Source organism: Mastacembelus armatus, chromosome 19 (genome assembly GCF_900324485.2).
Source record: "Mastacembelus armatus chromosome 19, fMasArm1.2, whole genome shotgun sequence".
NCBI classification, from domain to species: domain Eukaryota; kingdom Metazoa; phylum Chordata; class Actinopteri; order Synbranchiformes; family Mastacembelidae; genus Mastacembelus; species Mastacembelus armatus.
This window is the reverse complement of record NC_046651.1, coordinates 1,712,260-1,767,629: the sequence shown is the minus strand read 5'-3', so window position 1 is coordinate 1,767,629 and position 55,370 is coordinate 1,712,260. Positions and strand designations below refer to the sequence as shown.

At 40.2% G+C, this 55,370-nt stretch overlaps 3 protein-coding genes across 14 annotated transcripts in view; all 3 read left to right on the top strand.

The window, feature by feature from the left end:
* Positions 1-3,073: 3,073 nt before the first annotated feature.
* Positions 3,074-15,684, top strand: tdrkh (tudor and KH domain containing). 7 transcript variants are annotated; one of them, XM_026315791.1, is made up of 15 exons: positions 3,121-3,177; positions 4,351-4,495; positions 8,558-8,718; positions 8,834-8,925; positions 9,109-9,310; positions 10,001-10,140; positions 10,245-10,560; positions 10,660-10,826; positions 12,153-12,328; positions 13,316-13,380; positions 13,513-13,664; positions 13,763-13,864; positions 14,348-14,402; positions 14,922-15,003; positions 15,115-15,684. In XM_026315791.1, exons 2-14 carry the CDS (start codon positions 4,431-4,433, stop codon positions 14,975-14,977), a joined length of 1,749 nt encoding a protein of 582 aa, XP_026171576.1. In that variant the 5' UTR covers positions 3,121-3,177; positions 4,351-4,430; the 3' UTR covers positions 14,978-15,003; positions 15,115-15,684. The 7 variants fall into 7 exon arrangements, with proteins under 7 accessions (XP_026171580.1, XP_026171579.1, XP_026171576.1 ...); XM_026315790.1 differs by having other exon boundaries at positions 3,127-3,185; XM_026315795.1 differs by lacking the exon at positions 4,351-4,495 and having other exon boundaries at positions 3,074-3,177.
* Positions 15,685-18,837: 3,153 nt separating this feature from the next.
* mbtd1 (mbt domain containing 1) lies at positions 18,838-33,490 on the top strand. 4 transcript variants are annotated; one of them, XR_003296156.2, is made up of 18 exons: positions 18,838-19,008; positions 20,206-20,410; positions 20,541-20,674; positions 20,760-20,874; positions 20,970-21,052; positions 21,143-21,260; positions 21,628-21,762; positions 21,865-21,953; positions 22,232-22,466; positions 23,137-23,192; positions 23,880-23,984; positions 24,090-24,237; positions 26,842-26,924; positions 27,169-27,403; positions 28,414-28,485; positions 30,280-30,435; positions 30,870-31,055; positions 31,580-33,490. XR_003296156.2 is itself a non-coding variant. In XM_026315177.1 (17 exons), exons 1-17 carry the CDS (start codon positions 18,988-18,990, stop codon positions 30,986-30,988), a joined length of 2,109 nt encoding a protein of 702 aa, XP_026170962.1. In that variant the 5' UTR covers positions 18,838-18,987; the 3' UTR covers positions 30,989-33,490. The 4 variants fall into 4 exon arrangements, 2 of the variants coding, with proteins under 2 accessions (XP_026170962.1, XP_026170963.1); XR_003296155.1 differs by having other exon boundaries at positions 30,870-31,391; XM_026315177.1 differs by having other exon boundaries at positions 30,870-33,490.
* Positions 33,491-45,178: 11,688 nt separating this feature from the next.
* LOC113135560 (CASK interacting protein 2) overlaps positions 45,179-55,370 on the top strand; it is a 57,543-nt gene continuing 47,351 nt past the window's right edge. For all 3 annotated transcript variants that reach the window (XM_026315685.1, XM_026315684.1, XM_026315687.1), the window contains exons 1-2: positions 45,179-45,271; positions 47,879-48,371. In XM_026315685.1, coding sequence (XP_026171470.1) covers positions 48,278-48,371 — 94 coding nt within the window. In that variant the 5' untranslated portion in view covers positions 45,179-45,271; positions 47,879-48,277. The remainder of the gene's footprint in view (positions 45,272-47,878; positions 48,372-55,370) is intronic.

Below are 55,370 nucleotides of genomic sequence, written 5' to 3'. Positions count from 1 at the left end.
TTTCTGGCTTTCTGCCTATTTCATCTTTCAACACCTCGACACACAGGCACTCAGGACACTGTTTAGTTTTAAAGGATACAAAATAAATAATTACATAGAGTTCATGTGCAAAATAGTTAGTTTACCCCAGATTTCATATTTCATCTTCTTTGGTGTCCCCATTAATCTGCAGTTGTCTACATGTTTTTATTTGCTACTGTGCACAGGCCATTTCATTTCTGCGGTTAATGTACACCCTCAGCTGCAGGATTACTGTTAGTTCTTTTCAGTCAGACCAACCGTCTGTGTGGTACTGTCATTATCTCACATGGACATGATTTTAGTATTGCTGCTGTGATATTTATTGCTAATGCATTACTTAAGAATAAACAGACACAGTAAAAATTTTTTTTTTTTTTTTTTTTTTTTTTTTTTTGCTGCTGGAATTCAACCACATTGGCACATTATATATTGCAAATTTAACTCAGGATTTAAAATATCTTTTCCTGAATCACTCACCTCTGTTCCTAAACAAACTTGCAATCAGTCAGCACAAGGAACCTGGGCCTTCTGGGGACCCTGCTGTTCTATGGTCTGACAACAGCATCAAACATGGCATGTGGAGTTTAACCTCAGGGCTGTAGATACCGGTGAGGACAACAGGGTCATGTCCTCTGTCATTTTTGCTGGGAATTGGGAGGTTTTATCAACATCTAGGAACTTATTTTAAAATGGACTCTGTGAATATTTGACATGCTGATTCCACACATGTTTAAATCCTTTACATTTAGGCAACAGATAAAGAATTTGTCATTTCCCCACCCAAAATGTTTTGGTAGCACTGTGAAAGCATTGGAACTAAACATAAACAATATAAATGAACAGTAAAAAGTTGTTTTTTTTTTTTTTAAGATCAAGAACATTTTACAGACTTTCCTTTTCTGGTAGGGCGGGGGACTTGAACCTATGACCTCAGTACGTGTCAAATCCTGGCTACAGCCCGGTTGAACCACCATTTAACCACACTGTGTGTGCCTGTTTCAGATGCAGTATCCCACAGGTACAAGTGCTCATTAAAGTCCCACATTTAAAGCAGGGGTATATGGGAATAGGTACAATAAAAGTACACAACTTGATTGTCTGATTCTTAGCACAAAAGTACTCATAATGGATAACAATGTTGTAATTCAAAAAAACACTTTAAAACAATTTTACTTTTTTTTGCCCTATTCTATTCTTTGTTTTACATCATAACAAACACATGGTTTATGCTGCATGAATAAGATCCAGTGACTAAATCAGTGAACATGTTTCCCATATTCTATTGTTTTGTTGACAGAACAGCATGAACTTGACACTGTATATTAGCAGGCCTCTGGTGCAACCTGCAGAGTTGATGCTCGGCACATGCTGAGAGCTAAAGCCTCTGTCACTGGATTAGCGGGGTGGGGTATAGGCTGATGGACTACAATAGAATTATATACATGTACATTTTGTATTTTTTGAAGTGTCCATGTTAAGGACCTTTGACAAATTTGTGTATTGATTATGTCATGTTAATAAAATGTTCTTTTATTTATGATTGCTGTATGTAGCTTTTGTTTCACATAATTCAGTAGTGAGGCAGTGATACTGGATAGAAAATAGATTTATCATTTATTTTTTATTATAAAGTTATTCTGTGTAGGCTTTTTCCATATTATGCTAGATACAAGTGGCAGTGGGTAATTGAGTTTTCCAGTTTGGATTCCTAATGGTATCTCACTGCTTATAAATCTTTAATGTCACAGTAGTATAAGTTGATGCCACAGCAAGCTGTAGGCCTGCTTCAGCCAATCAGTGATGGGCCAGCACAGAGTAGGCTAACACTGATCTCTTCCTCAGACCTCAGAAGGTGACTGTTTTGTAAGGTTGGTATATACATTTCAGTAAGGTTAATGACATTTCATGTAATACTAGGATGAATTCATTATTAACATCACATTTTTAGGCAGAAATTAATGCAGGTTTCAAAAATTGCCCTGAACTTTTGAAATGGTAGTAATCTAGAGTCTTCCCAAAGACAAGGGCTGCAGTATCAAGTTTGTTTATTGTAAACTGGCTATCACTCATTTGAAGTCGGTGTTATATATAACACACACATCATCACGTGTATTTACATAATTATGGTCATACTGCATTCTCATCTGAAAACGTATATTGTTTTTAACAAGGTTTCCTGCCCTTTTCCAGCTCTCTAAAAGACTATACTTACTTATTTTCACTAATAAATAGACTTTGTGCTCTCTGGAGATAGTTTTGATGTAATTTTGATTTAAGACGTCATATTTTTAATTATGTGGGTTTATTTATTTATTTATTTTTTTTGGTAGTGGCACTTTTTTTGGCGTTACTGCTTTGCCATAAACAAACATGACCTGTTTCAGTGGAGAGTGGCACAATAAAGAGAGTAACGCTAAATGGTGCTATTTCAGCTGTAGTTACATTTCTCTTCAGTAAGTGTGAACGTGAATTGCCAGTCAGGTGTTCTGCCGCGCTCTGCCTGCACCTCGCGGGAGCGCGCTTGACCAAAGCAAAAACTCCCAACTAATGAATTCTGAAGCAAAGGACTGTTTAAAGGCATAAAGTTGCTTTGTTGGGTTTGTCAGCAATGATAACAGAGCCCAGCTTAATTGTAGTTTCCAAAGGCTGCTTGTTAAGAAAGCTTTATAGACTGATCGTTATGGTAGGATGAGGCTTTTAGGGATGACCACTGATTGTTTTGTGTTAAATTCGCATGTAAATATCTGCTCATAAAACACGTGACTTGTTCAGTTCAAGTGCGAGGGGTGGATGCAGGACAGATTGTTACTATGAGACTGGATATTATTAAATGTATGAAATGAGGTCATGACCAAATAGTCCCAATTATTATTAAAACCATAAGATTCATTAGTGTCTGTGCATTTATATATTTAGATATTTAGCTTAATCTAGAGGAAAAACTGAGAAAGAACTAATTAAAACAAAACTAAAACATGGTTTGTTCTCACTGTGTTGTACAGCCCACTTACCAGAGGATGCATTATGTGGCAGACCTCTGCCAGGATCTGCATGCACTCCTATTTCAGACAGGAAATCAAGCGCGCTCCCGTGAGGTGCAGACAAATCGCGGCAGGCAGGCAGAACTCGGCATAACACCTGGTCGATTATAAAGAGGTCTGTTTGTAAGTGTCACATTATAACATGTATTTAGTTTTCATTTTGAACGACGTTTGTGCTTGAAAATATACAAAAGCTATATTTCCGGGTATGTGCGCGTCTTATTGATATTTGGTCCAGTTTTCTGACTGTTTGACTTGCTTGCATGTCAGCCATCAGCTAGCTAGCCACCTGACGCTAGCCTGGGTAGGTCAGAGCAGACCGCATGACCGCGGTCGGTTTGACAGCTCGACTGAAATCTGTTGTGGCCATTTGGATGTAAACTGGCCAGGGGCTTTTTCCTAACAAAATATTAGATGCACAGAAATATGCCTTAGAGCAGAAAAGGCCAGTTATTCAGCCAGTCGCGAAGATGATGCTTGCTTAATGTCAAGAGCATGTGAAGCCGCTTAAAAATATCAACAAATAAAAGTGCTTAGCTTAAGTGAAACTGTAGCATATAGGTTTACTAATTACGACATTACCGCAAACTGTAATGACAACAGACCCTCTGCATGGCTGAAAAAACGCAACATAATTGGTGAGCATCCAGGAAAGTGGTCAGTCATCCTGCTGTTGTGTCCTAGAGCTGTGTTGAATGAAGAACTTAGAAACACCCTTGAGGAGTGCAGTGTGTCCGTACTCCTACCCTTTACTTAAAAGCTAATAAAATACCACAAAGTAAAAATGTTACACTAAAAGTGCATCCAAAGGTTTGCCTAAGTAACGTTAAAGTACAAAAGCATTAGCAGCCAAATGCACTTATTCTACCGAATGGCACATTTCCAGTGATTGTAGGTTGTGCTTAGTACTGAGGCATTATTGTGTTCATCACTTTAATGTTGGAGCTGGTAAAGATGAAGCTAATAAACTACTTTATATCCTTATAATTTAAGGCCCTGATGAGCAGCTTGGGAAGTTCCCACTAGAGATCAGTAAGATTTCTGATTGTACTATATTTTTCATTATACTGTATTTTCATCTTATTTTGAAAAGGAACTAAAGTTAAAAAATGCAGTACAGGAAAAAGTAGATAGTATATTTGCCTCTGAAATGTGAAATCAAGGCATGTAGCAGAAAATGGACAAGTAAATGATGGATTCGAGTAAAAATATTTAGGTACTTTTTGCCACTGTCAGTTGGTGTTATGTAGTGACTTGAACTTTTCTTCCCCTTCTACATGTTATTCAGTAGTCTTGAACTTGGATGTAAACAAGAAACAGAACCAAGATTGGAGAAGATTTGTGTCTTACTGTCACGATTCTTCAGAAATGGACGTTGGACTGTCAAAGTCCCATGTATTTCTCAACTACAGCCCAAGAGCCCTCTTCTCCCAGTGAGACAAGCATCTGCATGGTGCTGCTGTGTGCTCCTCCGGCCTGCCTGGTCACATCACTCTTTGCTCTTGGCTTACCTCCAGTGCATTCTGTTTGTGTGTGAATCATAGTTTTAGCAGTTTGATGTGAAAATCCTCAGAAGGAATTTGGTGCAATTATTCTGTAATCAGTGGAATGGCTGGAGGTTGCCCAAATTCAGTAAATGGCATTCAGTGTGTGCTGCAGCAGCTTCAAGTGCATTGAGTCCTGCAGTTTGGCTTGGGGCATTTATAAAAATCCCAATGCAGTGCGCTTGTGTGTCTGTGTATGTATGGTATACGCCAAATGTTTAGTCATTTAGAGGTCTACAGTATGCTGTGTTTGTGTGTGTTAGACTTCTTATGCATATTTATGTGAACAACAGTTTGAGGATAGTGAAAGCTACATCTTCTGCAGTGGTTCTCCGTGATCCTCGTGTGAACATGGAGACCTCTAACAGAAGTAGAAACAACTACACACGATCTCAGAGTAACACTGTTTTACAGTTTCATCCATGCGTAATTATGCAGTTGAGAAAACATGCATAGCATGTGAACTCCATCAGTAGATGATGTTTTTTAAGCTGTTTTGAAGATCAAGAATGAACTTTGGCTTTCAGCAAACTCCATCTGCTGATAGAGTCATGTTAAATGACCTTAAGCTTGAAAACTGCTGCAACATGGTCCAACTGATTTCTCACCTGCTTCTGTCAACTTATTGTTCCCATGGTCCAGAATGAACTTTGCTGTCACACCTTGTTTACCTTATGCCGTTAGCAAAACAATTTCATAACTCTGTTAATTAATAAACAGTAATCACATGCTGGAGTTGTATGCAAATGTTAGGGCAAATTACACATGTTGAAAGTGAAAAGAAGTAGATATGTCCCCTGTGGCAAAGACATGAAAAACAAGCCTTCACATACTTTTTAATTCATAGTTTGGGCATCCTACTATTTCTGAAGTCTCAAAACTTAACTAACTTGTTTTCATTTTCATTGATATATTTTGTTAACATAATTTAATCTGGTACGGCAGGTCAGGAGTAGCTATTATGAGCTGGTGACAGATTCAGACCTGATAAATTCTTCCTGAATCCTCATCACAACATCTGGAGAAACCAGACAAGTGATGTGGGAACAGATGATGTTAGAACAGCTTGACCTACAGAGGTATGATTGAAGAAAAAATCTGTGTTTCGGTGGAAATATTCTGCTTTGGTACTGTGTGGCAGTCAGTCACACAGGAAGACTGTTTAGATTGATGGAAGAATTAATCCAACTATCCATTCATTTTCTGCCGCTTTATCTGGGGCCAGATCGCAGGGGCAGTAGCCTAAGCAGGGATGCCCAGACTTCCTTTTCCCTGGACACTTCCTCAAGCTCTTCCAGGCGGATACCAAAGTGTTTACAGGCCAGCCGAGAGAACAGATGCCCGTGCCACCTCAGCTGGCTCCTCTCGATGTGAAAGAGCAGCGGCTCTACTCCGAGCTCCTCCTGGGTGATCGAGCTCCTCACACTATCTCTAAGGGAGTGCCCCCGCCAGAAAACTCATTTCGGCCGCTTGTACCTGTGATCTTGTCCTTTTGGTCATGACCATAGGTGAGGGTAGGAATATAGATTGACCGATAAATCGATAAAACCTTCACCACAACAGGCTACATCAACCGCTTTGCTGCTGCCGCTGCACCGATCTGTCTGTCAATCTCTCGTTCCATTCTTCCCTCACTCGTGAATCAAACCCTAAGATACTTAAACTCCTCCAGTTGAGGCAGGATCTCTCCTCCCACCCAGAGAGGGCAAGCCACCTTTTTCCGGTTGAGAACCATGGCCTCCATGAACCTCCACCTTATTGTGGCTGAGGGGTTTGAGTGCTCAAATGATCCTAGGACCTATGTTGTCAGGGGCTACATGCCCCTAGTAGGGTCTCCCTGACAGATGTCTACAGTGGGTACGGAAAGTATTCAGACCCCTTTAAATTTTTCACTCTTTGTGTCATTGCAGCCATTTGCCAAAATCAAAAAAGTTCATTTTATTTCTCATTAATGTACACTCAGCACCCCATCTTGACAGAAAAAAACAGAAATGTAGAAATTTTTGCAAATTTATTAAAAAAGAAAAACTGAAATATCACATGGTCATAAGTATTCAGACCCTGTGCTCAGTATTGAGTAGAAGCACCCTTTTGAACTAGTACAGCCATGAGTCTTCTTGGGAAGAAATCACTCAAATCACACCAGGATTTGGGGATCCTCTGCCATGCTTCCTTGCAGATCCTCTCCAGTTCTGTCAGGTTGGATGGTGAACGTTGGTGGACAGCCATTTTCAGGTCTCTCCAGAGATGCTCAATTGGATTTAGGTCAGGGCTCTGGCTGGGCCAGTCAAGAACGGTCACAGAGTTGTTCCAAAGCCACTCCTTTGTTATTTTAGCTGTGTGCTTAGGGTCATTGTCCTGTTGAAAGGTGAACCTTCGGCCCAGTCTGAGGTCCTGAGCACTCTGGAAGAGGTTTTCTTCCAGGATATCTCTGTACTTGGCTACATTCATCTTTCCTTCAATTGCAACCAGTCGTCCTGTCCCTGCAGCTGAAAAACACCCCCACAACATGATGCTCCCACCACCATGTTTCACTGTAGGGATTGTATTGGGCAGGTGATGAGCAGTGCCTGGTTTTCTCCACACATACCGCTTAGAATTAACGCCAAAAAGTTCAATCTTGGTCTCATCAGACCAGAGAATCTTATTTCTCATAGTCTGGGAGTCCTTCATGTGTCTTTTGGCAAACTCTATGTGGGCTTTCATGTGTCTTGCACTGAGGAGAGGCTTCCGTCGGGCCACTCTGCCATAAAGCCCCGACTGGTGGAGGGCTGCAGTGATAGTTGACTCTGTGGAACTTTCTCCCATCTCCCTACTGCATCTCTGGGGCTCAGCCACAGTGATCTTTGGGTTCTTCTTTACCTCTCTCACCAAGGCTCTTCTCCCACGATTGCTCAGTTTGGCTGGACGGCCAGGTCTAGGAAGAGTTCTGGTCGTCCCAAACTTTTTCCATTTGAGGATTATGGAGGCCACTGTGCTCTTAGGAACCTTGAGTGCTGCAGAAATTATTTTGTAACCTTGGCCAGATCTGTGCCTTGCTACAATTCTGTCTCTGAGCTCCTTGGGCAGTTCCTTCGACCTCATGATTCTAATTTGCTCTGACATGCACTGTGAGCTGTAAGGTCTTATATAGACAGGTGTGTGCCTTTCCTAATCAAGTCCAATCAGTTTAATTAAACACAGCTGGACTCCAATGAAGGAGCAGAACCATCTCAAGGAGGATCAGAAGAAATGGACAGCATGTGAGTTAAATATGAGTGTCACTGCAAAGGGTCTGAATACTTATGACCATGTGATATTTCAGTTTTTCTTTTTTAATAAATTTGCAAAAATTTCTACATTTCTGTTTTTTTCTGTCAAGATGGGGTGCTGAGTGTACATTAATGAGAAATAAAATGAACTTTTTTGATTTTGGCAAATGGCTGCAATGACACAAAGAGTGAAAAATTTAAAGAGGTCTGAATACTTTCCGTACCCACTGTATCTCCAATGAGAGAAAGTACTTAAATCATATAGAAGGACTCCTAGTTACAGTGTTTGCAGGATCTTACCAAAGAGTGTTATTATAGTAACCACTACTAACTAGTATGGTGACCAAACTATTGCAAATATCACTATTACTGTGTTTATTGTCTATCACGGGGTTTTGTCTACTTTTTTTCACTTAAAAAACAGTATGGAATTTGTCCGTGGTCTGGTCTATAATATGAAAGTGGCTGGCTCATGCTTTATTTTAATGCTGCATGGTTATAGAGCTGCCTAGCAAGCTGACAAAACCACCAAGGATTGTACATGAAACCAACTGATACACTGTGACTGCTGTGATTTTTACATTGTTTATAAGCTAAGAGACTTGACTACTTGTTTAGTTTACTTCACAAGACAGCACTGGCTGTAAAATCCACAACAGCACCAGTGGAACAAGAGTCCTGTGTCATGTCTTATGTTTAGGTGGACCATCCCGGTGGCTGCACGGCGCATCATGGATGCAGTGAAAGAGGGTCATGAAAGCACCCTGAGCTCAGGCAAAATTGTGGCTCTGGCTGCAGGGCTCTCTGTCGGGGCTACAGTGGGCTACATCATCTATCGCCACATAAGCAGCACCAACAACAGTGAGTACCCGCTCGCTAAGACTTCATGGTCAAAGCACCGTTTGTCACTAAATGAGCATAAGCGTTTTCTGTGATTTTTATTTTTTTATTTTTTTTAAATAAATTTCATTAACAGGTCAGGGGATCAACATTGAAATGTCAAAGATAACACTTCCATCAGAGGTTTATAGGAACATATGCAGACACCAGGCCAAGTTCTTGGATACTGTGAGTGCTACAATCCCAGATGATGATTTTAATATATAAGACAACAGAAATACTTTCTACTTTTTATTATTAGGAAGTCCTAAAGTGTTACTCAGATCTTCCAAAAGTATGTATGTATGAATGTAAAAGTCGGTCATTCAGTTAAGCCCAACTCTTTGCTGTCCTCCTGTCCTTCTCTTTCAGGTGACCCAGAGTTCTGGAGCTCATGTGAGGGTTTCATTAGATGTCAGAGAACCTGGCTGTAAGACAGAGGTAGCCTTCCTGCTGCAGGGCTCTAAGGAGCAAGTCTTGCTGGCCCGCTGCATGCTGGAGAACCTGGTCACAGATTGTGAACCGGTCACTGTGGCTTTGGAGGTTCCTCAGACAGCCTTTGGGCGCATAATAGGTAGCTACTAGGTGTTTTGAATGATCAGATTGATTTCTAGACCCTGTTCATTCGCCACAGACTCCAATCATCACCTTCACAGTCACCCTGCAAATATTTTTAGTCTCTTTATCTCACTGGTTTTGTTTGCAAGCTCTGCTCTTGTCAGATTAGAGTGGCTATGAAGAAGCTGTCATAAACCAGTATGACCTGCCCAGCAGGAAACCACAGCTAAAAAGAGATGGAATAGTTGATGAATACTTTACTCTGCATATGGGTTGGCTATAAATATAGAATAAACCTTTAGTTATATGTGTATCATATTGATCATTTCTACCATGTGATCTGTGATCTACGGGGGCAGTCGTGGCCTAATGGATAGGGAGTCGGACTTGTTACCTGAAAGTTGCGGGTTCGAGTATCAAATTGTCGGTGGGGTGGCGTGAACTGTTCACTGGCGTGAATAGCCAGCGCTCTCTCCACCTTCAATACCATAACTGAGGTGAGACCCTTGAGCAAGGCACTGAACCGCCCAACTGCCGCCCACTGCTCTAGTGTTGTGTTCACGTTGTGTGTCTGGGTTAAATGCAGAGCACAATTTCGAGTATGGGTTACCATGCTTGACAAAAATAGTCACTTTCACTTTCACTCTTCATCTGGTTGAATTCTTGGCAGACAGGATATTACAGTGTGTGTGGTGCTGTGTTGCAGGCCGTGGAGGGGAGAGTGTGAAACTGATCTCCAGGACCACAGGGGCCAAAGTGACTTGTTCCAAAGAGAAAATGCTCGGCCCAGGGACCAAAGGTAACGTTACAATCACAGGAACCCGAGAGGAGGTGAAACAAGCAAAGGTGAGTAGGGTTTGTTCGCTGGTATATTCATATGTGGTTGGCCCTTTAATTTATGTATGCTATTTAGGATAAATATAACTCATAATTGTGTGATCTTTTTGCAGGAGATGATTTTAGATAAAGTCAGAGAGGACATGACGGTTAGGACAAAGATATCCCAGTCATCGGCCCTGCGCCAGAAGCGTGGCCATGCTGTTGTGAATCAGAGGCCAGACAGCACAGAGACTGAAAAACCAGTGGGTTTAAACAACAATGATCCCAACGCTCAGACAGAGAAAAATGGGTGTGTTTATGCCAGTGAAAGCACAGGAAAACCAGAAAATTTCGACAAGATGGAGAAGCTGGAAATCGGCAATGACAACAGTGAAGAAGAGGAGAGTCTCTCCACAGTCTCTCCATCTGAAGTTTCCAAGTTTGAAAGTTAGTTTACTTCAGCCACAGTGCAGCTGCCTCAATATAGTCTATCTTTGAACATGGTCATATCAAATAATAAAATTATTTTATTTTCTGTGTTGTCAGTTCCCAGCCCAGACTTGAGCTTCCAGCCCGATGAACATCTAGAAGTTTATGTTTCTGCGTCGGAAAACCCAAACCACTTCTGGATCCAGATCCTTGGGGTTCGCTCCCTCCAGCTGGACAAACTGACAGAGGAGATGAACCGTTTTTACAACAGCGGTGACTTGAGTGTAAGGATATGACCGATTTTTTTTTTTTTTAAATTTGATACAGATAAACATTAAAAACTTTAAAAAAGTGTTTGCCCCCCCCTATTAAAACATAACTGCTGAGATCCAAAGTAAGTAATTGAGCTCCATCAGTCTGGAAAAGGTTACAAAGCCATTCCTAAAGCCTTGGGGCTGCAGCGAACCACAGTGAGAGCCATTATCTACAAATGGTGAAAACATGGAACAGTGGAGAACCTTCCCAGGAGTGGCCGGCTGACCAAAATTACCCCAAGAGCGCAGCAATGACTCATCCAAGAGGTCACAAAAGACCCCACAACAACATCCAAAGAACTGCAGGCCTCACTAGCCTCAGTTAAGGTCACTGTTCATGACTCCACCATAAGAAAGAGACTGGGTAAAAACGGTCTGCATGGCAGAGTTCCAAGACGAAAACCGCTGCTGAGCAAACAGAACATAAAGGTTCGTCTCAGTTTTGCCAGAAAACATCTTGATGATCCCCAAGACTTACTCTGTGAACTGACGAGACAAAAGTCCAAAAACTTTTTGGAAGGTGTGTGTCCCATTATGTCTGCCGTAAAAGTAACACCGCATTTCAGAAAAAGAACATCATACCAACAGTAATGGTGGTGGTAGTGTGATGGTCTGGGGCTGTTTTGCTGCTTCAGGACCTGGAAGACTTGCTGTGATTAATGGAACCATGAATTCTGCTGTCTACCAAAGAGAATGTCCGGCCATCTGTTTGTGACCTCAAGCTGAAGTGAACTTGGGTTCTGCAGCAGGACAATGATCCAAAACAGACCAGCAAGTCCACCTCTGAATGGCTGAAGAAAAACAGAATGAAGACTTTGGGGTCTTGACCTGAATCCGATTGAGATGCTGTGGCATGACCTTAAAAAGGTGGTTCATGCTCGAAAACCCTCCAATGTGGCTGAATTACAACAATTCTGCAAAGATGAGTGGGCCAAAATTCCTCCACAGCGCTGTAACAGACTCATTGCAAGTTATCGCAAAAGCTTGATTGCAGTTATTGCTGCTAAGGGTGGCCCAACCAGTTATTAGGTTTAGGGGGCAAACACTTTTTCACACAGGACCATGTAGTTTTGGATTTTGTTTTTCCTTAATAATAAAAACCTTCATTTAAAAACTGCATGTGTTTACTTGTGTTATCTTTGACTAATATTTAAATTTGTTTAATGATCTGAAACAAAGTGTGACAAACATGCAAAAAAATAAGAAATCAGAAAACTTTTTCACACCACTGTATATGACAATAAAGCTCTTGAATGAGTCTTGACTATAACCATCACCTGTGTTTCTGTTCCTCAGGATCACAGGGTGGACACTATTGTGGTGGGAGACATTGTGGCTGCTACATACCAAGACCACAGCACATGGAACAGGGCCAGGGTGCTGGGAGTCCTGGGCTCTGGACTGGTGGATCTTTACTATGTTGACTTTGGGGACAATGGGGAACTGCCCAGGGACAGCCTCCGTCGTATGAGGTACAAGAGAAACTTCTATATGAGGTGGTGCTGCACCTGAGGCTGTTTGGTAACTGCTGAAACAATGCACTGTAGGAGCCATTAGATGTCGGTTGTTCTCTAATACTTCTTAGCAGTATTTACACTTCGCCCCATCTGCCACCTAGCCAACGTTATGAGAAGGGTTTCTTCGAAATGCATAGTAACCTTATAGTCGGTGCATGTCATCTGAGATAAGTTGTGTAGTTGGTGCATGTCGTGGCAAAAAGTACAAGGAGGCAAATCTCAGGTTATAGGATGGCAGGTTTAATTGGCAAAGCAGCAGAGTCACAAGCAGAGCATACGATCTGCAGAAAGGGTCAATACCGATTGATCCTGAACACATAAAATGCTGGCCGGGTGGCATACGTAATATAATTAGCATCTATGACTTTTCTTCTGCTTCCTAATGAAATACAAAGCCGTGTCAAAAGTGTGTTGCATTCACACAGGTCACACAGGGAGGCAGCAGGAATTTTTCCCAGGAATAATGCTGAGGACTAGACACTGTTGTTGTCTTCTTCATGAAAAGCAACTTCCCAATTAGACATGTACAGACATACAGGGGAGGCATTGTCATTGAGTAATATTTGTATCATGCTAAATCGCAAAGCAATCATCTCAAGGCACTTTACCAGAACCAAACAGAGACCCAGCAAATCAAAAGTCTTTGCTGAATTCACACAGGTCACACAGGGAGGTAACAGACATATTGTCTGTTACATTCACACAGACATTATGTCTGTCAAGGTGTAAATTTCCCTCACAGTGCACCCTTGCACGAACCTGAAAACAGTCAAAGACATGCCTTGTATAAACTGTATTTGTTACACACACATGCAGGAGCCTAGATCGGGATAAGGATTTCTTCTGTAGTGCAACTGCAGTGTGCATATGACTATGACATCACTTAAAAACACCAAAGCTAAATTATTAACAGCTTTTGCTTTTGATGCATTAACATTTCAGGAGTGACTTTCTCAGCTTACCATTCCAAGCTATAGAGTGCAACTTAGCAGGAGTGAGACCAAAAGGTAAAGCCCTTGTCTTTGTCACGGACATGTTTATAAAAAAGGATAAAAGGTAAAAATGATATGCATAATTCTGTGGTTATCCCTTGAGCTTATCTTTTATATTTTCTGAACTGTCCACCTCCTGCTCCTCAGGGGATGTGTGGACTGAGGAAGCGCTAAACAACTTCGAACAGCTGACTTACTGTTCCTCCTGGCGACCCCTGCAGGCCAAACTATGCAGCTACTCTCACTCTGAGATCTCCTCCTGGCCCAGTGTCAAGCTCTATGACAACAGTGATGGCAAAGTCAGATAACTGTTTTACTTACTTATTAGTGTGTATCTGTTTGACTTGTCTTTCACCTGTCTCACATCACACATCATGTAAAAAACTGTTCATCCTAGACTGTAGATATTGGTGAGGAGCTCATACGGCTGGGCCATGCTGTCAGCTTTCAGGAAGTGGTGAACGGCAGAACTGAAGGTGGCTGTCTGCAGAGGATGTTGGTAAGTCACTCAGCACACTGCATTCTCTCTCATTAACAGAAGTGATGAAACGTATGTATTCGATTGGTCCGACAGAGGCAGAACCACTTTGATATTGGGATTAGGAGTGGATATTTATTTTTAGTTTAAGCTAACAAATAAAGACAATGACAGATGCAGAGTGCAAATGAGGTGAGAGTAAAATTTATCTTCATGTTTTTTTTAGATGTGGGGCAAATGGAGATGGCAGCATGCAAAGGGGAGTTTTAATTCCTAGTTTAATTTTCCCAGTTTGGACCATTTTGGTCATGAAATGACAACAGAGCCATCTCCATTAATATGAGCAAATTTACTATGCTGAGTCCAGGACATACATTTCTGGGAAAAGGCTCTATTGTCAAACTGACTACAGCATATTTATCAGAACAATGGAGGCTGAACAATTTAAACATATCCCCTAATTTCATAAACACTGTGGCATCTTCATTTCTTTTTCTCTTACAGGACGATGTAATAGGAACATCATCAGAGCTAAGTCTCTCCTGTATCAGCTTGTCAGGTGGGGACAGACACTGAACTGTGGGTCATTGTTGGTCATTGACTAACTCCAGCAAAGTCAAATAACCTTTTCTGTTTATTTACATTACTGTTATTTGTGAGGAGGGGAGGGCTGCCAAACAGTCCCTCTTCCACATTCACTCTCAGCTTTGCCCACTCAATCCTGAGTTATTGTCCCCACTAACCCACACCACCAGCTGTGCTAATACCTCTGCCAACACTGTGCCTCACAAACATGCAACGTACATAATCTGTCAGCACAAAACAGTAGATAGAAGAAAACTGTGACTTGCTGGTGAATATAGCATTTAGCACATAAGTAGTCAGATATTTTTGAATGATAATATTTGTGCATGTGTACTCGATGCTGTTCAGTGTTTAGACATGTCAGGTTAGAAAGCTATAATTTGTCAAACACATCTGGCATAGCTACTGCAGTGGATAAAAATAGACAGCCCAGTTGTTCATGTTATGGGTATAGTGACTGCTGAATGACCAGTGTTTTGTTTTTGTACCATAGAATTGGCCTCAATCTCAGGAAGCGTTGATGATGTCATAGAAGATGAGCTGCTCTGAGTCCAAAGATGCACATAAATATCAAGGTGTTGTTTCCTGTCTTAATGACTGAATCTGACAATCTGTAAAAAAAAAAAAAAAAATGCATCTATTATATATATATAAAACTGATCACCTTCCCTCATGTTATCTTCCAGCACTGAGCATACACTCCTCAACATCTGTTTTAACAAGATGAAGAGGGCGTTTTTTTTTTTTGGCTGACCCAAACTCAACCGCTCAACTCCTCATCATGAAGCCTTATCTACTTGAAAGTGTGTGACAGTTCTTCCAGCCATATTCACATTACTGTTGTTACTTCAGTACACATTTAATTCTGTATGTTTTGCCTCTGTGCCGTTCTGTTCAATCTAATGCAGTTTTGTTATATTTTGTGTTCAGGAAATTAAGACAGGAACAAAAGCAGAATGCCAGTATTATTAGTAAAAACCACTGTGATGTGAGTCAGTGGAACCAGGAGGCAGCTGTTTTGTGGCTAGAGATGTTTATTTTTCTCTACTTGTGTGTGCATATTCAAATTTAATAGCCTATATATTGGGCTTCAGAAGTTATTGTGTTTGGAAATGAAAGCATTCAGTGTTATCCTCAGTGTTCAGTGTGAAAATACAGCATCTACTGTATCATTACCTAAGACAGCAGTGTTGTATCTTAAGAGCTGAAATAGATTGCTCTAAATATAATAAAGGATTTATTTTATGTCACAGTAATTGTTTTACTTTAAAGTGCTTTTTGTACTATAAATATACAGTGGGTACGGAAAGTATTCAGACCCCTTTAAATTTTTCCCTCTTTGTGTCATTGCAGCCATTTGCCAAAATGAAAAAAGTTCATTTTATTTCTCATTAATGTACACTCAGCACCCCATCTTGACAGAAAAAAACAGAAATGTAGAAATTTTTGCAAATTTATTAAAAAAGAAAAACTGAAATATCACATGGTCATAAGTATTCAGACCCTGTGCTCAGTATTGAGTAGAAGCACCTTTTGAGCTAGTACAGCCATGAGTCTTCTTGGGAATGATGCAACAGGTTATTACAACAGGTTAGGGTCATTGTCCTGTTGAAAGGTGAACCTTCGGCCCAGTCTGAGGTCCTGAGCACTCTGGAAGAGGTTTTCTTCCAGGATATCTCTGTACTTGGCTACATTCATCTTTCTTTCAATTGCAACCAGTCGTCCTGTCCCTGCAGCTGAAAAACACCCCCACAACATGACGCTCCCACCACCATGTTTCACTGTAGGGATTGTATTGGGCAGGTGATGAGCAGTGCCTGGTTTTCTCCACACATACCGCTTAGAATTAACGCCAAAAAGTTCAATCTTGGTCTCATCAGACCAGAGAATCTTATTTCTCATAGTCTGGGAGTCCTTCATGTGTTTTTTGGCAAACTATGTGGGCTTTCATGTGTCTTGCACTGAGGAGAGGCTTCCGTCGGGCCACTCTGCCATAAAGCCCCGACTGGTGGAGGGCTGCAGTGATAGTTGACTTTGTGGAACTTTCTCCCATCTCCCTACAGCATCTCTGGAGCTCAGCCACAGTGATCTTTGGGTTCTTCTTTACCTCTCTCACCAAGGCTCTTCTCCCACGATTGCTCAGTTTGGCTGGACGGCCAGGTCTAGGAAGAGTTCTGGTCGTCCCAAACTTTTTCCATTTGAGGATTATGGAGGCCACTGTGCTCTTAGGAACCTTGAGTGCTGCAGAAATTATTTTGTAACCTTGGCCAGATCTGTGCCTTGCTACAATTCTGTCTCTGAGCTCCTTGGGCAGTTCCTTTGACCTCATGATTCTCATTTGCTCTGACATGCACTGTGAGCTGTAAGGTCTTATATAGACAGGTGTGTGCCTTTCCTAATCAAGTCCAATCAGTTTAATTAAACACAGCTGGACTCCAATGAAGGAGCAGAACCATCTCAAGGAGGATCAGAAGAAATGGACAGCATGTGAGTTAAATATGAGTGTCACTGCAAAGGGTCTGAATACTTATGACCATGTGATATTTCAGTTTTTCTTTTTTAATAAATTTGCAAAAATTTCTACATTTCTGTTTGTTTCTGTCAAGATGGGGTGCTGAGTGTACATTAATGAGAAATAAGATGAACTTTTTTGATTTTGGCAAATGGCTGCAATGACACAAAGAATGAAAAATTTAAAGGGGTCTGAATACTTTCTGTACCCACTGTATCTGAGCGTGCTTAATGAATGTCAAAGTAGAGAGCAAAATCTTCCCTACAGTTTGACTTCTAATTTTACATACCCCTACACAATCTGAGAAATATTGTGCCATACTATGTTAATTTATGAGCACACTACAGTTAGCATAAATATCAACTAAGTATTACTTAAAGTGAAAGCATGGAAATAAAACAAATGTTAGTGTAAAACAGCGATAGTTCCCCCTTTCTATCAGTGTTGGCTTAATAGAGAAAGTAAAATGAAGCTGTTTTATTCGGTTCTATTTAGTTCTTAATGGGCCATTCACCCATTTCCAAATGTTCTGTTGGATGTTTGGTGTTCTGTTGAGTTTTGTTGTGTTAGTGTTGTGTTGTGTTTTGTTTATCTTATGCTGTGTTTGTGTTGTGTTTTGTTCCTTGGGCCTGTTTGTTTCTTTTATGTTGTGTTAGATTTGTGTTGTGTTTTGTTTCTGTTGCGTTAGTGTTGTGTCATCTTGTGTTTTGTTCCTGGGGCCAGTTTCAGAAAATGGGTTGAACAAACTCCGAAGTTAACCCTGAACTCTGGGTTGACTGACCCTGACATGGGAAACTGAGTTTCTGGTTTCAGAAAATCTGGGGCCTGTTTCAAAAAGCGGGTTTAGTGAAAACCCAGACTTTGTTAACCCTGTGATGAGGAATACTCTGTGTTTCGGTTTCACAAAGCAGGTTCAGATTGACTCTCAGTCAGTTTTCGCGATAACTTACTCTGTGAACCAAACCTGATCACTGGCAGGTTTTATAAACCCTGAGTTGTTTCTGAGCCAATTGGCATTCAGACTGAAGAAGAAGGAGGAGACATGATGTGATCCTTTTATTTCGCAGAATTCGAGAGGCTAATAAAACCCTGTCTAGACATCTTTTCTTTTCCTGGAGAATATCTTTGTGAGCGATACAGTTTTCTGCAAGTTCGCTTCATTATCTCCATAATATCCTCAGCCCTTACATATCCCATATGACTTCTTGTGGACACGCTTCAAAGTCAGAGCAAATTGTTTCAGTAGCTCTTCATGTTTTTGCAAGTGGACATTTCCTTTATAACATTGGTGATGCAGAACACATTTCAAAAGCAACTGTGTGTTGCACAGTCAGAAATGTGACCCTTGTGCTCAAACATCTGCTGTACGGCTTTGTGCTTTCTACAAAATTGCAGTTATCACTACAAGCGACAATTGACACATTCAGCCTGAAGCCTTGACACTTTATGCACAAGTCAATTTGTATATTTTAGGGTTTCCAGGCGTGATCAGCTGCATAGATGAGACTCATATCCCTGTCGTGGCTCCCCGTGATTATGTCAATAAGAAGTCCTTCCACAACATTCCTGTACAGGTAAATAGTGGCCTTTAGTATTCATTATAAAAGATAATTCCATCACAGCTAAAGCAGATGTTTTGTTCTGTGTGAAAACCCAGAGTATCCCTCATCTCAGGGTTAACAAACTCTGGGTTTTCATTATACCCGCTTTCTGAAACAGGCCCCTGTTGTGTTTCGGTTTGTTTTGTTTCTATCGTTTGTGTTTTGTTTTGTTCATCTTGTGTTATGTTGCGTTAATGTTGTGTTGTGTTGTATTTTGTTTGTGGGGGTCGATGACCTCTATTCGGCGTGGACCAATCACATAAAAATAGGTTACGGCGCATCTTACGCTTGTACATGCGCAGAAGCAGCAGAGTAATTTGTTGATGCCCTGCTTGGTAGTATTCATTTACACTTTGGTATTTCAAAGCCAAATCTATTCCTAGCGCATGGGTTTTATTTGCAGCGGGGAACGCAGTTAACGAGAGCGGTATCTATATGAAGGGCTGATGGAAGACACAAGGGACTTGGTGAGTGAATAAGAGACATTTTAGGGCCGCGAGCCTCCGATCACAGAGGATTGGGTCAGGCTAGCGCTCCTTTGTTGTTATCCGTTTATCGTAGCTAGCTAGTCGTTATACCAGCATTAAATATGCTCGAGCTGTGTAAAACCCCAGAGGTAAAAATAAAATGCTCTCATGATTATTGTGACAACGCATGTCAAAGGGTAAGTTTTGATGACACGGAGTGTTGTGTGTTTTTGTGAATAAAAACTGGTAAAACTGGTTTCCGCTAGTTGGTTGTGCTAATGCTACTTAGCATTAGCATTATTGGTATTTCTAATAAAGTCGCCCCTCGCTCTACCTTATATATTAGTTAGCTTTTCTGTGTTGCACATCTTAAAGCTGTGTTTAGACTGGCTGTGGGGACCCTTCGTTGTTTTTTTCTGTTTTCCTACTGGCTTAATATTGAATTTGAGCGCAGCTAGTTGGGATGTCACCTGTGAAGCTCAAAGGAGGAAGTAGGAAGCTGTGACAACAATAAACATTAGTGACACTGTACAGCTTGATTTGTTCACATGTAGATTTGGAGCTTCAGAGCATCTTTTGATAGATACACACAACGACCCCACATAGCAGCCAAACACAATTAATGAATTGATCAACTGAAAATTCATTTTATTTTAATAATTAAAATCAGTTAATTGCTTACGTCACTTTTTTGGAAAATGTGCAATAATTGCATCTTACATGCAAATATGTGCTTTTTTATTTTTGGTTTTCTATGATAATAAACTGAATGTCTGGGCTTTGAACTGTCATATGACAATACAATCTAAATATATAAAGTAACATTTTGGGAAACTGATGGATGTTTTCAGTATTTTCTGCCATTTCCTAAATTAAAGATCAACCATTTGGTAGAGCACATACTTGTTGAGAAAATTTGTTGAACACAGGACCCATACCAACAAACTGTGGGGTCTAAAAAAATAAAAACAGTGATTATTTTTATTTTTATTGATTGTTGTTGCCCTGTGGAGATAAAAAATATTGGTTTTCTTAGTTGGGATGTTGAAGAGTTACACAATTATTCGTTACTTGTGAAAGTCATGTTAATTATTAAGTTAAAATAATTGTTAGTCACACCACTAGCTTAGTATTTCATTAGCTCATACCCTGTGATTTTTTTTTTTTTTTTTCCTTCCCATGGCTTCAACTGTGCAGGCTGAACGCACCCCACGTTCAGAGCGTAAGCGGAGAGATTCGTTCGGGATGTTTGATGGCTATGACAGCTGCAGTGAGGAGTCCACCAGCAGCTCCAGTTCAGAGGACAGTGAGGATGAGGTGGTGCCCTCCATCCCTGCCAGCCTGCCCATCATCAAGAACAATGGTCAAGTCTACACCTATCCTGATGGAAAGGCTGGAATGGGTCAGTACATGGAAAGATGTTTTGAGCTTGTTTTGTGTGAATTTCTAGATTGTAATCCTGAGAGTAAGTAAAAACAATTTGTCAGCATGTAGCAGTCTTTTTTTGTGTGTGTGTCTTTTCTTCTTCACAGCCACCTGCGAGATGTGTGGGATGGTTGGAGTACGAGATGCTTTTTACTCCAAAACCAAACGATTCTGCAGTGTGTCATGCTCTAGGAGTTATTCTTCAAATTCCAAAAAAGCCAGCATTTTGGCAAGGCTCCAGGTAAGTGTATTATAAGCCATTTGTAACAGAGTTATTTAAGATTCATTTTTAATACCAAAAATATTTTCTGATTTAATTTTGAAAGGGAAAACCACCTACAAAAAAAGCAAAAGTCTTACAGAAACAGCCTCTTATGGCAAAGTTGGCAGCTTACGCCCAGTACCAAGCAAGTCAACAGAACCAGGCCAAATCAAAAGCTGGTATGTTATCCAAAAAGATTCATGCTGTTAACAGGGTAACAATGCTATCTTGCTTAGGTATGTTCCAACTTTACAATTTTTCCTGTTTCTGTCAGTGGTTCCTGCAGAAAGCTTTGACTGGGGTCGGTATATCTGTAGCAATAACACAGTAGGAGCTCCAGTCAACTGTTTTAAACATGTAAGTAAAAACTAGAGTTGAGTATACAGAAATCACAAATTTGCCTATTTCTGGCTGAATAACCCTTTTGTTTTGTGCTTTGTGTTCCAGGCCCCTATGGGGAGATGCTGGGGAGACATTGAAGAAGGTGTTAGGGTTGAAGTGCTGAATTCTGATACCAACCTCTCCACTAAAGTGTACTGGATAGCAGAAATCATTAAGCTAGCAGGTACAAGAAGACTACATACCACTAAAGCTCAGCAAGACAGAACAAAAAAGATGGCATTTAGTTATCAAGGGACTGTAGCTTTGGATCAAATTGCATAATAGAATAGAATACTTTATTATTCACTGTGGTGGAAATAATTGAGTCATATCATTATGGTGACATGCCAAAACAACAATTTCAGAGTCCATTTCTTAAACCTTTCAACTACAGTTTATGGTCTTCATCAGTAGATGACATTGTGTTTATTGAGATCTACAGTTCCAGGACTTCATCCAGTAATGCTTTGCTGAAAGTCTGGGACAAATACTGTAATTGTTTTCCCCTTTAAGAATGAACTGTCAGCTCTAATATGACTTGTGTTCCACAGGGTTCAAAGCTCTCCTACGGTATGAGGGCTTTGACAATGACACCAATAAGGACTTCTGGTGTAATCTATGTATCCCTGAGGTGCACCCAGTGGGATGGTGTGCTTCTAATGGGAAACCCCTTGTACCTCCAAAAAGTGAGCCTCTTACCAACACTTTTCACAGGCTTGATTTTCAGTGGCTCTTGGTAAATGCCTTGTGGTAATTGTTGCTTTTATTTGTGTAATTTTAATTTACAGGCATACAGCATAAGTACTCTAACTGGAAAGCCTTTCTTGTGAAGCGTCTCACTGGAGCTAAAACACTGCCACCTGACTTTACTGCCAAGGTGAGACACACTAATGCCTAACAACTAGAATCCAACAGTTTTTTGGCGGCCAATGCTTATATCTTTAAACCAAACTAGCAGTAGCAAATATTTTGTCATGTTAGTTTTAAGATTTCTAAATTTGGTGATATTTTCATAAGTTTATTTTTGTCCTCTATAAGTTGACTCTTGTTGGGTGTGAAACTCTTCTCAGAGGCCCTGTGACTATGAATGACAATTACTGGAACTTTTTAGTCCTCTAATTTTGCTTTTGTTAACAGTATCATGTTTCTCTGTAGGTACATGAGAACATGCAGTTCCCCTTTAAGAAGCTGATGCGGGTAGAGGTGGTGGATAAGAATTACTTGTGCCGGACACGGGTGGCACTGGTGGAGCAGGTAATTGGAGGTCGCCTCAGGCTGGTCTATGAGGAGAGCCAGGACAGTTCGGATGACTTCTGGTGCCACATGTTCAGCCCTCTCATCCATAATATAGGCTGGTCACGAAGCATTGGACACCGATTCAAACGATCCGGTGGGTCTGGAAGAAAGATTCATAAGAAAGATTTAAGCTTTTGTATGTTATAGTTGGACCATAAGTATTTGTACAGTTATACATTTTTTGTTCTTTGGGTACATACAACACTGAGTGATCCTGTATACCTCTGCAATCATTCTGTAGCTTCAGTCAGCAGTGAAATTATTGGACCATATATGTAAATTCTGTATTGTTCATAACACCTATTAGTGTTTGCTATTTCTGAGAGTCTGTGTTTTTTGGTATTGTCCCATGTAAAGTTCACAAAACCAAGTACGTTACCTGTTGGTTGTGACAGTCAGCTTCATTTGTATCCAACTAAACCATATAGAGATATTAATTTTATTTATTTATTTTTTTTAAATGGGCGAGAAATAGATTCTTTAAAAGGCTCTGTAATTTCTCAAAACAACTGGTCACTGTAGCTCCTAACAAATACTCTTCAAACATTTGTCAGAGACTGTTATTGTTTGTGGTGAAAACAGATTTGTATCTGTTAAAGTAAAAATGTATCCTGAAGCCCAGCTCACTTTCACATTCTGACGGTACTATTGTCCTTGCTTAGAAATCGTTTAATGCTTATGGAGCTCTTTATTAATGTGTTTATTGCCAAGAAGCTTTAGCTCAAGCATGACAAGTAATTTTGCCCTGTCAATATATTTTTCAGATGTTACAAAGAAAATTGATGGTCAAGTTGATGCGCCTCCACAGCTGTTCCAGAAGGTAATTCAAGATCTAGTGTTTCTGTTTTTATTTTCTAAATGGTCTTTTTTGAAGGGTCCTGCAGAGAAAAAAAACATATACTACTTATTGTATTTCATTCCTATCTGTGTCTTTCTATTTGTCTGTCTGTATCCACTTATCCATGTGTTAGTGCTGTCAATTTATTCAAATGTTTTTGTATAAGTTCTAGAGTTAACTTGCCATTAATTGCCAATTAATCTTTTTTTTTTTTTTTTTTTTTTTTTAAATCTGTTCTAAATGTGGGGCAGCATGTTGGTTAGCACTGCTGCCTCACAGCAAGAAGGTTCTTGGTTTGAAACCCAAGAGGGACTTTTCTGTTTGGAGTTTGCATGGTCTCCTTGTGCTTGTGTGGGTTTTCTCTGGGTACTCTGGTTTCCTCCCTGAAATTGCATTCAGTTGTGATCAAGTTTTATAATTAGCTGTCCAGTTGCTTTTAACATTCAGATTGTTATGACTATTTGCTTCCATGTGGAAGATGCCATAAGTGTGGTGATTGATGCATCTGTATGACTTATTTCCACAGTTCCAAAACAAAAAACCTGTCTGAAGTCACAGGTTTTATCCATATGTCCAGCTGATGTCATTACTGTATGTGCATTTGCACTCAAACCACATTATTATGATAATCATCAGTTTTGCTTTTTTCTCCCTGTGTTTGTTTGTCAGGTGAAAGATGTGGACCCGAGTAGGGATTGGTTCAGAGATGGGATGAAATTAGAAGCCATTGACCCCCTCAACCTCTCAACTATATGTGTAGCCACTGTAAGAAAGGTATGTGTATTTACATTAACATCAGATGGATTGTTTTTTTTTTTTTTAAATTGCCTTTCACTCAATAGTTACATATGAACCTCTGCATTTTTTCTGCTTGTTTAGGTGTTGGCAGACGGGTACCTCATGATTGGAATTGATGGCTCAGAGGCAGTGGACGGATCAGACTGGTTCTGCTACCATGGCACTTCCCCCTCCATCTTTCCTGTTGGCTTCTGTGAAATCAACAGCATTGAACTCACACCCCCTAGAGGTACCACATGTCTTTGAACCCTTCACGAATGTAGAAGAAGAGTACTTCATTAAGGGGGGGGGGTCTTATGAAGTCTTATGGAGTCTTATGGCCGTGGACACAAAAGACTTCCTGAATCTCTCAGTCTTGGCTTTAGGAGGAATTAGTCTGTGGCTGAATGAACTTCCCATTCGCCACAGTTCCTCACAAAGTGGGTGGGCAGGACTGTCCAGTATAGAGTTGAATTTGTCCACCATCCTCCTCTCTGCCACAGTCTCCAGACTGTCCAGTTCCAGTCCAACAACAGATTTTGCCTTCCTGATCAACTTGTTTAGTCTGTTGGTCTCACCAGCCTTGATGCCACCTCCCCAGCTCACAACTGCAAAGAACAGTGCCCTCACTACTACAGACTGATAGAACATTTTCAGTAGCTTGTTGCACACACCAAAAGAACAGAATATCCTGAGGAAGAACAGTCTACTCTGTCCTTTCTTGAAGAGTGCATCTGTATTGTTTGACCAGTCCAGTTTGTTGTTAATGTGGATTCCAAGATATTTGTAGGAGTCCACAATCTCTACTTCCTCTCCTCCTAAAGTCCACCACCAGTTCTGTTTTTGTTTTTTTTTTATATTGAGCTTTAGACAGTTGTTGTTACACCAATTAACAAAGCTTTTTATCAAGCTCATTGTTATCATTATTGATGCATCCAATGATTGAAGAGTCATCAGAGAACTTTTGGAGGTGACAGGTTCCTGAGTTGTAGTCTGAGGTGTAGAGTGTAAACAGGAATGGTGCTAGTACAGTTCCTTGAGGTGCACCAGTGCTGCTCATCACCACATCAGATATGCAGCCATCTAAGCGAACGAACTCTGGCTGCCCAGTGAGGTAGTCTGTGATCCACTCCACCATATCTGCGGGAACTTCCATATCTTGCATCTTTGCACTTAGCAGGTGGGGCTGAATAGTGTTGAAAGCACTTGAAAAGTCAAAGAACATGACTCTCACAGTGTTGCCCTGCCTCTCCAGATGGGAGTATGCTCTGTGCATTAAGAAGATGATGGCATCTTCCACTCCGATGTGTTCCTGATATGCAAACTGCAGGGGGTCCAGAAATTCAGACACTTGAGACCTCAGGTGTTGCAGGACCAGTCTCTCAAACACTTTTATGACATGTGTTGTTAGCGCTACTGGTCTGAAGTCACTAAGGGAATTGGCTGGCCTCTTTTTGGTAATGGGACAATACAGGAAGTTTTCCATAACTTAGGCACCTTTTTGAGCCTCAGAGAGAGGTTGAAGAGTTGCTGAAAAACCTCTGCAAGCTGTCCAGCACACACCTTCAGTACTCTAGGGTTGATCTCATCTGGAGGTGACATATACTTCAATGTTATATGGCTGCTGATAGAGGAGATGGCATCAGTGGGCAATGGGGAGGCAGCATTGGCAGAGATGTTGGGTGGAGGGATGTGAAGAGACCCCAAGGCATCAGCTAAGGTGGTAGAGGGAGGTGGGATGGTGTGTGAGCACACTGGGTCAGAGTAAGAAGCAGAGGTGGTGTCAAATCTATTAAAGAACAGGTTAAGTTCATTAGCAAACTTTGAGTCTCCTTCCATAGCAGTGTGTGACTTCTTATAGCCATTATTTTCATCCCATTCCACACCTCTTTGATATTATTCTGTCTCAACTTGTGCTCTACTCTGTCTCTATAGAGCTGCTTTGCCTCCCTCAGCTTCCACTTGAGTTCCGTCTGCACAGCTCAGAGTTCCTCCTCGTCTCTTGACATGAACACCCTCTTCTTCTTGTTGAGGAGGCATTTAATGTCCTTATTTATCCATGGCTTATTATTGGGGAAACAACAAACTTTTTTGGATGGAACAACATTGTCCTCACAGAAGTGGATGTAATCTGTGATACAGAGAGATGTCCTCACCATGAGCATCCATGAAAAGGTCCCAGTTTGTAACCCTGAAGCACTCCTGCAGGGCCTCCTCAGCATCCTTTGACCAAACCTTCACATATCTCTTGGTAGCAGACTGTTGTCTTACTACAGGCTTGTATGTTGGTACTAAATATATTAAGTTGTGGTCTGATCCACCAAGTGGAGGGAGGGCTGAAGAGCTGTATGCCTCCTTCACATTGGCATAAAGGAGATCAAGAATCTTATTTTCTCGTGTTGCACAGTCCAAATACTGTTTGAAGTTGGTCAGAGTTCCCAAAATGCTGACATGGTTAAAATCTGTATTAATTACTATAAGGGCACTGGGGTGTTTTGTCTGGAGACCAGGGACAACTGTGTGGATAATGTAAGTCAACATTGCTCCCACTGAAAGGACCACAGAGCCCTTGCACTTAAATATAATTTATTTCCAGGACAAGTTATTGGTTGGAAGTAGTTAGATTAAGAAATAATTATAGTCACATCACCTGGGTGTGAAGCTTTTCCTAAAACATCAATGTAAAAACAGTGCCTGCATACTTACTTTTTAGACGTCTATGACCTGACAAAGATCCATGCGGGATTGAAATGTTGCATGATAATATAAACCCTGAGTATGGCTTAAGCGTGCATGCGCTGCTTTTTTCATAGGCTATTAATGTTCTGGTCTCAATTCTGACTCTGTTCCACAGGGTACATTAAACTGCCATTTAAATGGTTTGACTACCTCAGAGAAACCGGTTCAAGAGCTGCTCCTGTCAAGCTGTTTAACAAGGTAGGCTTTATTATAGTTTCTCTACTGTGTTTGTGTTTATGATCTTATTATTCTATGACTTTTAATGTCTTTCATTGTTATTTTTCTGGTTGTTTGGGTTGTAAAGCATGTGCTTTATTATATATATATAATACAATCCTTTGTAGCTTATTGTTTAAGGGATCATTTATTGTTCACATGTTGTGCGTATATGAGTGAAATTATTTCTTAATCCCCACTACCCATTCTGCCTCACATTTTCTAGGAGGTTCCCAATCATGGTTTTCGACAAGGCATGAAGTTAGAGGCTGTTGACCTGATGGAGCCTCGGCTGGTGTGTGTTGCCACGGTGACGAGGATTGTGCATCGGCTACTGAGGATCCACTTCGATGGTTGGGAGGATGAGTATGACCAGTGGGTGGACTGCGAGTCACCTGACCTCTATCCCGTGGGCTGGTGTCAGCTAACAGGCTACCAGCTTCAACCGCCTGCTTCACAAAGTAAGAACATGATCCCTTTCAGCTCAGTAACCACTAAGGCAGTGGCCCTCGGTCCCCACCCCTGTTCTAGTGCCACACAAGCATCTATTTTTGAATGCATTACCTCTGAAATGAGTCAGAATAGCACAGCTTATTTTCATCAAAGGTACATTACAGAAAGTATCTCATTATGTAAAATGAAGACCATTTTACATGTTAGTCTTGTGTTTGAATAAGTGGATGTTCTTGGATTAGCAGTCATCAAAACTAACTGTAACCTCCTGTAAAACAGTGTAATCACTGTGTCATTCTGGATAACTTCAAGTTTACAGCTTGTTTAACCAAACTGCATGATAAATTAGAAGTGGGAGGAAACCTTCCCCAGGTGATAGCATTAGTTAAACCACAGGAATAACATTAGATATACATACCGTGATTCATTACCTTAAGCCTGTGGTCCATCTGCCAATGGCAAATATTATGAAAGCAGCAGCTCTAGCCGTTGTATTAGTGCCATGTTAGATGGAGCATTCAGAACATTTCCAGGAAGAATACCTCATCCTTTATTATTCTCTCATACTAAAAGCTATCACTTTAACACCAAGTGAAGCACTGGTACAGACTCCATATCTAAAGAATATGTAACATTGAATATTAATATGGTGGAATAACACTTGCATGTAGTTTGAAAACTCACAGCATTGTACACTGTATACCATTATACTCTTTGCTTTATCACTTATACTGCAGTTATATTTTATTACTTCATCCTTTATGTTTTTTACATCATATTTTTAAGTTTATGACATAAATAAACTGTATTTACTATGGATTGATCATGTCATTGATGTCTAATCTTCCTAATAAAGCTCCAATATCAATTCTGTATATTGGATCATCCTCCTTAGCTGTAGATGGTGTTATATTTAGTACACTATATTTATGATATAGTTTTGTGCTCTTGGTTTGTACTGGTACCTGACCATACCTAACTGTCCACAACCATTCATAGTTTCCTGTCTCTCTTTCAGGTAACAGAGACATGCCTCAATCTGTACCTAAGCAGAAGAAGAAGGCTCAGCAGTACAAAGGCCAAAAGAAAAGTGAGTAATCCCTCTTGCCTCATTGAACCGTTTCTCTCCATTCTCTTTTTGGCCTTCTCCTTTTCCTCATACTGTCACTGGCTACACTTGTGGTGGAAAAGGTGTGGCTGTCTTACTATTTGGTGTGTCTGGAATATTTTCATTGGATGTCCTGTGTCCCGAAGCCAAATGCTTTGAAAAGATGAACATGTTGTCCTAAAGTGGGATAGTTATTAGCACACATGGACAAAGCAGTGTTTGGGATTTGTTGTGGTATTTCAGATACTTTAGGTATTTAAGTAGAAGTAGAAGGCCTGTTGTTGCTCCCTTATTTACGTTTAAAGCAGATGCAAAATTAGCACACTTCACGCCAAATACATTTGAAGCAGTTTCTATGGAGGTCTATGGCTGCCAATATCAAACTGAAATAATTTGCTCAGGTTTTATTTATTTATTTATTTATTTTGCATGTAAGTGCACATGATTATCTCAAAATCTAAATTAAAATAATAAGAAACCCCATTTATGGTTAAAAAATTAAATTATCATAATATGTCATCAATTGTAAGTATGTGCTAATTTTAGCCAATTCCATATTAGATAGTTGAGTTTATAATAAAGGTTGGGAGAACTGACGTTATGCAAATCCTTTTCTCCACGATTTACTTGTTTTTAATTTTAAGGAAAATTATATTTTTGCTATGTAAGGATTCCTCCATTACTCAGTGATTATGAAGATGACAATTCAGAGTAACCACGAAAAGGGGCATTTTAGTTTTATTTTCAGAAGAGCTGAGCCAATTGGGAAATAGTTCAAGTTAAATTCACACATTTTGAAAATGTAAAGGCCATTGATCATTCAGTTTTATTTTTATCATGGTAGGTATATTGCTTCAGTGCACACTGAAAATTATTTATTAATAGAGTTTTGTTTTTTTGTTTGGAGTTTTTTGTTTTTGTTACTTTTGCAGTTTTTATGAACTGAATTGGATTTTAAAAGTTATTAATTAGCTATACCAGTTATGGTCATGTGGACCAGTGTCGTCGAACTCCTGTTCTTGAGGGTCACTGCCCTCCAGCTATTCCTTCCATTGCAGCTTCTGATTGGATGAAGACACCTGATCCAGGTATTCAACAGTGGGTAGGGCAGGGATAGATGGAAAACAAGCAGGACAGTGGCCCTCGAGGACCAGAGTTTGATCCACCTGCTGTCAACTGTCCTAGAGGGACACTTGGTGAGAATCAGGGTACAGCCTGGACAGATTAGCAGTCCATCACAGCTGACTCATAGAGACAAACACTCACTGGCAATTTAGGGTCACCACTTAACGTGTTTGGCCTGTGGGAGGAAGCTGGAGTACCTGGAGAAAACCTACACAGACGTACAGGACACATGCAAACTCCACACAGACGGACACTCTGGAACCTTCTTGCTGTGTAGTGCTAAACACTGCTAACACTTGTAACTTTGTAGTACATTAAATTTTATTTTACCAAGTGGTTAAATTTCAATATTGGCAGCCACAATCTTCCATATATTTGCTGTCGTTGCTTTAGCCTTACTTTTGGTAGCTAACAAGCTATCTACTTACTTAGGTCTGGCAGTCTGCGTATAGCTTACCAGGGGCTTATTCAGATGGGCATATCATGTGGCAACAGTGTGAGGTTAAATTAAAAATTTCACCCTAAGCTCTAACATATTTAAACTTTCCTTTCTATTACATAATTTGAACATCAAGAACACGTTTCAGTTGAATGAATCCCCTGTGCGTAATAAGCCCCTGGTAGCTTACCCGAGTCTGGCTTGGTGTTTAGAGAGGAAGATTCCAGTTGGTCGACGGCCCTTGTGTCAGGCAGGCAGGAGGAGGAGCAGCTTCTTGGGGGATGAAGAGCAGATTCCGCCTCCTTACCCTGCCCAGGGGCGCGCTCGGCCCTGGCCTCGAACCCACCTCCGCCAAACCCACAAATCAGGTAACATCACACTAAAGTTAAAACCAGCACAACACGGAGCCTTCTGAGGCTCGGTAGTGTTTTCAACGGGAGACAGACCTCTGAGTCCCCCTCATAGGGCCTCGCTGTGGAGCTGGATGCTACAGATGCTGCATGTTCTACTGTTCAGTCCACCTTTGTTCATCGCCATGTCTGTCCTCATGGTAGTACAGGTCTAGAGTGGTACTCTGGGCTGTATTGAAATTGCAGGAGTTAGAGCATTACTAGTGTTTTATCTCCACTTGGAAACAGTCAAATGCATGTTTATTTGGTGTAATATGTTTTGTCTGCTGATGCCTGCCATGCATGTGGACTTAGCATTAACTCCTGGAACAAAGACTGTATTGTACCCAAAGTGCATGAAGTGTCTCATCTGTGGCTGTCTCTCTCTTATCCGTGTCTGTCCCTGTCTGTAGAGTCTCTCCTGAGAATGAAGGAGGAGACTGCAGAGGTGGATGAGTTTGCCTTCACACAGGGAACCTCTGACCAGGAAAGCAATGGCTCGGGCAGCTACTACATCAAACAGGAGCCCTAAGATCTCAAAGACAAGACAGAGCAGGACAAACCGGGACAGGACACATCTCTGGGAAAACCAAGCGAGGGTCAGGAACATGGATCGTCAAACTAGCCTCAAATCAAACCCGTAGACCAATGCCACAGGCCTTCTATTGAGTCAGTACAGGAGATGCAATGAAGAGGAGAAGGGGTCCGGTTACATGCTTCTGAAAAGGAAGCTTCCCTCTGAACAATCTTTTCAAGCTGTAGCTGTGTGTACCCATAATGCCCCACAGAACCCATGTGATTGAAGGGTTGGAAAGAATCCAGGCTTGTGTCTGGGTCAAACGTATTTGGGCATTCTCTTTTATATCACCTTGAGTGAAACATCAGCTTTCTCTCCTCTCACTCGGAAGCATCTGACAAGACAAGATATTTGGATGGTTTAAAAAAAAAAAAAAAAAAAAATACAGCCCTTTTCCTCAGAAATGGGGGTCCTGCAAGTCCATATAAGCCCGTCAAGCCTCTGCCACAATTTGGGCCATGCACAGAGACCTGTAGAAACTGTGAGAACCGTTTATTGAGCCAGGTCTATTTTTTAATCTTTCGTTTTGCTTTGGTTTGTTTTCAGATCATAGTCAGCCACTGAATGGCCTGAGGAGAGGAGAGGCTGGCAGAAAGAGGAACAGATTTTTGTATATTTTGATTATTTTCTTCTGAACATTATTGCCAGGTGGACTTTTGTTGAAAGTACTTGAAGATTTTTTTTTTTTTTTTTTTTTTTCTTATCTTTTGTAATCATAATGGGTTGTTTTTTGTCTTACTGTACTTATTTTGCATTACACTTTTGGTGGCTGTGTGGGAAATGTAATGTGTATTGTGTCACAGAAGTGATTATATTGATATAGTATATGGAGACGTATTCAAATAGAATTACAGAGTATAGATCCAGATTGTCATATACAGAGACATCCTAGTAATGTGTTGCTCAGCATTACAAATATTGGTCTTTTGGGGGATTTCCACAGCTGCATTTATTTCAGATTCAGATATTACAGAACCAAAATCTGATTTGAGGTCATTCATACTAGAGCTTGGCTTGCACCCCAAATTGCATGTTTGAATAAAGTCACCACAATAATCCAGATGATGTAGAACTTCAACTAAAATAGTTTCAGCAAATAATTTGGGGATTTTTGTTGATGAACCCTTTGGAGTACAGTGAAAATGCTTATCACTGTCCAAGGAGATTTTTATTTTGTCTGGAAGCTCTATGTGCCTTAAGTAACCTTTTGGCATGTTAAAATTAAATATTCATTTTTTATTTTTTAATGCTCTGAGGAAATGATTAATCTAGAAATTGTTTCATAATTTTTTGATTTAGTTTTGTTAAATTAAAATGGTGCACCTTTAAAGGGTAATATTTCTATTGCAGGCACTTGCCTGTTCTTATTATGTACCAAATACAGAAAGCCTCTAGCACATTCCATTGAAGCTGCATAAGTGTCATAGTGGGAAATGTGTGCTTTTTATTATACCTAGTTTTATGTCCGCATATTAATCTGTATCATCTCATATGACTTTTTATGTAACTTTTCCATCATAATACAACTGATAAACCTGCATGCAGACTAAAGGTTCCATTAAGCGAGCAGATATCTAGTGATCTGATTTTGGGTTCTTGGTGCTGTAATGCTGAACAGGAATGATGCTGTGTGGATAAAAAGCTCTTTTTTTATTTAAACAAAATCACCATAATTTAAGAAATACTAAACAAGAAACAACTGAATAATTTGACTGTACGTGAGCAGCGGGTTCTGTTGTATGAAAGAGAAACCTTACTGGTATTATAGGGTACACTCGGTCATGTTATTCCCGCTGTTCAGACCTACATTATATATTTCAACTTTACAGTTTGGATGTAGCTGTTGTGAGGAAGGAACCTCACTCTCATGAGGCAAACAACTCAACTGGCACTTAATATCAGCCAAACTGCAACCCTACGAAAAACTTTCAGATGCTAGCAGATGCATCGCTCTCTTGGGCTGGATTCACACTGACATTCACCCTGCATTAAAACAGGACTGTGCTGCTGGTGGTGTGTTGTTTCATGTACAATCTAAGAAGTTCATTTAGAGGAATGGATTGGTGTGTAAAGCTTATTAGACACAAAACCCAGCACAAGGGTTTGTAATATACCATGACCATGTTTTACATCTCTTGAGTTATCACAGTGACAATCATTTGATCTTTGGTCATGATGATTTTGAGGTAAAGTGCAGAAATTTCATGGTCATGTTACAAAGTAATCCACCTAAAATGTGCACTTGAATATGGGGCTAATACAGCACGCTGCTGGGTGACACCATGTTGTAATCTTTGGCTCCTTTTGGTTCCATCAGGTTGCATTTTTTTCACGCAGGGAAAGTGTCTGTGTGGATTGAGCCCTACTCTGACTGCAGCAGTGATTCATATTGTAGATGCAGGTTTTTCTGTTGTCTTAGACCATGTCACAGAGGAAAAAAATACATTCAGAGTTCCATATGGATGTTCTCCTCCTTTACATTAAGTCTGGAGTATGCCATCAGAATAATTATCAACTTATTCAGTGTTTAAATGATAATCAATTAATACATTTATAAAAGTAATTATAATCCATGTAAATGTTTGCTTAATTGTGGAACAGCAAAATTAACAAAGTCAAACCTATAGAGAGGCAACAGGCTCTCTGATTGGCCAGCTGACTAATTAGAGCTTATACCTACACTGTTAACAACTTTAATGATTTCTGTTCTACTTTATTGATGCATCATGTAAAATGGAATGAATGAATGCAAAGTTGCATTTTTAAAATTTCTGAATTTATTAATTGATTATCGTTGGACACTGAAAATGTGGCACACTCAAGACTCCATATATTCAGCATTTGTAGCGTTCTCATAATCAAGTAATTCTGTTGTTTGAATGCAAAGAATATACTTTATTAGCATAATATGCAAAAGATTAGAGTATGCTTTTCTGTTATTGATTCTTCTTGCATCAGAGCCATATGTATGCAAGCTAGTTCATGATTCACTTGAGCCACAGAATAATAGGTCATTAATAATGAAACATGAACAATGCACTGCTTTTTCAGTCTCTGACGGCAGCAGTCACATAAGACAACAGGATCTAAAAGTGACATAAATACATAGATTCTATATAGATGGATAGATAGATATATATATTCCCTATATAATGCTACAGAGTTACAGATCCTCACTTGTCACTTGCTTGGCCGTGGAAATTAACTCATCCTCTTTCATTCTACATAGAGCTAGATTTCTGCAGCTGTTTATCTACTACCTCCTGATTGCTAGCCACATTTAGCTAAACAAGAGTGTGAAATAGACTATGGCAGTGTGTTAGCATATGCAAATGATTACCTAAAATGGTCCACATTAAGACTAGACACCAAACAGTACATGAGGTAGTCTTTGAATTTGAATAATATGCAATAATGAGAAATCCAATATTTTTTTCTGTTAAATAAAACCTATAGCACCCACAAATGTCATGATCACTACATTAATATAATTAACATAAGAGACCATTTAAGAAAATGCTATTGTATAACTGTGATATTTTTTTTTTTTTTTTTTTGTGAGCAAAGGTTCATACTCACTGTATGGCCAAAGGCTTGAAATGCAGAGCAGATTTAAACTACTCAGTGACAGTAAAAGATCCATACTTTCTCTTTCTACCAGTAAGGTTCATGGTTCAATTCTCAGGAAGTTTGTGGTTCTTTTTTCTTTTTTAGTTGTCGAACTTGTAACTCCAAGTCTGAATCAGTTGGGCTCCCAGGTGTCTTCATTATGTGCATCTATGCTGTGGAAGCAAATAAGTGCTGGAATAGCTAGAATCATGTAAGCACTTGAAGATTGTGAAATTTAAGCAGTTGCTTAAAAGATTCTAATGATTATGGTCCTTTTTTGCTTCTATACGTTTCAAACAACAAAGGTCTTATCTCACTTAACAGTTTGTGTGTTTTTGTCTGGTTTGTTGCTTTTTAATCTGTCCTTGTGTTCAGTTCATACTTTTGAGTGATAACATTTGCATTTTGTTTCATTGTGCTGTTTCTGTCAGTGTCTTGTTTTCCTTTTATTTCCTAACAGGATGTGATTTGTTTCTACCCTTAGTTAGCCTCCTGATCAGATTGGATACAAAGCTCCTCTGAAATCGTTGAGCCTCTGTGACCAAAAGAGCAATATGAGTGTCTCACAATCATTTGAAGCAGATAGATTTCAAGCTAGGATCTGCCAAGGAGTTGCTTTCCTCTGATGTCGGAGGGCAGAATGAACCATTAAAGTACTTTCACAAGCAAACTACATTTAAGATACAGATACGTAGTACAAAAATAAAAAAAAGACTGTTCTATGGACTAACTGCTGCTACCCGCCCCTAGATTCTCCTTAATCAAATGCACAATCAACACTGTTTTGGTTTTTCTGTTTCTCGCTTTTCCTTGTAGATATTACACTTTCTTGTTTAACTTTGATGCCCAAATATGAAAATGGAACAAGTGTAACCTCCAGCCAAGGCTAGCGATATTTAAAGTGATTTTTTTTTTTATTAACAGCTCGAGATGGAAGCAGTTTTGGTATGATTTGGGCTTGGGTGCACTGATCAGCTGAATACATGTAGAACAGAACGTGTTGTGTTGATATCAATGTTGTGCTGAGCTTGTTTTTGTTTGTTCTTTTTGTTTTTTTTTTTTTTTTGGTTGTGTTTTCAGCATGAGTTTTCCTCTTCCACTGTGATTGAGAAGGAAGCCCATAGCCATCAACAAAAGAAAATATTGAGATGTTAGCCATTATTGAAATGAAAATTGGCCTTTATTATCTCATAATTTTGGTTTGGAAATTTATACATTTGTCATACAGTCATGTGACAGTTTATTATGTCAACCAAACTAAAATCAGTTCAGTCTAATACATAGAGCAGCACAAACCTCAGCACCTCTGAAACAGGTTGAACACAAACTGAACATTTTCACCTTCATTAGGAAATATGGCTGTTCGATTAGCTGGGTGAACCTAAAATACAGCCAGTTGGATCTATGCCATATCTTTTATATTTTATGTTTCTTCTCTCCCCTGTGGTGATGGGCTTCCACAGAAAGACCTCAGTGGTGGTTGCAGAGTTCTTTAACTGGTTCTGTCAACTGTGTGCAGTGATGAGGAGCAGGCTGGAGGTATTTGTATTTATATGTTTTGTTTTTGCTTTTTTTGCTTTTGCTTTTTTTAAAAATTGGATACTAACACGGGTCTTTTGTATGTGATAGCCCCCCCGCCCCTTTGTTGATTATATTAAAACATTATATTGTGGTGCTATATATATTTGATAAAAATGACTTCATGTATTGGGATTACTATTGTCTGAAAATAATTGTGAGTTAAGAGGGTTATGGTGCAAAATTTATTTTGAATACAAATGATTAAAAAAACAATCTATGTTAATAGTTATAAATCTATTGATTAACACTGACCGTACATTAACACTGAGGTACATTATTAGATTGCAGTTTAAAGTTTGTACATCTTTTTGATAGTGTGTACCAGTTTCCTTTAATATGGTCAATTTGTGCTGTGATCAGGCTTTGAAAGACTTTGTAAATAAAGCCAAATGTTTGGATCATAATATAGGTTGTAATGGATTTGCTTCTTTGTTTACAAGCGTTGCAAACTGTTTCCGCATGGCTGTGAAAGTTTACCTGGTGATTTTTGTAAGATCTGACTTTTACACTGAATAAAAGGGCGTATGATCTTAAATGCTGTGGAATCTCTGTCAGATTATCAGCACTTTGTCCAGAACATCAGGGCCTGTATTCATAAAGCTTCCTCAGCCTAAAAGTTGCTCCTAGTGATGAAATTCTAAGAAAATTCTTAGAATTTCCCCTTAAACATAGGACTAAATCTTAGTAAAGATAAAAATGATTCACGAAACATCTTAACCCTAAAAACAGGTCCTAAAGTAAAAATTGTTAAGAGTAGAGAGGAGGACTTTTAAGAGGCTTTAGAGTTTCTTTAGCAGAGAACAAAGCACTCCAATCTCCAAGCACTGAACAATGGTGAGTAATGCTACAGATCGGATCGCGGTGGGATAAGGTCTGTGGTCGAACTTAATAGAGATGCGCTCACATCTCCCACCCAGTGTAGTAATGCCATGACGCCAGAAATGAAAGAGATTACAACACAGGTATTTGGCAACTGGAAAAATGCAACAGTGCACTAGTGATGACATGTGTCTGTCACAACCTGTCAGCAGGGTGATCGCACAAACTATTGAAACGCTTTCACAAGTACTGCGTGGAAATTGGTAGACACATTTTCAACATTTGGCTGTTTTAATTACCTTTAAGATATTTAGCCTAACAGAAACTTTGCATAAAGTAGCCTGTATTCATGATTATAGAATTTCTTAATACAAACATTTTATGATTTCAATATCCATTCTATTATCATTTCTTGTATTTTCACAAAGAGCGCATTTTAAGACCTTTACAGATAGTTTTTGATCAACCAATCACACTCCTTGAAATGCTGTGGCATCCCTAGCAACGGGGTCAACCACACCTCCTCACTAAGATAAAGGTTTTTGTACTTTCCTTACTCAAAGTTGCTCTAAGAGGTTTCCTAAATCACTTTTAGTCAAGGACTCCCAGCTAGGACTTTTTTCAGATAAAATAGTAGCTGTCAGAGGATTCTAAGAAGCTTTGTGAATTCAGGCCCAGAAGTTTGGCTCCAATCCAGCAGTAGGCAGACTGTGCATGACCATTTCATCATGTTCAATTCAATTCAATTCAATTTTATTTGTATAGCGCCAAATCACAATACAAATCATCTCAAGGCACTTTACAAAAACTAAAACTAAAAACCCAACAATTCCCTTATGAGCAAGCACTTGGCGACAGTGGAGAGGAAAAAACTCCCTTTAACGGAAGAAAAAACCTCCAGCAGAACCGGGCTCAGTTTGGGCGGCCATCTGCCTCGACCGGTTGGGGTGAGTGGATAGAGCAGAGAGAAAAGAACAGCAACAATAAACAACAAATAGACACTGCAAGTTGGTGGGGCCAGTAACTGCACATCAGCGATAAACAGCTCCAGGACCAGGGACACCTGCAGAAGGTACAGAGAGAACAGAGGGGAGGGGAAGGAAAAGGGGGGGCGGGGGGGTTAGGGTAGGGGAGCTCAGTGCACCGATGGTCCTCAGACAAAAAGGAAGGTTTTAAGTCTAGCCTTTAAAGTACAGAGAGTGTCTGCCTCCTGAACCCAGGCTGGGAGCTGGTTCCACAGGAGAGGAGCTTGATAACTAAAGGCTCTGCCTCCCATTCTGCTTCTGGAAACTCTGGGAACCACAAGTAGACCTGCACTCTGAGAGCGAAGTGGTCTATTGGGATAATATGGTACTATGAGGTCTTTAAGGTATGAAGGAGCTTGATCATGAAGGGATTTGTATGTGAGGAGAAGGATTTTAAATTCTATTCTGTATTTTACAGGGAGCCAATGAAGAGAAGCCAATATAGGAGAAATATGATCTCTCTTGCTAGTTCCTGTCAGGACTCTGGCTGCAGCATTCTGGATTAACTGGAGGCTTTTTATGGAGATATTGGGACATCCAGATAGTAATGAGTTACAGTAATCTAGCCTTGAGGTAACAAATGCATGGACTAGTTTTTCTGCATCATTTTGAGACAGGATGTTCCTAATTTTGGAAATGTTGCGCAGGTGAAAGAATGCAGTTCTAGAGATTTGTTTTATGTGTGAGTTAAAGGATGTTGTAATGTTGTAATGTTTCATACACATCTATGGAAGCAAATCAGAGACCTTGCAACCACAGCTCCAGGCCGTTGTGTCAACAATGGAGGTGGAGAACATGGTCTATCCGGACTCAATGTCCCCAACCTTCCTCAGGATCTGGTTGAAGCTCTCTAGAAGGTCGGAGTTGAAGACCTCATTGACAGTGGATATGGCCAAACATTCCCAACAGACCCTCACAATATGTTTAGGTTTGCCAAGTCTGTCCCACTTTCTGCTCCACCAGCGGATCCAACTCACCACCAGATGGTGATCAGTTGACAGCTCAGCCCCTCTTATCACCTGAGTGTCCAAGACATATGGCTGAAGGTCAGATGGTATGACCACAAAGTCGATCGTCAACCTTCTGCCTAGGGTGTCCATCAGTGCACATGGCACCAGGAAACCCTTATGCTCGAACATGGTGTTCGCTATGGACAAACTGTGACTAGCACAGAAGTCCAACAACAAAACACCACTCAGATCGGGGAGGCCCTTCCTCCCAGTCACATCCCTCCAGGTTTCATTGTTTCAATGACCACGTAAGTCCCCCAGAAGAATGATGGAGTCCCCAGCTGAAGCACCTTTCAGCACCCTTCCCAGGGACTACAAAAAGGCTGGGTGCCCTGTACTGCTGCTTGGCCCATAGGAAGAACCCACAGTGACAGACCTGTCCCTGACCTGAAGGCACAGGGAAACGACCCTCTAATTCCATAGGGAAAACTCCAACAATTGGCGGCTGAGCTGGGCAGCTGTAAACAAGCCCACACCAGCCCGCCACCTCTCACAGCAGGCAACTGCAGAGGAAAAGAGAGTTGGGTTCCAGAGCCCAGGCTGTGCGTGGAGGTGAGCCCAACTGTCTCAACCTCCTGCACAAGCTCAGGCTTCTTTCCCCCCAGCGAGGTGAGATAACATGACATTCCATGTTTTTCTAGTTAACCACCATAAATAGGTTGGTCTTCTAATGCCACCAAAACAAACTGAAAGCCTTCACCACAAGTGCAACATAACATTGCTTCATTTTAAATCACCATCTTACCAGAATGGTGTCAAACAGGGCAGAGGCAGATGGAGTGTTGAACTTGAAGTGTTTGCCTTTTATCAAACATTTTACACATATAGCAGAGGTTAAAATGAACCAACCAGGCGATGATCAAATACCAAGTCCAGTGGTACTTTTTTTTTTAATCTTTATTTAACCAGATAAGTCAATTGAGAACCATTTGTCATTTACAATGGCGACCTGGCCAAGAGGCAGCATACAGTATAGGCAATACAAAAGAGAGAAAAAACATCTACAATAAATACACATTCATCCAGGATCATACCCTTCACAACAAAAATACAATATGTACAGTATAAACAATGACATATGCTAAAAAGCTAAGTGGCTAAGAGCAAAAGATCTTGGACTGTTTGTAATGAAGTATTAAAAGCGGAGACTGGAATGAATGAGCTGAATTTTAGTGATTGTTGTCATTGATTCCAGTCTCCTGAAGCGGCACACTGGAAGCAGAAGCGAGCTTTAGTGATGACCAAACTAATGAAACTGCTGGAACCTAAACTATGATTAGAATTATGGCTATTTAATAGGGAGCAGTGATAAGACAGCATTTTACCAACAAGGGTTTTATAAATGAATAGAAACCAGTATGTAGTAATGAGCATTAAAGGGAGCTCCAGTCACAAAACATATGGCAGCGTGGTAAACATCATCTAGTTTCTGAGGGAGTCTCCCTTTTTTCTGTTATTGACATAGAAACAGTTGAAGTCCAGTGCTGAACCTTACACGATCCAAAGCAACAGGGTAAACTGGCAGAGGGAAAAGCAGAAAGTGAATGAAAAAGTAATAGCTTCCTCTATCTTTTCTGCAGCAGATGTAAATGAAGCCTTAAAAATTGATGCAAACACTTCCTGCAGGTGTCACAACTTTTTGTTCTTCCAAGAAACTGTGTATAAAGGCAGCACTGGAAAAGACTGTGTGGCTACAGCCTCTGGAGTATTATTTGGACAAAACTGCACAGCAGACTGGATTTAACTGTTACAATGGTGAGAAAATGCAATAAACAAAGTGAGTCAGGAAAATAAGACAAAAACTGAACTGCTCAAAAAAATTGAGGGAACACTATCACAGTATAACACCAATTTAAGTAAACCTTATGATATCAATCTGTCTATTTAAGAGAGGAGAGGAGAGGAGAGGAGAGGAGAGGAGAGGAGAGGAGAGGAGAGGAGAGGAGAGGAGAGGAGAGGAGAGGAGAGGACGAGAGTGGATAGGACAGGGGACAGGACAGGACCTGCACCTTTAGCCTCACAGACAGTCTGACAAAATCCTGACCTTCACTGAAGTCCTGCATCTCTATGTGATCACAACAGGTTTCTTAAGCAAGATGCTTGTAAACTGAGCCACTGTGGTAATAACACATGCCTTTCGTACTGCACTGTGCACCACAGCTAGAGTTTCCATGTGCTATAATTAATGTACTTTTAATGATGTCATTTATTGATGACTTCTGAAATGGATACATAGTTTAGGAAGACACGGCACAGCCTTGTACATAGGATTTTGTATTGAACTGCTATGCTCTGAAGAATATACACATTTGCTAGGATTGGCTTGGTTGACATTTTTACTTTACATATTGATAATTGTAATAATTATGTCAAAGAACAGATGATGATCTTCTGTAGTATAGTGCTCCTTACAATTTTAAACATTACAAAACAGAAACAGAAAGATAGAGCTGATTAAAATACTTCATCATGAAAAACAATGGGTTTGAAAGAACATGAGCTGATGTTTAACTCACTTCAGCAGGTCATTGACCACTTCAAATTAGATGTGGGTTATGGATTTTCAGAGGGCCATCATACTGCAGTGGAGCAATGGAGGGCAGGGGGCCAGGGACCACAATGGAGACCACTGGCATGTTATCAGGTAGGATGGTGGACTGTGAGTTCAGCACCTGGGATGCGTCAGCAGCACTATCATGGTTTTAAATCTCACACATTTCACTGAGTCGGTCCATCTCACAGGGTTTATCATGCACAGCCTTCATTTTATTTTACACCAACTTCATTAAAATAAATAAAATACAATAAGAATGCAATGGAAATTGAAAATTGTAGTCAGAGGGAAGCTGCAAACTGGTGAAAATGTGATGGCATTGTTACAGCAAAGACCACTCAGAAAAATTAAAAAATCCCAAATCTAAAAGTCAGATGTGTTGTCTGGTCGTCGCAGGCTCCAGGCTTCCTTGCACGTTGTGCCTGATGTGTAGAGACTGTCCTTCTTCTCTGCTTGTCAGCGTCTTGCAGGTTGATGGGCACGTCACACTGCAGCAACACACTGCTGAATGAGGCTGCCTGCCCTCCTCACCACCCGTTGAATTTTTGTTTATGTGCAAATGTTGATTTTATAAAAATGACCACCTGAACATAAAGTGACAACCATGGAATCCTTGACCTCCCTTTTTTCCCCATGTCTGATTCCATTCACATCTGTGGTCTGGTCTTTGGTCTTTGACCAAGTCAGCCCATATAGCTCCTCATATTATAACATATAGACCACATAGTTCTGATTTCATAATTTTCATATGATGAAGTTACAGATGTGGCAGCATCCTCGGTCATAATGTTAGGTTTATAATGTGAGGTTGAGTTCCGGTTTTGGACTTTTATTTTGGTTAGTTTCCTGTTTTCTCCTATGTTGATCATAGATAGCTTTGTGTTCGTTAGTATGATTTCACCTGTGTTAATTAGCTTTTTGTTCTGACCGTATTTAGGCCTCTTGAGTTTCTTTGTAGTTGTAGTTGTAGTTGATGTGGTTTATGTCTAGTTCGTGTCTGTTTGGAGAAGAGAGGGTTTTTGTTTTACGCCAAGTGGCGGAGATTATGTTGCCTGTGCCTGGTGAGTTCAGGCAGAATAAAACTTGTTTTGTGTCCTGCATTTGGGTTCTACCTCCCTTCATCCTGCACCGCACCTACACACCCTAACACATGATCTCTGCTATAATATTCTTTTCAGTCTTCATGTGACCATCTGTGTTCACGGTCTACAAGTTTTTACAGTGTTTTCAACCAGTGGCATTTTTTTCAAAAGCTCTGAATCTTTATAAGCTTTGAAAATGATCATTCATTTCTGATTGAATATTCCATTCAGTTTCTTTAATGAGACCAAACAAAGCTCCAGGGAAACATTGCCATCCTAGTCTGGATGGCAATGTTTCCCTGGAGCTTTGTTCCAAAGACCAGACCACTAGCCTGCAGGTCACTGTGCTTATGAATATTCGTGAGTTTATACATCCCTTCGATGGGTACATTGAACGTCTTTTGTGTTTCAAAAAAGCCATTAACCGGAGTGTTAGAAGTCAGCTAGTATTAGTAGGCTTTTCAAGAAGGTGACCAATAAGGATATTAGACAGTTTGTCAAGAAGACAGTTCCATCTGGTGTTGTTTCAGGTTGGTAATTTGAGTTCACAGCTGGGTTAGGATACGATGAATCTGATTCATGCAAAAATTTGATATCCTCCTATAACCCCTCTTAGCCAGCCAAGGTCTTTCACTGCTGTGCTATTTAGATATATTGAATCCGTTAAGGGTTAGTCTCATGTTTTTTCAATTTCAGTTCATTCATTAGTAACCATAAAGTTCACCAGAGGTCCGTATTTAAAGACAGGATTACTTTTCAAAAATTTCATGTCCCCGGGCCCCCCTAGCATTACTGGCCTAAGTTCCAGATGTTCACAATGTGTAGCTCCGCCATTGTTTTCAACTAAACTGCCAGATCCTTTGTTCATTTTCAATGTAAAATTCTTTTATTTGTTTTTTCGATCTTTAAATGGTCTTGCTCCACCTTACCTTACTGAACTGCTTCACCCTCATAGACCCGTGCACTTAGATCTGCTGATCAGCTGCTGTTTGACCGTCAGAAATCGAGGAAAAGGCTCAGAGGAGACAGAGCTTTCTTTGTTGCGGGTCCTACTTTCTGGAACAAACTGCCTCTGCACACTAGACAGACCACTAGTCTCTCCATGTTTAAAACCAGACTTAAAACCCATCTTTACAGTCTGGCATTTGGACCGGCGTGACTTATTTTCATTTTTTTTAAAATTTTTTTAATTTATCTAGTTTTAGTCACTATTTATCTACATTTGTCACCTCTGTTTTTATTAATCATTTTATTGTTGTTGCTCATGGTGTACAGCACTTTGTGTCAGTTGTGGCTGTTCCTAAAGTGCTTTATAAATAAAGTATTATTATTATTTCCCATTTTTAGTGTCTAACGGTCAAGTTTATTTTCACAAGAAACAAATCTCAAATAAAAAACTACTGCAGGATTCAAAGAGTGGCACAGCACGCTCAGGCAACGCGTCAGTGAGTTTCAGTGATTTCCACACAGCAGACAGGGTTATAGTTCCAGGGTTAGCAATAAATAACACGAGCCGTCCACAGGATGAGCCCAGCTACATCACTGCTGGCAGGACAGGTTTAGCATGGCTAAAACAACCACACTGCGGGGACACGCAATATTTCTACTGTCTGTCAAGTTTATTATTAAACATTACACTTTCATGTCCCTCATTACCATACTCATACATTAGTATGGGACTCCACAGCAAGAGAGAATTTGAGTGTGATGATGGTTGATGCCAGATTCTACCCAGCAGATGTCGCCACCACACAACACCCTGTCTCCATTGTCTTCCTCAATGTCCTCCTCAGTGTCTTCAGGGGTCCTTTAAAGGGCTCTGGGGGTCCCATGCAGAGAAACGAGAGACACTTTAATTTTCTTTAATGCTGACTAAAAGCAGTTTGAATCGTGCATGAAACAACTATCTACAAGTGCCATTCCCACTGCCATCTCATAGACAGGTATACAACAAACCTTACATTTCAGTCTCTGGGATGAGTTCAGCTACAGAGAGCCCTAGTATGTGATTGATACTGAAAACGTCTAACCTTTGAGGCAACATGTAGACTTTAGTTGAAATAATTTGTTTCCCAATTTGTTACTACCAGTAAAGTCATATTACTGACTTTGGCATATACGGCTTTCATTTTATGATCATGTCAATATTATGTGTTTATATAGTGTGTAAACTAAACCTCTGAAAACTCTGTAAAGATAGTAGAGTTAAGAAGGACAATAGAATATTGAAGTTATTTCATTTGCCTTCAAAAGAAAAGCGTAAATTACATACATTAAGCGCTTTCAGTACTTTCAGAGGTAGATGCTCCGTATGTGCATTGCATTCACTGACTAGATGTATCAACCATGTAAAGAGACAGAAAATGTTGCCATTGTCTTTCGGTATTTTGTGACACGTGACTCAATTAAGCCTTACTTTGAAAGTGATTACCGGAAGTCTCTCATAGTTACGCTTTTTACTTGACGTTGGCTCTTTGGTCGCGTGCTGTCCGGCGGTCCGCCCTCAGAGACTCCACCGTGAGTTAGAGCTAACACCTGCCCTTCACTCTTCGCAACAGGTGAGAGCTGTCTTCTCTTTCCTGTTGAATTCACTCGGATACAGCTGACTGAAACGGCCTCACCGTACAGACAATACCGCCTTTCACATGGAAAGATGCGTGTTTTCGGACTTGCGTGACTAGGACTCGGAGCACCTTGACAGTTGGCTGAGGCTAAACGAACAGAGCAATTAGCTACGCGGCGATTAGCAGCTTACCAAGTTTAAGACTGTTTGTCTCTGCGTAGTTATACCCAATTGTATGTACAACAGACGGTATAACGCAATTATAATAACTATCAACGAACCATTTTTGTTTCGGTATGTAACTTACGGCATAGAGAGAATTACTTCACGGCACATTAAGTTATTTCAGCAAAATATCGACTCGTAACAACTGCCGTATTGTAGGCTCTGTTTATTTTGATGGAAGTAACGTGGATAACAAGTGACACAGAAAAGTTTGAGACGTTAATGAGGTATTACGGCATATTTGTGGATCTGATGTATCACGATTTTCTTATTTTTCTGGTGTCTTTAAACTTGTTATACTGAGTGTATGCAATTGGTGACAAACAATCTGGAATTAGTTAAATAACCAGAATATGGAATGGTGTTTGCTGTGAAATTGTGGGCATATTCCTGAAAAGTGTATGTTACTATGAAATTGAGCTTCAACACTTAAATAACATTTAAATCCCCCTTTTAAGAAGTGTATGCAATAATAATAATACATTGCGATGATTTCATATGGTTTTCATTTAACACTTTCTGTCATGTTATGGTCAATATTTCAAGATAGATTATGAGACTGAAGGATTTGTTAATCATTATTTTTTACTATGGGGTGTGTATTGAAGGAACTTATATATTTTTTTCCACTCAGGATTTCAGGATAAGAAAGTCACCCATAACCACCAAACCCCATTCAACTGCTGCCATAATCATTGACATTTAATCTACCAAGCCTGTTTTGGTCATCAGTGTTTACATTGTAACTCATGTCAGTAAAGAGCTGTGCAGTTGTTTACTGCTTGGCAAGGTGCTTGACTAGTTTTAGATCATGTGTCAGTGTAAAAACATGCATTGGCATCAGCTGCTGGGTTCCACTGTTGCACGATCCACTGGTCCATAGGAATAAATGAACTATCTGTCTGCCAGCCATAAATATGCTGTTAGAAAGATAGCCTACTCATATTTTTGACTTGCAAAGTGTGCTCTCGCCACGACACAGACTACTGGTAATTCAAACCAAAGAGAAACTGAAGCAGCGTATTCACTTTAATGGGTTTGTTGGGATGACAAAGAGAATAGTCTAATAATGGTTCTGAGAATTTCAAAACAAATTTAGATGACTTTAAAATCTTTGAACCTCTGGGTTATGCTCAGTTCCACTTAGATAGTAAGAGTTTCTACATAGTAACCAACATAATAAATGCTCGGAGACAAGATGGATAGTGCTCTGTTTGCACTCTTTCCTCCAAGACTGCTTCTTAAATTCACCAGGTCTCCTAATTGTAGTTTTGTTTTGACACAGAATGGTTTGCTGTTTTAATTGAAGGCTGTGTGTCTCACTGAAACAGCCAGTCATGCTGCACCAGTGGGAGAAATTACCACAAGGGGACTGTTTTTACCGCAGTTGGACAACATTTTGTGTTCTTTCAGTGTTGTTTTTTCACTTGCTGCCCCACAGTTTAACTGATTCTGAGGTCGTGGGCAGCTCTGTCTCACTCTTCTCTCTTGAAGAGTAATGCACAGAACTTTTTCCAGACATGTCCGCTGACAGAATGCCAGGCAGTGCTTGACTGAAAAGATGCTTCCTTAAATTTTGAGAGATATTATCGATGGTTGGAGGCCTTGCTCGTGCACGGGAAGAGTAACAGATTAACTGCACACTCCTGAGGAAGCAGGCTTCCTGGATCAGAGAAAACAAACAAATGTTGTCACATGCCTAATTCTGACCGGGCTCATGTATCACAGTCTGTTTTGTTGCTTTCCAATAAGGAACTTATAGGGCAATGAGCAATAGGCACAAGCAGTACTGTAAGGTTTAATAATAAAATGAAACAACGGTTGGCTACTTTTTCATGTGATACATGTTTGTAGTGTTTCTTTTTGTTTTGTAATGCCTTGGGATGTGGGACAAATTTCTGAAGAGCATCCTTGATAATAAAGTGGAATCAAATCAAATGTGGGGCCAGGCTGATTTGTCAGTGAGGACTTTTTCCTCTTACCCACTTGGATGTGTCACAGAAGGAAAAAGCACACATGCAAATAAAAATAAAAACAATAAAAAATCACTGCCCACTTATGTTTAATGTTTATTTAGCTGCTTGAATTTCAGGGTGCCTGGTTAAGGAATAAGTGGGTATAGATGATGGATGGATGGAAATTTCCTGGTGTTGTGGATGCTGGCTCACTGTCTGACTTTCATGGCTTAATAGGATGCTTGAAGAGAGCAGAGCCATTGTTAATGCCATTAGGAACACCTGTTTTGTTTTAGATATAGCCAATAAATGCCTAAAAACAAGAAGCCATTAAAAAACCTTTACCTGCTGTCTTTTCATTAAATGCATTTTTTCAGCAATCATAGACCTAAAGTGATTTATGTCTGTCTCATTCTTTCTAGCATGTCCTTTCTAATATAATGGCAGATTGGACTTCTGCTCCCTCCAGGATAACCAAGGCTGACCTGCTGGAAAATAAACCTATACCAGACCTGCTCTAAATCAAAATCCAACATCACTATCATCAGAGGTTATGGACCCAAACTCCCAAACTTGGAGGAGAAAGAGCTTGTGGATCAGTTTACACAGTTTACCTGAGCTCCATCTGTCTAGACTGTCTAGATGCTGGTAAACCATCTACTTGCAATGCCACCTCATGGCTGGGATTCAGCAGCTTCCTGTTAGCTTTCTGACAAGTGTTTGCTGAAACCATTTGCCTGGAGGAGAATTTAAAGGAGGAAAAAAGCAACCTTGGCTGTCAGCTGTGAACAGGTTTTGTGTCTGTGGCTTACACCATAATCATGGGGAAAGAACAGGAACTGCTGGTGGCAGTGAAGAGTGGTGATCTTCTACTAGCTCACAAGCTTCTCTCCAAAGTCAAGTGCAACAAAACCAGTGAGTATGGAGCGTATAGAAGCTGGGGAATAGTTTTGGTGTAATTTTTCTGCACTGTTGTTTTTTTTCTGTGCTCTGGGTCTGGGAATTGAATTATTTCCACTGTGAAACTGAACTTAGCTTGCCATCAGCAATGTAGTTGTTATTTCTTAACCAAATGCAGTTTCTTTTTAATAACCACAGGATCAGTTTCACAAACACACCCCCTCTAGCAGTCATGTCAGGGACAGTTTGAAACTAAGTAGATTCAGACTACAGCAGAACAGAAGCTAATCTCCTAAATACAGACCCCTGCAGCTTGTGCCTCTTACTCTGTGGGTTGTTAGTCAGTTCTCTATCTGCATATATTCTAGGTCAGGTGACAAGGAAACACTCCTTGCAGTAGCATTGTTGCAAATGACAGGGTGCTCCCACATCCATGCCTGGGGAAAGTTAAGGTCAAGCTGGGAAGTTGAAGCCTCTCTTTGTGGTGTTATCTGTGCTGGGCTTTCATCAGTATGGCTGACTGCTCAGTGACAAGCTCTGAGAACAAAACGGTGGCTGTCAGGAAAAAGCCTGTTACGCACTTTACACACTACACAGACGACAAGTGCTGTTTGGCAGCGAATATTAAAAGTGATATTGTCTGATTTTGTACCTCTGTGTACTTTGTTTTGTGAACAGCCAATAACTGCAAACTAGCTGAGAAATTGCATTTGGGGAAAGTACGGCAGCAATGTCCTAACATTTTAAACATCTGAAATACTGAAACAGTTGCAATTGAACTGGCAGTTGACATAAATATAGTGAAAGAACTTAAATGTTTAAAAACATAACTGTTTAGATAAAGTTTAAGCTTAAAGGAGTTGTCAGCAGGAGAATAGTTGATAAAGTGTTAGCTGAATTGCAAGTCCTAATATGAAATTGGGGCCAGTTCAAGTTTACAGTCTCATGCTGATTCATGCATTCATTTTCACTCTATACCATTTAGTCCAATTCTGGGTCACAGTGGGCTGGAACCAATACCAGCTAATATTGTGTGTGAGGCAGGGTACATTTAGAAATTATCCAACCATTTGTGAATTATTTTAGGGATAATTAAATTTTATTTTATTTGCTTCTGATTTATTTATTGATATTCATTATCTATACCTGCTTATTCCTATTTAGGGTCACAGGGATCTGCTGGAACCTATCCCAGTTGTCTTCGGGTAAAGTGCAGGTGTATACCCTGGGTAGGCTACCAGTCCATTGCAGTTTTTAAAAAAAATTACTTGCTAATCACTAATCAATTTATAATGCCATTGTCACAAAATCTGATTTTGTTTTATATATTTTAATTGTCATCAGGTTCTGCTGGATGGTTGAGTATGAATTCCTGATTGACATGATTGTTGGCCCAGCTATCAGGAGCCAACTCATGTGATGGGGGCAGGGTCAGTGCATGGGCCTACTACCTCCCAGCCAGATAAAGCTAGCTGGGAGGTAGTAGAAGAGACTTGAAGTGCCCCAAGGGGATTAGCGATAAGACTGATGTTGGCTGATGGACAGGAAGCTGAAATGGGAAGTTTCTTCCCCAATTAGCCATCTGCTGACATCAGAGTGGGTGCTCACTCAGTCCATTTAAGTTGACTTAACACATCTGCCATGTGGTTGCTTTGCTTTTTCAAGTTGACAAGTCAAGTGGGCGTGAAATACAATGGTTTGAATGAACACTGCAGTCTCTGTCCAGCTACTTGCATTATGTTACTTTTGTGTTGTGTTATGTTGGTTTTAGTGTGACAGTTTGACTTATAAAATTATCCTTCCCAAAATGTCCTCCTCTTTTGTCTAGGAGTTGACTAAAGTGGGTGTCACTTACCCCTTCGTGAATGGGGACCATTAGAGACTAAAATTTCTTCAAAGGCTGTCATGATTACAATGTATTTTGTTGCTACACATGTTTGCTTTCATCTTAACCCACAGCCTCACCCTATCTTCTGTCATGGTAAATACAAGGCCTCTGGGTAATTCTCAATGAACAGATAAACAAACAGCCAAGGCACAAAGGCAAAAGGTCATATTTGAACATCTATTGTGCCAGTCATTCAATCCAAATCTAATATGCTGATGACTCAGAGCTTCACAGGCCTGGATACTTTCATCAAACATACAGGTAACAAAAGCAAGTCATGCAAAGTAAGGGTGGCACTTTAAGGGGGTTCATAAATTTTGTTGTGATCACATCACTCCTGTTATTATCAGCCGAGTCCCAGGTGAAAGCCTGTCATGATGATGTTTTTGATATTGATCACCACCCATGATCGACCTTATAAAGCACAATTATTTTCAAACTGTCAGATGAACAAATTAAGCAGATTTGAAGGCTTGTTTTTCATTGAAAAAGGACTCTAAAAACCCCCACTTTTAACACCAGTGAAGTTCATTGCATCAGAGTGGGGGTATTCTTTATTTTTTTCTTTCAAAAACAAAAGTTCACACTACTTTTGTGATGTTTTCTTATTAATCATTAATGGCCTCCATCTCTATAATTTTCTCTCAACTCTTTTAGTAGTGTTTTGAGTCTGTAGTAGCATGGTTTTGGAGTTAGTCCATTAGCTAACCAGCTAGCTAGGTTAATCAGTCTTCTGCTTTATTAGGCAGATGGGTGACAGCCAAATACTATTTAAACAGCTTTTAAATGTACCTAGTCCTGTACACATGCATAGGAATGCACACATTAATCCTGACCCCTTTCCTCCTCTGACAGATGGGGTAGCCTATCGAGGATTGAGGAATTTAACAAAGAAATTAAAGGCTGGGGTTGCTGCAATAGGCATCATTTCACCTGGCATATCTAGAGTTTTATTACTTGCTCCGGGCTGCACATAGTTGCGTCTGGCACCCATCTTCATCAACTCCATTCGCTTACAAAACAAGCCATCAGTCAGGCAGTTGTGCAACTATAGCATTCAGAGTGTGAGGCATCATGTCACTGGGTTCTGCCCTGCCTCTACATGCCCTGCAACTGTATTTTTGTGTTTGGATTTGGCTGTGTGATAAGAAAAAAATCAACAAAAAAACACATCTGTAGGTGGAGTGCTCCGACTCTGGAATTTGGTGCTTGTACAGACACAGATACGGTGATTGTCTGACAAGGAGGTCTCATTGTGTGTATTTACATGAACTTGTGTATGTGTATGAAAAGAGCATGTCTCCCAAATAGGAATTAGGCTGTATGCAGTAATGAGAATCAGCAGGAGAGATTGCTGTTGTGGCTTTAATTTTCTGTGTTATCTTACTGTTTTGTTTTCTCTTTTTATACTTTTTTATACTTTCATTCTTTGCGTTGTTCTTTCCATCTCTTACCTGTTTTGAAGGAAAAATGAAATTGATGGCTGGTTCTTTCCGCTTGCTTTGTAGCTGATTGATAAGCTACTGTGCCTTAGAATAAGATACTTTTATTTGTAATGAGAAGTGTCTGTGTAATGGATTGTTGGGTGATATATAGGCTCAGATCAGTGTGTCTATATTAGAAAAACCTGTGACATGGGAAGAACGAGTGGAGTCAGATATCGTTTTACTGATGTATTCAGGTTGTTATTGCAACCTTTTGCAATTTGTTGTTCATCTGGCTTCCCCAGAAAACTGAGGGGTTTTTGAGATGGCATATACACTCATTGAGCACTTTATTGGATACTCCTGTACAACTGAATGCAATTCAATCCAACAGCCCTCCCATAACATTTGTTTTTATGAAACTCGTAATATTTCAGTTTTCAGTGAAACTTTAGGAAATGTATAAAAGCAATGAAATGTTTATTATTAAGGTGTTCCTAATATTGTAAGCCCCTCATGGATGTAAATATAAAAGACAGTGTGAGGAAAAACCCCAAGATACTTAAACTCTTCCCCCAGGCAGGATCTGTCTTCCAACCTGAAGAGCGCAAGCCACATTTTTCCAGTTGAAAACCATGGTCTTGGACTTGGAGGTGCTGATTCTCATCCCAGCTGTTTCACACTTGGTTGCAAACCGCCCCAGTATCCGTTCAAGGTCCTGGCTCGATTAAGCCAACAGAACAACATCATCTGCAAAAAGCAGAGATGGAATCCTGTGGTCCCCGAACTAGACTCCTTCCAGACCCTGGCTGCGCCTAGAAATTCTGTCCATAAAAATAATGAACAGAACTGGTGACAAAGGGCAGCCCTGTCGGAGTCCAATGTGTAGTGGGAACAGGTCTGACTTATTGCCAGCAATGTGAACCAAGTTCCTGCTCCGGTTGTACAAAGACCGGACAGTAGAGGGCCCCTGATCCCATACTCCCAGGGCACCTCAACAGAATGGTCGAATGCATCTTGTCATTGTGTACTGTCCACTTGTCTCTTGCCTCTTCAGTTTTTAACTGAATATCCAGACTTCCTATCTAATTTAGTGCTTAGTTCAGATAAAGTCATTATAGTGGGAGATTTTAACATTCATGTCGATGTTGAAAATAATAGCTTCATGGTACGTTTCACATATTCATACCTTAAAGCAGGCATCACGAAGGCTGGAAAGGAAGTGGCGTTCCACAAATTTAGAAAAATTTTATCTAGCCTGGAAAAACAGTCTATTAACATATAAAAAGCTCTCTGTAAAGTCAGAACTGCATATTATTTATCACTAATAGAGGAAAATAAGAACAATCAGCACTGTAGCCAGGCTGACAAAAAGTCTCAGCTCTGTTGAGCCCAGTGTTCCCTTAGCTCTCAGCAGTGATGACTTTGAGTTTCTTTACTATTAGAGATAAAATTCATCAGATGCTTCCTGCTGCCATAAATGAATCTTCTACTACAGTAGCTCTTGAATCATCTGTAAGACCTCAGTTATGTTTAGACTGCTTCTCTCCCATAGATCTCTCTGAATTCACGTCAGTAGTTGCTTCATCAAAATCATCGTGTCTCTTAGACCCCATCCCGACTAGACTGCTTAAAGGCACCCTGCCATTACTTAACTTATCTTTATTAGACTTGGTAAATTTATCTCTAGTATCAGGGTATGTACCACAGGCTTTTAAGACTGCAATAATCAAACCCTTACTCAAAAAGCCTAGTCTTGATCCAGGAGTCTTGGCTAATTATAGACCAATATCCAACCTGCCATTTATTTCTAAAATCCTTAAAAAAAAACAGTTGCTAAGCAGCTATCAGACCACTTACACAGAAATTAACTGTTTGAAGATTTTCAGTTAGGATTTAGAGCACATCATAGTACAGAAACAGCACTGTTAAAAGTCACCAATGATCTTCTTTTAGTCTCACATAATGGACTCGTTTCTATACTTGTCCTCCTAGACCTTAGTGCTGCATTTGACGCTATTGACCACAACATCTTATTACAGAGACTGGAGCATGTGATTGGTATCAGAGGAACAGCATTAAAATGGTTCCAATCCTATTTATTGAACAGATTCCAGTTTGTTCATGTCCACGATGAACCTTACACACGCACAAAAGTAAGTTATGGAGTTCCACAGGGTTCTGTGCTTGGACCCATTCTGTTCATCTTGTACATGCTTCCTTTAGGCAATGTTATTAGGAAGCACTCTATTAATTACCACTGCTATGCAGATGACACTCAGCTGTACCCATCTATGAAACCTGATAACACAAACCAGTTAACCAGACTTCAAGCGTTTCTAACGTAAAGGCTTGGATGACCAGTAACTTTCTACTTTTAAATTCAGAGAAAACAGAAGTTATTGTATTTGGGCCTAAAAACCTAAATTATAGCTACTTTAGATGCATAGCCCTGGCCTCCAGCACTACTGTGAAAAACCTTGGAGTTATTTTTGACCAGGACATGTCCTTTAACTCACACATAAAACAAATCTCTAGAACTGCCTTCTTTCACTTGTGCAACATTGCCAAAATTAGGAACATCCTGTCTCAAAATGATGCAGAAAAACTAGTCCATGCATTTGTTACCTCAAGGCTAGATTACTGTAACTCATTACTATCTGGATACCCCAGTATCTCCATTAAAAGCCTCCAGTTAATCCAGAATGCCGCAGCCAGAGTCCTGACAGGAACTAGCAAGAGAGATCATATTTCTCCTATATTAGCTTCTCTTCATTGGCTCCCTGTAAAATCCAGAATAGAATTTAAAATCCTTCTTCTCACATACAAATCCCTTCATGATCAAGCTCCTTCATACCTTAAAGACCTCATAGTACCATATTATCCCAATAGACCACTTCACTCTCAGAGTGCAGGTCTACTTGTGGTTCCCAGAGTTTCCAAAAGTAGAATGGGAGGCAGAGTCTTTAGCTATCAAGCTCCTCTCCTGTGGAACCAGCTCCCAGCCTGGGTTCAGGAGGCAGACACTCTCTGTACTTTTAGGGCTAGACTTAAAACCTTCCTCTGTGACAAAGCGTATTGTTAGGGCTGGCTTCAGGTAACCCTGAACCATCCCTTAGTTATGCTACTATAGGCCTAGACTGCCCGAGGACCATTGGTGCACTGAGCTCCCCTATCCTTACCCTCCCCTCCCTTCTCTTCCCCTCTCCTCCCTCCTCACATGTATATTCCACTATTGAATGTCACTAACTTTTTGCTCTCTCCCCTAGTTTGTGCTCTCTCCCTCCCTCTCTCGCTCTCTCTCTCTCTCTGTACCTTCTGCAGGTGTCCCTGGTCCTAGAGCTGTATATCGCTGATGTGCAGTTACTGGCCCCACCAACTTGCAGTGTCTATTTGTTGTTTATTGTTGCTGTTCTTTTCTCTCTGCTCTATCCACTCACCCCAACCGGTCGAGGCAGATGGCCGCCCAAACTGAGCCCGGTTCTGCTGGAGGTTTTTTTTTTCTTTAAAGGGAGTTTTTTCTCTCCACTGTCGCCAAGTGCTTGCTCATAAGGGATTTGTTGTTTTTTTTTGTGAGGTGCCTTGAGATGATTGTATTGTGATTTGGCGCTATACAAATAAAATTGAATTGAATTGAATCGAATTCTCCAAGTCCACAAAGCACATGTGAACTCGTTGAGCAAACTCCCATGAACCCTCAAG

Coding starts and splice junctions, on each gene's coding strand:
- tdrkh (XM_026315791.1), top strand. CDS start 4,431: ATGGACGTTGGACTGTCAAAGTCCCATGTATTTCTCAACTACAGCCCA. Junction 8,719..8,833: donor CATAAGCAGCACCAACAACA/GTGAGTACCCGC, acceptor TTTCATTAACAG/GTCAGGGGATCAACATTGAA. Junction 10,827..12,152: donor ACAACAGCGGTGACTTGAGT/GTAAGGATATGA, acceptor TCTGTTCCTCAG/GATCACAGGGTGGACACTAT.
- mbtd1 (XM_026315177.1), top strand. CDS start 18,988: ATGGAAGACACAAGGGACTTG. Junction 19,009..20,205: donor TGGAAGACACAAGGGACTTG/GTGAGTGAATAA, acceptor TCAACTGTGCAG/GCTGAACGCACCCCACGTTC. Junction 20,675..20,759: donor GCATTTTGGCAAGGCTCCAG/GTAAGTGTATTA, acceptor TAATTTTGAAAG/GGAAAACCACCTACAAAAAA.